General features: G+C 36.2%; 1 protein-coding gene across 1 annotated transcript; it reads left to right on the forward strand.

Moving 5' to 3' along the window:
* Positions 1-31,857: 31,857 nt before the first annotated feature.
* On the forward strand, positions 31,858-51,680 carry LOC131149838 (E3 ubiquitin-protein ligase RSL1-like). The gene is made up of 3 exons (XM_058100602.1): positions 31,858-32,684; positions 43,741-44,513; positions 50,959-51,680. The coding sequence occupies exons 1-3, from the start codon at positions 31,962-31,964 to the stop codon at positions 51,155-51,157; spliced, it is 1,695 nt and encodes a 564-aa protein (XP_057956585.1). The 5' UTR covers positions 31,858-31,961; the 3' UTR covers positions 51,158-51,680.
* Positions 51,681-63,535: the final 11,855 nt, after the last annotated feature.

The following is a 63,535-nucleotide window of genomic DNA, read 5'->3' on the forward strand; positions in this document are numbered from 1 at the left end:
TGCCCATGTCAAAAATATAATCTAGTTTAATAAATTAGATAAATAATTTTAACACTTAATATTCAACAAACGATAATTTATTAGTTGTGAGATATAAATTATAATAATTAAAGATTGTATTATATGTTATTAATAATAGTAACTAATCAAGGGGGGAGAAAGTTCTTGCAAATAGCAAATAATAAAAAATAAACACAAAATATTTTATATAGAGAATTAAAAGGAAAAAAAAAAGGAGGAAAAAAAAACTTGAAGGAGTAAAAGAAAATAAAAAAGGGAAAAAAGAGAAAGTTGGTACCAAGAGAGAGAGAGAGAGAGAGAGAGAGAGAGAGAGTTTAAAAAGGAGAAGGATGGGCAAAAGAGGAAAAAATCAAATAAGGTTAACAACAAACCAGCCCTTCTTATCAATTTCTAAGATTCAATAAATTAAATATATAATTTTATAATAATATAAAATATATTTCAATAAATTAGATGCATAATTTTAACATGTAATATTCCAAAATGGCATTCTAATAGCTATGAGATATAAATTATAATACTTTAAAGATTATATTAGTATGTTAAAAATACAAGTACGGAGGTAAGAAATTTTTGTAGTAAAAAATGAATAAAAAATATTTTCTACAAAAAATTAAAAAGATAAAAGGGGTAGGAAAGTAAAAAAACAAAAGAAGTAAAAGAAAATAATAGAAGGGAAAAAATGAAGAAGTTGGTGGAGAGAGAGAGACAGAGGAATGAGGGGGATAAGAAATGAAAAAATTATAATTTCAAAGTGTAAATGTAAATGTAACATAGTATATGGATTTTCTATATTCTTTTCATAACTAAAAGTTGTTAATCGTCCCACCCGGGAGTATATAGAGTCATAAGGTGGGTGAATGGACTCTTTTCGCGTATTTGGGTTTTCTCTACAAAATAAAACTCTTGACAAGATAGCAAACAATTATATCACAATATATAATATAAAATCATGCACAATACACAAATTAAAGAGTATAGAAAAAGAAAGCTTAACACTGGTATTTTAACGTGGTTTGGCACCAAGTCTATGTCCATGCCTTAGCACCAAGTCAAGGATTCCATAATCCACTACAATCTCCTTCACCGGTGGAGAAAGCCTTACAACTTGGGAACAAATCCCTACCCACTTACCAAGAGCCTTCAGTTCACCAAGAACCTTCAACAAATAGTTCACAAAAAACCTTTACAACAAGAAGATGATTTACACAAGATGCTCCTCAAATGAACTGATTGTAAATACAAAACAAATCTCACACTTAATCTCTCAAGTAATGATTCACACAAGATAAATGAACAAGAGAGACTTGAGCACTTGAAATGAAGAACTAAGATGTAAAGTGTAATGACCCGAAAAATAATGGTATTTAAATAATAAAGAGAAAGGCGAAAATGGAAATAGAACAGAAGGAGGCAGCAGCCTTCGTCGATGACATTGCATTATGAGCTCGTCGACGAAGGTGTGTTTCGTCGACGAGAAGATACCAAAAGGATATTTGGGCAACTCTGAATTTCGTCGACGAAGGGGAGAGTTCGTCAACGAATTTCCTCTTGACCTCGTTGACGAGATGAAGTGGCTCGTCGACAAGGTGACGTGGCTCGTCGACGAAGTCCCTTGTATAAATAGTTTAAAACTCGGATTTAAACACTGACAAATCAGAAAATCACACTTTTTTCTCTCTCTCCTCCCTAATGTTTCTCTCTCCTCTCTCTTCGATTTCGGCTCCGTCGTTCGTTGGAACGATGATCTAAGGCCACAAAGACGCTCCTAGGGAAGTTCTCTCCAAATCTGCCGGAGCGGATCGTTGGTGGGAGTGAGTTGAAATCCATCCTTGATTCAAGGTAAAGCTAAATATTCAGAATTTGGTCTTCTCGTAGTTATAGGAAAGGTTATTCATGGAGAAATACTAAAGTTTAGTTCTGTGAGTTGTTGGTTTCAGGGTGTTGCTCGGGGAACCCTGTGGGTGCAGGACAAGTAGATTTTAAGGGATTTCTTCTCAGTGTTAGGTAAGGGAATAAACTAAAGTAGATATTTTTCATGCAAATTATTATTATTTATCAGTAAATTAATTTTCAGGAAAGCATGTATTATATTTGTATATTATGGAGGAAATGCATATTTGGAAAAATACTGTTATTATGTTGAAATGCAGATGTATATGTATAAGATGCCAGAAATTATGATTTTAGAATATAATGTATGGTTTTATACAGCAATATATGGCATGAATATTACTTTACGTGGGAAGTATTATGATGTGACAATTTTATGAATAAAACATGTTTTCAAAAATTATGAAATAATACAATACATTATGATTTTTGAAAATACATGATAATTGATTTATTTATTCAGAATGATATGTATGAGATAATCGGTGCAAGGCCGTGATTGATAGTTGGCGCAAGATCGTGTATGATATATGATTTCGGCGCAAGGCCATATTTATGAAACGTTCGGCACAAGACCATATTTATGAAATGTTCGGAGTAAGGCCGTATTTATGAAATTATAGAAAATGCTATCAATCCATTTATGTTAAATGCTATATTATCATGTATTATATGTTATCAGAATCTGGATGTTAGTTTAGTTAAGTTTCAGGAGCACGATACCGTAACTATATAGATCAGATACCTATGTTCAGATTTGTGCTAATTGCCCAATAAGGGGGTGGGAGATGGATAGTCGATGTGGCTTTTAGTATAGAGTTGTAGACATCCACCTGGCAGTCCAGACCAGGGTGTGGCGGGCCCATCGTACTTACAGATATTTTTAACTCAGCAGTGATCGGCCAGCCATTGTCAGGTCTCGCCTTCGGGCTGCACAACCTGTCATGGGGGGTAATACATGACGTCAGCTAGCTATTCATCTTGGGTATGTTTTCAATATTATTAGTTATACTAGACAATTATGATTAGTATGATGTATTAAAAATACGAAGGTATACGTTTATGCAGTTATTAAATCATTAATGTTTTATGGTATGAAAAATGTACTGTATATTTATATTATCATCAAATATTCATGTTGTCACACAGCTGTATTTAGTTTATTTTCCCTTATTGAGAAGTGTCTCACCCCCGAACTTAAATAATTTTCAGGAAACCCAAAAGTACCAGCGGGTCGTGGCCGCCGTTGAGTCTATTGTGTTACCCTGTTATGAGGGCAAGTTTGAACTAGGATTAGGAAATTCTGTTGTGGGATCCTAGAAATATTTTTGTATTTTTGAGAGATTGTATATAGACACGGTGTTTTGGATTATAGTTAACTCTGGTATTATATATTTTGTGGTAATGAGGTTAATGATTTACATTTACTGCTGCCTAGGTTCCACTATGTATGACAAGTGTCCCCGCTACCCACGGGTTCGGGTTAACTATTCTACTTATTATGTTTTATTATATGATTAGATAAGCAGGTCGTTACACACAGTGCTTAGGTTTTGTAATCAAAGATGCTTTTCCCTAAAAATGATCAAAAACCATACTAAACAAGTTTATGGACTTGTATTTGTCAAAAACTCTTACTAGCCGTAATTGGACCATTGGGAGAGCAATTCTCAAAAGAAACTAGCTATTTTCTAGTCGTTGGCGCATTGTTCACGATGCGTCTCATCGACTAGTCTACCCTACTCGTCGACTAGTGGCCCCCACTCGTTGACTAGTAACACTCTACCAGCAATCGTTAACGTTCTACCTAAACTCGTTGACGAGTTGCACCCAATAGTCAACAAGTGCCCTGAATCAGAACAAGTCATCAACCTAAAAGTTGTGAGATTTTTTCTTAGTTTTCTAGGGACACCAAGTGTTGACCCTATGGGTCATATCCTGGTTTTGATAATGACAAATAATCAAGTATTTAATGACTATCTAGTTCATGTGCAGATTTATATTAGCAGATACACTAATGGAACATGAAGTAAAGCTTAAAGACCCTGAAGATCATTTTTATTGTATTTCATTATCATTTAATTCGGGTCTGTAATATTCAAGTAGGAATGATCTGTAATAATTGGTGCATATCATGCATATAGAACTACAAAGCTCAAAGACCATAGAATGACTCTACATCCCTACACATCACTTGAAAATCAAATGACCTTAGATGGACCTTAGGGAACACCCTTAGGTTGACCGACGCCGAATTTTTTTGATGTCCTAAAAAGGCCTTAAAAATGATCCTACGACACTCACACATACACATATATGTATGATCATATGAATAGGGTGATTGCATAATTGAACAGAATCGAAATGTATGAAAAATACATGTTCGGTCGACCGTACTTGTTAGTACAAAATCCTCTTAGTCGACCAAACTGATGTCGGGTCAACATTTCTACTACAGCCTAGTCGACCAAACTTGACCAATTCATTTTCACCTGGTCGACCAAACTCCCTAGGAGTCAACATATTGACCATATGGTCGACCATGCCCAAAATGCATTGCAACGCCCTGGTCGACCTAGTTTCCACGTGTGAGAACTCAACGATCTGATCGACCGAACTAGTTAGCTCAAAAGGTTCTCGATCGACCGAACCACGCTAAAATGAAAAATCACCCTGGAACCTCCATGTCCGGTCGACCGAACTTATAGTTCAAATAATACTCGGTCGATCGAACTTAAAGCAACTCAGTCAACCGAACTTCCTTCAGTCGACAGGTGCTCTCGGGTTGCCCCAATATTTTTACCGTGGTTAATATTTTTAAACAGGAATAATTTGATTAAATTGTATTAAAACTTTTATAATAATTTCAAGTGTGTCCTAAACTGTTATATTTTTGGGGAAGTCTATATATACCCCCTCATTTGCAATAATTAGCAAGAGATTAGTAAGATCATTAACAAAATAGCCTCTCAAATTCAAAAAGCCTATTTTGCCAAACACTATCTGAAATACTCCTCTACTTCGTTTTCTTTGATCATCCAAGCCTAAAGTGAGTGTTTAGAATATTAGTGTTTCATTCTAAATAGCCCTATACTCTCATTGATATTTGTATTGTTTGATTTTTGTTGAAAGTTTGACTTGAGTTCTTCCCACAGATTTAACTTGATAAATCTTGTGCTGGGAAAACTCTTTAACTTGAGGATCTTTGCATTGTCATTGAAAGATTCCTTAAGTAATTATTTTTGTGTGCAAAATATTTTATAAAGCTTGTATTCAAACAACTCTTGTGCTTGATACAATTTGAGAAAATATTTTTGAATTCGTTTGAATAATATTGCTAGCATTTTGAAACACTAATATAATATTGAGATTTCATATACTTTGTTTTCAAAGATTAGCTTGCTTGAACACTCTTGTACTTGATTGAGCATAATCATTATATTGAGTGTAGATTGCACATATACACCACTGAGCTTACAGTTCTTACATGTTTGGTGTGGATTGATTATTACTTGCGCATATTGTAGTACATATCTGCTTAGTATTAGAAGCATATTTCCGTGTATGCAAAATAGTATTACACATTTGTTCTATTCCAGGCATGGGCCTGAAGAGGGAGACTAGCCCTGGTAAAATAGTCCCGGATTGGCTTAGACCCAATTAGGAAAGTTAGGTGCGTCATCCTGATAAGGCGTGTTGGTTAAGGTCAGCCCCTTTAATTGACCTGGTTGTAAACTGTGCCGCTCCACCCGTTAAATGAGCTTATAGTGTAATCCTTGTGCTGGTGTAGCCAAGGCGGAGACGTAGGCACAGTTGGCCGAACCCCGATAACATATTGTGCATGCATTTTATTTTTCTGTAATTTATTTATCGCACATGTATGTTATATTATGAATGTCGCGCATTACTTAATTTTCGAACGTTATATTTATCTGCACATTTGGAACTGTATAGACAAACCCTAGGTTGCGAATATATTGCTGTTAGATTAGCTAAACCTAGGAATAAATTTTAAAGTTCCAATTCACCCCCCACCTCTTGGGAATACACCAAAGCTAACACAAAGATCGTCATTTTTGAACTTTTTTATAAAAAAGTTATGTCTCAAATACCGAAAGGTGTTTAGGACTCAAGGTAGCACTACGTTAGTCGACGATTGCTCTGTTTTTCCTTGTCAAAAAGCCTTTTAATGACTTAAACCATTCTTAAACAAAAGAATATGAAATATATTAAGTCTAATGAAGATTTAAACTTGTTCTAGTGAGTTTCCCTTTGAATATAAGATATCTTGATTAGTAAAACACATTTGAAAGCTTATTTCAATATCTTATATATTAGGTATGTCTTTTATGAAAGTATTCTTGACTTTCTTGAATTTTTAGGATATAAAGCTCGTTTTGACAAAATTGGGACAAAGTATGTAGAAGTTTATAAAACCAAGATGTTGAAAACTTGTGCCTTTGAAAACATATTTTGAGTTTAGGATTCATTTGACAAACTATTTGTTTTATATTTGAAAACTATGAATGCTGAATTTGTGTTTGTGAGTTAAGTGAAATCCTATAAACTCATGTGTCTTAGTATGCATGCATTTTTGTAATGACCTGACAATAAAATAAAATCTTTTTCCCTAATTTTAAATCAAACATTAACCTAAACAGCGAAAAGCTAAACATATAAAATAAATCCACATGTAATACAATACTAGAGTGTCAAAACAACACATGATATACAAACATCACTGTTCTCTTGAAACTACCCATACTGATACCAAGGGTTACAAAGAAAAATGCCACCCAAAAATACTCACCCTCAAAAACGGGCAGTACAACAATCCCTCTACCTACGAGCCTGCTCCGCTCGCCTAGCTAGTTCACCTGAAAAACAATTCAACTCTAGGATAAGCCAACGCTCAGTAAGATGAAACATGTTATTACTAGTGTGTGGCCACTGAGCTATAGGTTGGTAAAAATAATCTGATTTAAGAATAGTACGAATAACTGAACCTGAAAATGCTGATATTACATAACATATAATTAAACCATTAACTACATAACTTAACATGACAATCTGTATGAAATTACTTTTCACATCAATACTACTATTCCTGAAAGTTTGATAGTACTCATAATATCTGAGAAATTTTCCTAGATGGTTGTATGTCATGATTTAACCCCTAATGACAGGGTTGTGCGGCCCGAAGGAGAGACCTATCCTAGCTAGCCTACCAGGGTAAGTTAACTGAACTCTGAGAGTCTGATCGACCCCCTTAATCCATATCTAATGGAGAGCCTATCCCGACGTGGGCAAAATCGACCTTATACCACTTACTATCTGAGTAAAGTGGTTGCACTCTGAACTGAATGTCTGTAGCTACTGTACCGTACTCTGCTGTCCGATCCATTAAGGTCTGATACTATATAGGTAGCTGATATCTGTAATATACTGCTTTTATTATGGTTTCTAAAATAACCATAACCCTGTAAAATGTATCTGAAAATCTAAATAAATTGTTGGATATTCTAATTTAATGAACTAATGTCTGAATAACTAAATTCCAAGGCATTATGGTACTGTAAAACATAATATTCTGGAACCACTGAGAATGAATATTTCCATGGTATTTCTATTAGCAAACTGTAAACTTAGTGTTTGTAATAACCCCAAAAAGGGCTATACAAGATTAGTGGAGTGATTTCAAATAAAAAATTAAAAAATTATAATTAATTAATTAAAATTTAAAAAATAATTAAAACTTTTTTATATTTATTAATAAAAATATATTATTATTAATATTAATTTATTATTATTATTATTATTATTATTATTATTATATAAACATACTTCCTTCAGGATCATTCCTAAAGGAAGGAAAGAAAAAAAAAATTTAGGAGGCTGCATAGGAGCCCCATGTTCTCTCTCTCTCTCTCTCTCTCTCCTCTCATTCTCACTCCCTCTCTCCTCAGTTATGTGACAGATTCTCTCCCGATCGAGAATCAGAAGATACCGTCGAACTCCATTCTCTGCTGCCATCATTTCTACTGAAGCGGATTGGTTGTAGGAGCGGCGTAGACGTATCTCTTGGGCCAAGCCAATTTTTCCTTTTTCTTTAATTTCGTGCAAATTATAAGTGTCACGCCCCGAACCCGCGAGTGGGTTCCCGGTGTGAATAAAGTAACCTAACCTGTCTCTGTATCAATTAAAACATACATGATATAATACCAAAGAGAGGGTCCAACCCTGTAAGGTGAACGGATGTCCTATATACATACACATAAACATCCATCATCAAAATATGCAGCGAAATACGGTCTTTTTATATTTATGCAGTATCATACCAGAGTCTATATAAGCTAGGATATACATTCCCATAATACCAAAACATACCCCAGGTGTCTACAAAACCGTCCTGACCACCCGGTTACCAAAACTCGTACCTAACAGGTACTAGCTGTAGCTATCGACACCCCCGCTTCCAAACACTAGAATGCTAATTACGGCTACCTAAAGGACCTGAAAAACATTGTACGTACATTCGGGGTGAGACACCTCTAAGTAAGGAAGAAAGCAGGTTATATCAGTGTGTGGCATATCAGTGTTATTTTACATACTTCATAACACTATAAAATACGATACAGTTCGAAACATTTACATACAGTTTCATACAGATACATATAGTTCCATACTGTTCCAGTATTTTCACAAAAACCATTCCAGCACATACGATACCCAAAACATACGGTCAGTGTTGTCACACTAGTTCGCAACTACACAAGGTCACATAGTCTCACAGCGATTACATTGCTACACACGCAACTACGCAGCGCCGACCTAGGCCCAATAGTGATTACATTGCTCCATACGCAACTACACAAGGTCACCTAGTCTCACAGCGATTACATTGCTACACACGCAACTACGCTGCGACGACTCAGGCCCATAGTGATTACATTGCTACATACGCAACTACACAAGGTCACCTAGTCTCACAACGATTACATTGCTACATAGGCAACTACGAAGCGACAACTTAGGCCCAATAGTGATTACATTGCTACATACGGTGTAGAACACACCCTTCGGTGACCAGCCGGAACATACTGGTGATATTTCACACCCCGGACATAGAGCTAGCCACTCTCGCCCACAGTAGTTAACCGATACATGGCTGTTTTACAAATCCCTAGAATCATTTTGGAACTCACATTCCTATACATTTCAGCGTACGGTAATTAGCCGTCACATAGCTGTTTTACAAATACCTGGAACAAATACATACAACCATACATACCACACTTATTTGGTTTATGGCAAATCATATCGTTTACAAATTCAAGTATACACTTTATGCAAATATGGATTACAGTCACCTCAATAATACAGTTTCTACGTAACTAATAGTTTTCCAAACCAAGTAGAGATGATACCCGAAATTCCCAATTTTCCCAAAAACTGTAACCCGAAAATTTTGTATTTTTACCCAATATATTTCCCCAAATAAGTAGCCATAACATACATACGATCGTAGCCTACAAGCTTACCGATCCTGATTTCAAAAATAAATTGATATAAACAGAATTCCCTTATCTTAACCCGAATTCCAACTACAAACTCTACGGTCCTCAAAACTACAAACCGAGACTCCAAAACCTACAAACCACAGTACAATACATACTTACAATCCGTACTACTACACATATTCTGAATCAAAAATGAAAACCGAGCCTTACCTCGATTTTAGCCTGAAACCCAAAATCGCACGAAACAAGATTCCAATCCGCTAGAAACGTAACCGAGCCTTCACTGATCCTCGCAGTAACTTTGGATTTATGAACTGGGTAACGATCGGCAAAGAAATATAGAGAGAAAGAGTGTAGGGAGAGTTCTAGAGAGAGAGAGAGAGTTTAGGGAAACTTAGTCCCAAAGCAACCCAAAATATCATTTATAGCTCCTTTAACCCCGGGTGGATTCGTCGACGAATTGATGTCCTCATTAACGAATTCTTCACTAGCCCCGTCGACGAGTCGGTGGCCTCGTCGACGAGCCAGATATTTCAATTTTTCCTGAACCTCTCGGCATTCACTTGTCGACGAGCTTCTAAATTTCGTCGACGAGAAGTCTTCAATCTTCGTCGACGAATTATGGCCTCGTCGATGAAGTCTGTGCAAATTTCATTTTTACCCCTCTTTTACATAAACAGTTCATATATCACGGTTTGGGTTCTTACAATAAGCCCAATTAACGAACGGACACCACCACAAGAATCTAAGGATGATTCTCTGCAAGTCTACCAGATTGGAATTCTCGTGGGGTCGTCGTGGGTTAAACTCCAAATTTGGGATACGGGGGTTACTAAGAGGCTTATTTTTAATTAATTAGGATTAATTTATAAATGCTTAAATGTTGAGCATCTGGAATTGAAGTAAAATATTTGAAATTTAGGGTCCGGGTGAGCGCTCCGGGTGTAATTTTGGGACCTGCAGGCAAAATTCAGAAAAATTAACTGGGGGTGTCAAATATTAATTTAAATGTTAATTTGGAGTACATGGGGCCTAGGAAAGGCTAGATGGGTAGTATTTTGGAAAAATGAATTAATTAATCTGAAAAAAATGCAAATTGTAGGAGTTGAATTTCGGGCGCCAAGAGCGTAGGATTTGGGTCCTAACGAGACTCTCAGTAAGTCAGGTAAGGAGAATAAATTATAATAGTATTTTTAGAATTACCGTTTGAATTAATATATGAAAATGAGCATATTGTATTTTGCCTGAAAATTATTATGATATAAATATTAGATAAATGGTGTGGCATTTGAGTAATAATAATTTGTGATGCTTTGGAGTCTGAAATTAATATATTATGAATATTAGATGGAAACTGTGTGGCACATGACATGTGTTGAAAAATGTGAAATATAACGATGAGTATTTTTCTGAGAATATATTGAAATGTGAATAATTGATGTGATTAGTGAAAAATAATGAAATGTGGTATTTATATATGAGTGAAAATTATTTGCATGAGAAATGAGTTTGTACAAATTATTGATATGAGTATTTTGGGAAAATGTGAAAAATACGTGAAATATGATATATGTTATTACTAGATGATAAAATGTGCACAGAAAATGATGAGAATATTTATATTGAACTGAATTGTGATATACTGGAATATAATTGAAGAAATGTCAATACCGCATAATGATTGCGGGTATGTGGTAGTGAACCCTGATGGATGGTTATGATATTGAGCACGGGTACCGTTGCTAGTGGTGTTAATGCAACCACACGGACTCTTGGAGGGTGTGGCGTGACAGTCGACTGAGCCATTTTGTAGGGTTGTTAGGCCCCCTGAGTCCGGATCAGGGCTATAGGCCGGCCAGTCGTACTACAGACGCGATATGTGGTATGATATTTAATCTAATCGAGTCAGCTAACCGTGGTTAGATCCAGCTTTCGGGCCGCACAACCTTGACCATGTGGGGAAACATGGCGTGGATAGAAAGATCCTTAGGGTTGCCATGAGTTACAAACGCGATGTTGGTATTTGATACCAAGGATACTCATGAGCCAGAAAATAAAAATGGAAACGGAAAGTGAAAGAATGACAAAATTGGCTAAAATGAGAAATGAAAAATAGAATGGAAATTGAGAAATAGAGAATGATAGATTTGAGAAATGGAACTGTGTGAGTTAATAATATAAATAATTGAGGCGAAGTGAAACCCTCCGCCTGAGGACTTACTGAGTAAGGTGAGTGCCCTAATAGGTATTAGATGTGGTCATACCTGGCTGCATAACGTGTTAGGGCAGAGGGAAGCTACTTGTATGGGCGGGTAATCTTCCCTATTCTCAGAATTTTCGCGATAAATATGTGTTGGAAATTATTGAATTTACGAAATGGTTTTAAAGCTTATAAAAGCTTGTGTTATATATCTATATGATTATGAGAATGTGTATATTAGTGTATTTTCTCAGATGAAATGATGGTTTGAAAAGTAAAGTGTATTATGACTGAACTCATATGACCACACACTGTAAATACTTTATTCCTTCTTACTGAGATGTGTCTTACCCAAATTATCTAAATTTTTCAAAGAAGAGGGATAGACCAGGTGATAGAACTCCTGGACCATAGGGAGTTGGGACCTTGACACACAGGGTGAGTTTTGGACTAGGGGAGGTGTAATTCCCCTAGAGTTGAGTTGTTTTTGAGTTTGTTATGGTGATGTATATAGATGTATGTTGATACTCTGGGTATTGTATTCTGATTGATATGTATATACCGTCTTCCGTTGTTAGGTTATATGATGAAATAATTTTTAACCCGGTACCCAATGCGGGTCGGGTCATATGAATGGTAATATGGTGGTTGACGTGGCCGATTTATGAATGTTATTGAGGACGAGTGAGTATTTATTTATTTTTTTTGAAGAAAAAAATTTGTACAAAAATTGGGGCGTCACAGTTTGGTATCAGAGCTTAGGTTGCTAGGTTCTATAGACTTTAGTAGACAGCGGAATACAATACCAGAGTATAGGAGTGGATTTCGAGGGAAATAGGAGATGGGTAGATTGAAATATGAGTTAGTGGTTGTTAGAGGATGATGTGAGAATTTAGGATTCTATCTTGCGACCTAGAGACAGGAGTACCGGGGTTGTTTCTGTGTTTTTCCTGAGGTGACGATTTTAGGAAAACCATGGATACTATTGCTGGGTGTTGTTTCTGAGTGGTAGCATTGAGTCTTATATGGGGATTAAGGATGTGGATAGAAAAGTAATTTATGAGTTATAGCCGTGTATGGGTTGTGTGATAGTAACTATATGCTGAGATTAGTTACTCTCTTTGCAGGATGGATTCGGAGAACAATAACACGAATGCGAGAGGTGATGGAGTAGGACCTTCCAGTATGGGTGGTGCAGACCCTGATGCGGTGAGATGACCAGGAGCTCAGGGGAATGGAGCTGTACGATCAAGCAATTCACGCATATGCGACCCCCGTTTTTTGCTAGGGGAGCGGACCCACTGGTAGCAGAGAACTGGGTTCAAGACATAAAGGATATACTGGCAGTCCTCTCATGTACAAATGAGCAGAAGGTGTTATTTACTACATTTAAATTGACCGTGGAAGCAAAGCGCTGGTGGAGGTCAATGAGATTACTTGAGGAGCAGAGGCCTAACCCTGTAACGATGATGTGGAGTCGTTTCAGAGAGATTTTCTTCAAGCAGTACTTTCCCGCTACGGTCAAGAGTGCGAAGGCGTCAAAGTTTCTGTATCTGACACAGGGGCCTATGACGGTGCAGCAGTACGTAGCAAGGTTTGTTGAGTTGTCCCGATTTGCCTCGTATATGGTGCTAGATAAGGAGAGGAAGGCGAGAAAGTTTGAGGGGGGCCTGAGACTGAACTTGTATGAGTAGGTGGTAGGTTTTCGAGCTCAGACCTTCTCAAAGATAATGGATAGGGCTACGGTAATTAAGAGTAGCATATAGAAAGGCGCAGCAGCACAGAGCCAGAGGAAGAGGCCTGTGCCTTCTGATTTTCAGGTAGGGTCCAGTCAAGGGCTGTGGAGGAGATTTGATAGCAGAGGAGGATGACTACAGGAAGGAGGAGATCAAGTAGTACAAGGCAAGAAGATGCCCCCTCCTTGTCCTAAATGTTTGAGGAGGCATCGAGGAGAGTGCCGAGCGAGGGAGGTTGTCTGTTATCAGTGCCACCAGCCTGGGCATATCACGAGGAACTATCAGGCACTGCCAGCAGTAGCGGCTGCTCCTCGACCATATGGAGGAGGCTATCAGGCACCTCGAGGTGGATAGCAGAGGAATACTGCTCCGGTGCGAGTTTATGCACTGACGCTTGAAGATGCTGAGGCGGTGGGAGACGTGGTGAAAGGTACGGTTTCAATACTGTCATTTAAAACTACTATCTTATTTGATTCTGGGGCGACTCATTCTTTTATCGCCTGAGAATATGTGAAGTTGTGTGGGTTTGAACCTCAGCAGTTAGATATTAGTCTATCTGTTGCTACGCTGACTGGGGTTGTAGGGATATGTAGAAAGGTACTCAGAGACTGTCCATTGGGTATTCAGGGGAGGTCTTTGTCAGCTAATCTGGTGGTTTTAGATATGCATGGGTTTGAGGTAATCTTAGGAATGGACTGACTAGCTAACCACTATGTTAGCATCATCAGAGAGAGGTAGTGTTCAGACCTCCAGAAGGACAGGAGTATAGGTTCGTAGGATCACGTGTGCGCACCCCACCTCAATTACTATCTGCTATGCAGGTACGTAGGTTGCTATCAGAAGGTTGTCAGGGATATTTAGCCTATGCGAAGGCAGTATCAGAATGGGAGCTGAGGGTGGAGGAGATCCCAGTGGTGAGGGATTTTCCTGATATATTTCTCGAGGATTTGCCAGGATTACCTCCTGATCGTGAGGTAGAGTTCGTTATTGATCTGGTTCTGGGGACAGCGCCGATTTCGAAGGCACCGTATAGAATGGCACCGATAGAGTTGAAATAATTGAAAGAACAATTGTAGGAACTATTTGATAAGGGATTTATTCAGCCTAGTGTGTCGCCTTAGGGAGCACAGGTTTTATTTGCTAGGAAGAAGGATGGGTTGATGAGGTTGCGCATCGACTACAGGAAAATAAACAAAGTAACTATCAAGAATAAATACCTGCTCCCACATATCGATGATTTGTTTGATCAGTTACAGGGGAGACAGATTTTTTCAAAGATAGACTTACGCGTTGGGTACCATCAGGTGAAAGTCAAGGCGGAAGATGTTCAGAAGACGGCATTTAGAACATGGTATGACCATTATGAATTTCTGGTTATACCGTTTGGGTTGACGAATGCTCTACAGTGTTTATGGATTTGATGAACAGGGTCTTTCACCAGTACTTATACCAGTTTGTGGTAGTATTTATTGATGATATACTGGTGTATTCGAAGAGCCCATAGGAGCATGAGGAGCATATGAGTATAATGCTGCAGGTGTTGTGAGAGAAGAAGCTATATGCGAAACTCAAGAAGTGCGAGTTCTGGTTGGAACAGGTTACCTTTCTTGGACACGTTATATCCAGCAGTGGTATTTCTGTTGATCCGAGTAAGATTGAGGCAGTAGTAGACTGGGTACGACCAAAGAATGTGCATGAGATCAGGAGTTTCTTGGGATTGGCTGGGTACTACCGTAGGTTTGTTGAAGGCTTCTTTAGATTGCCAGACCCACTTACCAAATTGACCAAGAAGGGAGTGAAATTTGAGTGGTCTGATGAATGTGAACAGAGCTTCCAGGAATTAAAGCAGCGACTCATCACTACGCCTATGTTTACGATTCCTTCAGGAGAAGAAGGGTTCGTAATTTATAGTGATGCATCCCATAAAGGGCTCGGATGCGTGTTGATGCAGCGAGGGAGAGTGATAGCCTATGTCTCATGATAGTTGAAGGAATATGAGAAGAACTACCCTACCCATGATCTAGAATTGGCAGCGGTGGTTTATGCGCTGAAGATTTGGAGGCACTATCTATATGGGGGTAGGTGTGAGATATTTATTGACCATAAGAGCTTAAAGCATTTATTCACGCAGAAGGAATTAAATATGAGGCAGAGGAGATGGCTGGAGCTAATAAAGGATTACGACTGCACTATCAGCTACCACCTGAGAAAGGCTAATGTGGTTGCTGATGCTTTGAGCCGAAAATCATTGGATTCGTCTATATCTGCGGTGGAGACTCAGCATCCGATCCAGATGGATCTAGAGAGGCTCGATGTGGAGCTGGTAGAGGGCGATCACCAGGCGTTCATTGCTGACTTGATTTTGCAGCCGACTCTACATGAGAGGATTAAAGTAGCTCAAAGAAATGATGTAGAACTAGTAGAACTTATGGGAAAGGTACAGGATGGTCAGGAAACAGAGTTTAGCATCTTAGATGATGGAGCCTTGAGGTTCCATACCAGGTTATGCGTTCCTGCCGACCCTGATATCAGGAAAATTATTCTGGAGGAAGCGCAATGGTCCCTATATACTATACATCTAGGTAGCACTAAAATGTACAGGGATCTCCGAGAGTCCTTCTGGTGGGGTATCATGAAGAGGGAAATAGCCCAGTATGTGGATCAGTATTTGACATGCCAGCAAGTGAAGGCTAAGCATCAGAGACAGCCACTCCACATTCTTGAGTGGAAGTGGGATCATATAGCGATGTATTTCGTCTCATGATTACCGCCAGCGTTGCATGGACAGGACGCTATCTAGGTAGTGGTGGATCGACTGACAAAGACTACCCACTTTGTGCCGATCATAGTTAGCTACTCCATTGACAGATTAGCTGAGTTATATATCTAGGAGATAGTTAGACTCTATGATGCCCCAATGTCCATAGTTTCAGACAGAGACCCACGGTTCACATCTCATTTTTGGAAGAGTCTGCAAGGGCCCATAGGTTCTCAGTTGTCGTTCAGCATAACTTTTCATCCTCAAACAGATGGGCAGATGGAGAGGACGATACATATTCTGGAGGATATGCTGCGAGCATGTGTGTTGGACTTTGGAGGTCATTGGATGCAGTATTTGCCACTGGTTGAGTTTGTGTATAACAACAGCTACCAGGCAGCATTGGGATGGCACCGTATGAGGCGTTGTATTGCAGGAGGTGCCGATCCCCGTTATACTGGGATGAGGTTGGAGAGAGACAGGTATTGAGGCCAGAGCTGATACAGCAGACTCAAGATAAATTCAGACTCATCAGAGACAGGATCTGAACAGCACAGAGCCGGCAAAAGAGTTATTCAGATACTTGTCGGCGAGAATTGGAGTTTGACGCAGGATATCACGTGTTCCTGAAGGTGGCACCGATGAAGAGGGTTATAAGGTTTAGGAGGAAGGGTAAACTAAGCTTTAGGTATATTGGACCATTCGAGATTCTTGAAAGAGTGGGTCCAATTGCCTATCGTTTGGCATTACCACCGGTCCTATCCAGGATCCATGACATATTCCACATTTCTATGCTGAGGAAATACGTCTCAGACCCCTCCTATGTGATCAACTATGAAACACTGGAGTTGGGTGATACTTTAGCTTATAAGGAAGTACCATGCAGATTGTTGACTGGAAGGAACAGGAGCTACGCACAAAGAAGAATCCATTGGTGAAAGTTTTGTGGCGCAATTATACTATTGAGGAGGCTTCCTAGGAACTAGAGGATCAGATACGTCAGAGATATCCACACTTATTCAGTGGAGCTTAAAATTAAACCAGTTAAAATAAAAAGAATAATACTGTGTATTTTTATTTGTATAGTGTAACGTAGAATAGATAGAGTTTCTAGTTTTGGAACGTGAATGGTTTTGAAAGAATTTTAAATAGTTGTAATCTCCCAGAACCCTTGTTGTAACCATGGTGTTCCTCCGCTATAAGTGAGGGTAATTAATAAAATTAGGGTGTTTCTCTTTAAGAATGAAAAGTGATGAAGAGCAAATTTCAAGGACGAAGTTTTTATAAGGAGGGGAGAATGTAATAACCCAAAAAAGGGTTATAAAAATTAGTGGAGTGATTTCCAAAAAAATAAAAAATAAAAAAATAAAAAAATTAATTAATTAAATTTTAAAAAATAATTAAAATTTATTTTTATTTTTATTAATAAAAATATATTATTATTAACATTAATTAAATATTATTATTATTATTATTATTATTATTATTATTATTATTATATATAAACATACTTCCTTCAGGATCATTCCTGAAGGAAGGAAAGGAAAAAAAAATTTTGAGGAGGTTGTGTAGGAGCCCCAGGTTCTCTTTCTTTCTTTCTTTCTCTCTCTCTCTCTCTCTCTCTCTCTCTCTCTCTCTCTCTCTCTCTCTCTCTCTCTCTCTCCTCTCATTCTCTCTCCCTCTCTCCTCAGTTACTTGGCGGATTCTCGCCCGATCGAGAATCAAAAGATACCGTTGAGCTCCATTCTCCGCTGCCGTCATTTCTACCAGAGCGGATCGGTGGTAGAAGCGACATAGACGTATCTCCTGGAATAAGCCAATTTCTCATTTTTTCTTTAATTTCTTGTAAATTATAAGCCTGATTGACGAACGGACACCACCATGAGAATTTAGGGATGATTCTCTACAAGTCTAGCGGGATGGAATTCTTGTGGGGTCGTCGTGAACAAAACCTCAAATTTGGGGTACGGAGGTTATTAAGGGGCTTATTTTTAATTAATTATGATTATTTTAGAAATGCTAAAACGTTGAGCATCTGGAGTTGAAGTAGAATTTTCAAAATTTAGGACTCGGTTGAGCGCCACAGGTGTAATTTTGGGACCCGCAGACAAAATTTAAAAAATTAAGTGGGGGTGTCAAATATTGGTTTAAATGTTAATTTGGAGTACATGGGGCCTAAGGAGGGCTAAATGGGTAGTATTTTGGAAAAATAAATTAATTAATCTCAGAAAAATGTAAATTGTAGTAGTTGAATTTCAGGTGCCAAGAGTGTAGGATTTGAGTCCTAACGAGACTCTCAGTAAGTCAGGTATAGAGAATAAATTATAGCAATATTTTTAGAATTACCGTTTGAATTAATATATGAAAATGAACATATTGTATTTTGCCTGAAAATTATTATGATATAAATATCAGATAAATTGTGTAGCATTTGAGTAATATTAATTTGTGATGCTTTGGAGTCTGAAATTAATATATTATGAATATTAGATAGAAACTGTGTGGCACATGACATGTGTTGAAAAATGTGAAATATAACGATGAGTATTTTATGAGAATATATTGAAATGAGAATAATTGATGTGATTAGTGGAAAATAATGAAATGTGGTATTTATATATGAGTGAAAATTATTTGTATGAAAAATGAGTTTGTACAAATTATTGATATGAGTATTTTGGAAAAATGTGAAAAATATGTGAAATATGATATATGTTATTACGAGATGATAAAATGTACACAGAAAATGATGAGAATATTTATATTGAACTGAATTGTGATATACTGGAATATGATTGAAGAAATGTCAATACCACATAATGATTGCAGGTATGTGGTAGTGAAGCCTGATGGATGGTTATGATATTGAGCACGGGTACCGTTGCTAGTGGTGTTAGTGCAACCACACGGACTCTTGGAGGGTGTGGCGTGACAGTTGATTGAGCCATTTTGTAGGGTTGTTGGGCCCCCTGAGTCCGGATCAGGGCTATAGGCCGGCCAGTCGGACTACAAACGCGATATGTGATATGATATTTGATTTAATCGGGTCGGCCAACCGCGGTTAGATCCAGCCTTCAGGCCACACAACCTTGACCATGGAGGGAAGCATGACGTGGATAGAAAGATCCTCAGTGTGGCCATGAGTTATAGATGCGATGTTGGTATTTGATACCAAGGATACTCATGAGCCGGAAAATAAAAATGGAAACAGAAAGTGAAAGAATGATAAAATTGGTAAAAATGAGAAATGAAAGAAAGAATGGAAATTGAGAAACAGAGAATGATAAAATTGAGAAATGGAACTGTATAAGTTAATAATATAAATAATTGAGGCGAAGTGAAACTCTCCGCCTGAGGACTTACTGAGTAAGGTGAGTGCCCTGATAGGTATCAGATGTGGTCATATGGCTGCATAACGTGTTAGGGCAGAGGGAAGCTACCTGTGTGAGCGGGTAATCTTCCCTATTCTCAAAAACTTCACGGTAAATATGTGTTGGAAATTATTGAATTTACGAAATGGTTTTAAAGCTTATAAAAGCTTGTGTTATATATCTATATGATTATGAGAATGTGTATATTAGTGTATTTTCTCAAATGAAACGATGGTTTGAAAAGTAAAGTGTATTATGACTGAACTCATATGGCCACACACTATAAATAATTTATTCCTTCTTATTGAGATATGTCTCGCCCAAATTATCTAAATTTTTCAAGGAACAGGGATAGACTAGGTGATAGAGCTCCAAGACCATAAGGAGCTGGGACCCTGACACACAGGGTGAGTTTTAGACTAGGGGAGGTGTAATTCCCCTAGAGTTGAGTTGTTTTTGAGTTTGTTATGGTGATGTATATAGATGTATGTTGATACTCTGGGTATTGTATTCTGATTGATATGTATATATTGTCTTCCGCTGTTAGGTTGTATAATGAAATAATTTTTAACCCAATACCCAATGCGAGTCAGGTCATATAAATGGTAATATGGTGGTTGACGTGGCCGATTTATAAATGTTATTGAGAACGAGTGAGTATTTATTTATTTTTGTTGAAGAAAAAAATTTGTACAAAAATCAGGGCGTCACAGTGTTCATAATACATATTAGTACAGTACTATTATATGAATAACTCATGCCACACTAATAAATAGTAATATTATCAGGCTCTGAAAACAGTATATTTAGTTTGAATAATAAATTAATACAAGCATATAATTTGTACTGAAATTATATATAGTTGCCTAACATAACATGTTTCCCTTACCTGACTATTGAAAAGCCCCTATTGTATACTGATCCAACACCCGTAGGGCTTCCTACTCGACATCCTAAAAACAACATTCTCCATAATAGAATATCATTATTTCTTTATCTCTATCATTTCCTGCAACTGCCAGAAGGCCAAAAATTAAATAAAAGGCCTTACCTTAATTCTGGGGAAAAATTCGACTTAATCCCACCAACGATCCGCCCCAACAGACTTGAAGAGAACTCCGCCAGGAGCATCGTGGTGGCCATAGATCGTCGATCTAGCGTTTGACGAGAACGAAATCAAAGAAAGAAGGGAGAGGAACTATAGGAAAGAGAAAGAGGGAAAACGGTGCTGAATTTCTGCATTTAACCGAGGTTTTGCACTATTTATATTGCGGCCTTCATCGACGAGCCACGTCATCTCATAAACGAGGTTATGAAGAAGGATCATCAACAAACACTATCTCCTCGTCGATGAAATTCAGAACTCGAACACAGTCTCTCGGTATCTTCTCGTCGACGAAACTTATCTTCGTCGACAAGGCCCTCTTGTACCCTCGTCGACGAATCCCCTATGTTTATCGACGAGGACCTGATAAATTTTCTTGGGTTATTACATCCCAAAGTGTAACGTCATCGATGAACGCTCTGTTACTGTTTCCCTTTCCCTCCCTCTTTATTATTTTAAATACCATTATTTTTTGGGTCACTACAATTTTGCTCAACTCTTACTCAGAAATCATATAAGAAACAAAAGTGCAAGAGTTACAAAATATATTATCTCAAACACTCCCCAAATACATATAAGACTACATTTAAGCTTCCTTTAGTTGTGTTTGGGTTCTTCCGAGTACGTGCCCTTTTGATCTTTCTATTCGAACGTCAACTCAGTTCGATCTTTGCCTTTTGACCAATACTTCATGTATTTAATACTTGAACCTGTGCTAAACATGATCTGTAAAGATGGTATACACTAAGAACAACATATAGGTTAATAGCATAAAAAACGTATAAACCATGATAGTTTAACCACCAAGGCTAACAAAAGTAATTATATAAATTTAATATATGTAAATATAAATGAAAGATTAAAAAGTGGGACAATAATTTGGATTATTAATTAAATAATTTGAATTATACATAGCGAGTCTTACCCACATTGTACCTGGAAGAGAGAGAACCACATAGACACTCATGAAAGAGAAAGAGAGTTTAAAAATTAGAAGGAAAAAGAGGAGATTGAAAAGAAACAAATGAGGTTGAAATACAATGTGCCCTTTTGATAACAATATTAATCTCTAAGATTCAATCAATTAAATAAACAATTTTTATAATAATATGGAATTTAAATATTATACCAATGTGTTAATTATAATAACAACAATATGAAAGTGAAAAAAAAAAGGGTAGGAAAGTGATAAAATGAAAAGAGTAAAAGAAAACAACAAAAGAAGAAAAAAAAAAAAGAGGAAGTTGTTGCCTAGAGAGAGAGAGAGAGAGAAACAAGGGGACAAAGAAAAAAAAACTATTTTAATCTTTACAAATGTAAATGTATTATGATATATATATATATATATATATATATATTTATATTTTTAATACTTTAAATTACTTTTATAATTTTAATGTATGTAACATAAATGAAGAAAAAAAATTAAGGTTAATAATTTGAATTGTACATAACAAATTTACCCACATGGCACTCGGGAGAGAGAGAGAGAGAGAGAACCCACATGGACACCCAGGAAAAGAGTTTGAAAAGGAGAAGGAAATGCAAATGAAGCACACACAACGGATGCTCTTAATAGCAATATCAGTCTCTAAGATTCAATAAATTAAAGTCTTAATTTTATAAAATACATAATCTATTTTAATAAATTAGATACATAATTTCAATATTTAATATTCAAATTATGTTTAATAGTTGTGAGATATAAATTAAATAATTTATAATTTTTATTGATATGTTAATAATAATAATAACAATGATATGAACCAAGCAAGAGGAAAGAAACTTCATGAGTAAATAAAAAATGAACAAAAAATATTTTGTGCAGAAAATTAAAAGGAAAAAAGAGAGAGGAAAGTAAGAAACAAAAGGAACCAAAGAAAATAACAAAGAAAAAAAGAAGAAGAGGAAGCTAGTGCAGAGAGAGAGAGAGAGAGAGAAAGAGAGAGGGAGACGAGAAAAAATCTATATTCTTTATTTATGTAAATAAGTAGATACAATATATAAATTTCTATGTTTTTTTAAATTAATTTTATATTATTAATATATGTAAATGTAAAATGGAGGATAGAAAAAGTATAGCCAAAATTTTCTATTAGTTTAATAATTTGAAGAGTACATAATGGACCTTACCCACTTGGTACCCAATAGAGTGAAATAGACACCCACATACATAGAGTTTTTTACGAAGATATTAAGAAAAAGACACAAATATAAAGAAAATGGGTGAAAAAATACAAAAATGTACCCAACCGACTTTTCAAAAATTGGTGTGGGCATAAAAATAAAAAAATAAAACAAAAACTTGCGTAGAAATCTGAGCACCAAAAAGAAAAAAAAATTGAAAATGTCATAAACTAACTTTTGAAAAATTGGTTCTTGACCTACACACCCTTAATATCACAGAAAGTTGTCATCAAGGAAAAAAAAAACACATTAAATGACCAAACTGACTTTTGGAAAGTCCGTTTGGTGCTAGAGCCATAAATTCCCACCCATGCATGCATGTGTAGTGAGCTACTCACACCCAAATCCCAAATCTCAAATCCCCACCCCCACCTAGGGGTGAACAAACGGTCGGTTCGGTTAAATTCGGGTAATTAACCTAATTAACCGAAAAATTCCGTTAAATAATACAATTAACCGAACCGACCGAATTGACGAAGGACACCGAACCGACCCCGACCGAATTGCCTATTCGGGTAATTCAGTTAACCGATTTTAACCGAAATCATTTAAAATTAATTGGTAGAAATATAATACAATTATAATTTTTTAAAAAAACCAAATCCAACTTAATTAAATACCTTATTTATTAATTATATTAATGAAAATAATATTTTACCATAGAACAAAGAATCCAAATAGATTAATTAAACTCCTTAATGCACTTGCATAAGCAAAATTTATATTCATAAATTGTATTTAAAATCTAATTAATTAGTAATTCGGTTAATCGGTTAACCAAAATTTTTTTTACCCTTAACCGAATCGAAACCAATTAACCGAAATTTTGTAGAATTATAACCGAACCGACCAAACCGGGATTTTTACCCGAACCGAACCGGCCAATTTCGGCCGGTTAATTCGGTTTTCACCGAATTATGCTCACCCCTACCCCCACCCCCACCCCCCCCCCCCCACCCTCACGGTTAAAACTCCTTTTTTTAAGCTTTGGGATTTGTTAGAAAGATTTTTTTTTTTTTAAATGTGGGGCTCACATGGGGACCCTTCTAATGTAAAAGACGTTGCAAAAAAAAAAAAAAAAAAACCAGCCCTACCCCGTGATTCATAATATTAACATATAAATTGTATGAAATTTGAGTAGATAAAAATGTTACTGTAAGGTTATATACTGCAAATTAAAATTTTAATATTAATATTATTTTATAATTTTAAAATACTTATTGTAAATTCAATAAATTTGTTTTTAAGTTACTGTATAAATTAGATAATTAAGGAACAATTCAAATTATTTAATAGAAAAATAAATAAAACTCTTAAAACTCTTATAATTATAATTGTCAACAAAAATTTAAAATTGTAAAAAATATTTTTTATTTTTTTTAAAATTAAATAATAATAAAAGATATCTTAGTTTTCAAATTTTAATATTTATATAAAAATATGTATATAAAAAATATATTTTTAAGTGTCATTTAATACTAAAAACTATTTTCCACTTTTTATTTATTTTTCAAATGAATTAAAAAAGGTTAAGTTTTTAATTTCAAAATATTGTATAAAAGTGAATACAATAAAAAAAATTGAAATAATTTACTTTTAGGAATATTAAGACAAAATGACATCTTACTTTCTAATTACATCAAAAATTATTTAACACATAAGAATGAAATAAAATTGAATTAGTCTCTATAATTATATATATATATATATTTGTTATAATTTATTTTATTTCATTACACTTTTCTTGCATTCCATTATTTCATTCTACTCCCATTCTTTTTTATTTTAATATACCAAACATAAGTTGTAATGACCTAGAGAAATTGTGGTATTTTAAATAATGATAAAGAGGGGGAAAATTGAAATTGGAAGGGAAAAGAAAGGGGCAGCAAACTTCGTCGACGAATGTGAAGAAGAAGTTACAATTGGGCTCGTCGACGAGGACGTGTCTAGTCGACGAGAAAATACTGAGAGAGGGTTTTAGGTGATTCTGAATTTCGTCGACGAGGAGAGAGTTCATCGACAAGTCTTCTTCTTGGCCTCGTCGACGAGATGACGTGGCTCATCGACGAATCCCAGTGTATAAATAGCCCACCTTCATTTTTTGGCCATTTTCGGTGCAAATACTCCTCCTTCTCTCTCCTCTACGCCTCTCCTCCCTTCTCTCTAAGATCTTGGGCCGATCTTTTTCCGGATCGACGATCCGGAGCCACCAAGACACTCCTGGGGAAGTTCTCTGCATATCTACTAAAGTGGATCGTTGGTGGGTCGAGTTTGGAATTCATCCCAGATCTAGGGTAAGACTTTCTACTCAATATTTGACTTATTGACAGTTGTAGAAAGGTAGTACGTGTAGAAATACTGAAGTTTAGCTCTGAGGAATGTCGTATTTAGGGTATTGAACGGGAAACCCTGTGGGTGCAGGACTGTCTTTCTTAGAGACTTTTCAAGATTCAGGTAAGGAGATAAACTAAGCTAGTTATTTTATGAAAATGTATATATGTTATTACAACATCTGATTTCAGGAAAATAAATATATTTATAGATGTTTTATTTTTGGGAAATACTACTGAAAATGATGGTATGTTTAAATATATGAAACCTATTTCGTGTGGCATGAGTAGAAATTATAATGAAATACTATTTTTTTGGAAATATGATAAAGATATGAATTTTTATAATGTGAAAAATCGTTTGCCGGCATACAGGCCGAGCTATGGATATGTTTGCCGGCGTATGGGCCGAGTTATGGATATATTTTGCCGGCGTACGGGCCGCACTATGTATATGATTTACCGGCGTACGAGCCGAGCTATGGATATGATTTGCCGGCGTACGGGCCGAGCTATGGTAAAATGTGAAATACCGGTGTACAGGCTGATGATTTTCATAATATACGTATATATGCAAAACGATATGATGATATTGATCTGGTAATTAATTGTATGAAATATCCATGTATCACAGTTTCATTATATGTTATAAGTTATTAGAACCAAGTTGGATTGGTATAGGCTAGTACTTGCACGGTACCGATGTTATGTGTTCATGATTTATCATGATATTTGTGTTAACGCTATTGTACGGAGTGGTGTGAGGTTGGATGGTCGATGTGGTTTTAAGAAGTGAGCGCGCCCCTGGTGTACGAATCAGGTCTGGCAAACCCTTCGGACTTACAAACTATACTTTTGACTTGGCAGTGTTCAGCCAACCATTGTCAAGTCCCGCCTTCGGGCCATACAACCCAGTCATGTGGAGGTAATACATGATAACAACCAGTTAACCTACCAGGATTATTTTTGTATTATTATTATATGAGATGAGTTAGGCTATAAGAATACAGTATGTTCTGTCATGTTGTGATTATATATGTTTTTCCCATAAATATATATACAATTTTACTGGTTATGTTCATAATTATATATATATATATATATATATATATATATATATATATATATCACATAAATGTTCATGTTGCCACACACTAGAGTTAGTTTATTTCCTTTATTGAGAGGTGTCTCACCCCAAATTTCATAAACATTTTCACTGATAGGAGAGCGGGTAAAGTTCCGCTAATATAGTACTATTGATCTGCTCTCTTTGAAGCGTAAGTTTTGGTGAGGACAGTTGGATTTTGTGGAAAATATCCCTAGGACTTTCTTTTTGGTATGTGTATATATATGTAATGGATGTAGTAACTCTACTATTGTGATGGATGGTTTTGTGTTTATGATATGATGATTTTATGTTTTCTGCTGCTTAGGCTTCCGTTATGTATTTATGTTTTATCCCTAATACCAACGGGTCTAGGTGGATTATGATCTGTTGGGTTTATAATACTGATTTGTATTATTTAAGGAAAAAAAATATAAGTGGAAATTAAGCAGGTCATTACATAAGTAAATTTGTATAGGAAAGTTTTAAAATTTTATATTTTTTTGCCTACATTTGAGAGTATAAAATATGGATTTTAAATTTATGTTTTTACATACTTGTACAAAAATATAATATAAAATCATATTAATTTTTTTTTAAAATTGATACAAATGCATATTCAAATTAAAAATATATATTATTAAAGACTATCTTATATAATTTTAAAATAAAAAAATTACATTTTTATTATTTTAAAATTTAAAGAAAATAAAAAATATTTTTTAACAATTAAAAATATATATTTCTGATTTTTAAATATATTAATTTTTTAAAAATAAGTTCGAATTCTTTACATTTTTAGAAATTTTAAAATAAAAAATAATATGTATATTAATGTGTGTGTGTGTGTGTGTGTGTGTGTGTATATATAGATATATGATTTCTAAATCTAGAGTTCCAACCCAACGCTACTTTGTTTTTTTGTTTTTTTGCAACATCTTTTACATTATAAGGGTCTCCATGGGTGGGAATTTATGGCTTTAGCACCAAACTGATTTTCCAAAAGTCGGTTTTGTCATTTAATGTGTGATGGGAAGGGTGTGTAGATCAAGAATCAACTTTTCAAAAATCGGTTTTCAACATTCTCAGTTTTTTTTTTGTTTTCCGTGTTGAGACTTTTGCGCAAGTTTTTTTGTTTTATTTTTTTAAAGCCCCAATTGACTTTTGAAAAAGTGATTGAGTACATTTTTGTATTTTTTGTTCATTCTTTCTATTTTTTATTTTTTATTTTTTTAATATTTCTATGAAAAAAAAAAAAAAAACTCCACCCACTTAGGCACCTGAGGGATGAAGAGACACTCACATGACACCCAGAGAGAGAGAGAGAGAGAGTTTAAAAAGGAGAAATGAAAAATGAGGAACACAAATAATTAAATGTATAATTAAAATCTTTTTTAATAAATTAAATACATAATTTCAACATTTAATAATAAAAAATGATGTTTTACTAGTTATGAGGCTAATTTTAATAGCAATATGAACCAAGGAAGGAGGAAATAAAGTTCTTATAGATAGTAAATGTGTAAATGTAAATATAATATAATATAAATAGATTCCTATATATATTTTTTCATAATTTTAATACATATAAATGGAAATGAAGGATAAAAAAGTGGGACAAATAATTTGGACAATAGGCCCCATCCATTGGCACTCGGAAGAGAGATAGTTAAGGGAAAAAAAAATGAAAAAATAGGAGAGGCAAAAGAAGGAGGAAACAAATGAAGCTCGATCCTCTGGATTTTCAAGGGTTGCCAAGGGCGCATCGGATACTACGCGACGTGCGGTGCTGTTCCAATCATTGAACCCTACCTCTGGCTGAGCTATTTCCACTTTCCAAGGTGGGCAAGCTGTCACGCACGGGTTATTGTGAAACTCATTGAGATAAGCATGCAAACAAACATAATTTCTCATTCAATAAAAAATGGGGAACACCTGCGTTAACCCTCAATAGATCCTCCTAATGCATAGAGAGAGAGAGGGGAAGAGAGAATAGGAGAAAAAAAACACTTTATAGAAAATATGGAAGCTAACACATGTACCCCTCTTAAATTAGTTACATGTATATATATATATATATATATATATATATAGAGAGAGAGAGAGAGAGAGAGAGAGAGAGAGAGAGAGAGATTTAATATAACTCTCTTATGTTTAATCTAATCTTGCAAATGTCAAAAATTATAACCTTACATTCTCTATAGATATATGCTTATACTTTGGTTGATGTTCCCGTTGAGTGCTTTTTTTTATTTTGCTTATAGTTTATTACTTTTGTGTAATCGTATTATGAAATTAATTTTTTTTTGTAGGTTGATTGTTAATTACATCGTCATTATGGAAATGAAAAACCATTAATTTTCCAAAAGAATCCTAAAATGCAAATTAATGTTATTTGAACACATTTCATGATGGTCATCGACCTTCTTAACTTGTAACTTAATTTTGAGATCTCAACCATCATTCAAGATGTCTATAAATTTTGAAGTCAAAATTAAGTCTTTAAATGTTTTATTCTAAAAATTGTAAGAGGCTTAGCCATTAATAAGTTCATATTCTTATTATTGAAGACTGTTTTAACTTGGGATGAGAACTTTGTATATAAGTTCCTAGATACCATCAACTTACATTATTAAGGGGCTAACACTCTATGAACAATTAGATATGCTCTCACAATTAAATTCTTACTACTAACTAAATATAAAAGAAATCAAATATAATTTTATATTATATTTTTATAAGATCTGAATCACGTGTTCCTAACGTAAAGCTTACGTTTTTTGAAAGTCAAGTTACTGTTAAGAAGGAGCATTGGAGGTTCAATTCCAGGTAGATACACTCATGGAGCCATGGGTACCTGTGGATGGTGAGAATTTACTCTGTGAGCCAGCGGGGACCGTGAATGGTGAGAGTTCGCTCTGTGAGCCAGCGGAGACTGTAGATGGTGAGAGTTCGCTCTGTGAGCCAGTGGGGACCGTGGATGATAATAGAAATGTGTCCTGGGGGTCAGGTTGGCCGAACGTTCAATTGATGCGCGGAAGCCATGTCCGCATTTTGGACTTTACCTGATTAGCGAGGACGCTGATCCGTAGGTTTGGTGCCGCACTAGGGGGTCTGAAGGGCTTGTTGGTGGCTGGAGTTCCTATGTAATAAATAAATAAAATGGTAATGTTTGGCAGTACAGATTTTAGGGTTTGGATTTCAATTTGAATGAATTAAAAATAAATTTAGTACACTTTTATATTGTGTTTTATACAAATTCACACAAATCTAAATCAAATATCAAAATTCATACTCCCAAATGTAAAATTTTTAATGCATATATTTGACATAATAATTAGTTAATTATTATTCATTCAATATTAATTATTTGTATTACATGGAAAAAATGATATGTTAGTATTATTATGCATCTAATTTTCGAATATTCACATTTAAGTTTGACACTAACAACAAAATTCCTCACACTTAGTTTATAGAATAACTATTACATGAAAGTATGGTGAAAAATTTAGGGATACAAGTAATAGCTATTCCTTTTATATTATTTACTATTTTGTTCAACATGTAGTAAAAGATGAATATGCAGTTTCATAGTGAATTTTGAAAATAATTATTTCTTATCTATTCTTTGTTATGGACTCATAAAAAAATTGACATGATTATTCGCTTTTATAATAATAATAATATAATTTTTCGTAACTAATCTATTATAAATAATATATTCTCAGGAATAGACCTAAACCAAATGTAACCTATTTCTCAAATTCACGAAATGCTTATTCCACAAAATAAGAATAAATACAACAAAAAATTTGAGAATAAAAGGATTAAAAAAAACAATAAACAAATAAATACAGTAATTAAATATATTTAAACTCATAATTAAAATAAAACTAGGTATCAAAATCTCTTCAATAAGTCAAAATTATATCACACAAAGTAATCAATCAATATTCTAATAATTGAAATTTCTATTTTCAAGGTTTTAGGATTTGAGGTGAAAAGAACTATATGATGGGAGATGGATTATCCACCAAAATCTGTTGAACTTCTAATCGAATAAAAAAAAGTTACGGGGATAAAAAAAAATTTAAAGACTAATTAATTGATAAATTTTTTAGATTAAGTTGCTCAAAAAGACTTATTCTAGACAAATAATTAAAATTTTGATTATTAAGTAATTTCTAATACTAGGAAATGGAATTTCCCAAGTTTAGCCTTGTTTTTTGAATGCAAATATTTCTTCATAGCTATTACCTTTGTATTTGGGAGTATGAAATTGGAAGTTGGGATTTGAATTTAAATGAGTTTGGATAAAACATTATATAAAATTGTATGGAATATATTTTTGAATTTATACAAATCCAAGTTCGAAGCTGATATTTATGCTTCAAATACTACTGTAATCAACCTAAAGTATCCTTTTGTTTTTGTATATCTTTTTTCCTTGGCCTAGTTTTTGAATACTCAAAACATCCTTACTAATTTACTATCATTACCCAAAACACCATCTAATCAAACTAAAAGATCCTTCAATTTTTTCTTATTTTCTTTACAAGTTTTTTTTTTTTTTTAAATGTAAGGATCCACAAGAGCAAGAGGGATAATTATAATAATATCTAATCTCTATTATAATAAAATGGATTCTCTGACTAATAACTTTTCAAAATTGAATGGAATGAAATTGAATTTATCTTTAAAATCTTATATATTTTTCATATAATTATTATTTTTTATTCTATTCTATTTTTACTTCAACATATATAATTTCGAGTTAATAATTTTTTAATGCTTAATAAGCAAAAGTGTTCTATGACAACACTAAATAATTATGATAAAATTAAATATGATTGAACTCTTGTTTACTTTTTGTAAACAACACCAATATCTGCTTAAAAGAAATAATTGAAAAGACAATATAAAGTTTTATTCCAACAATTAGATTATAACAATCTGTTTAATCATGCGCTCATTAGATGAGTTTCGATGGCGAAATGACAATAAGTAGAGAAACAGAAAATGATACAACTAATAGTAGAGATTGTGTGATTAGTTTTGATTTTTGGGAGGGGGGGGGGGGGGGGGGGGCTCAGTTTATGGGCTCTTTGCCAAGTGACAAGATCACATAGGCGGCTCACCCAACATGGTAGGTGATAGTGGCTCACTTTGAATGGTAGGTGGCCATCATTCATCAATCGTGGCTGTCGTTCATACTAGTGGTCGTACCGTTTTGCTTGTCGGACCTTGCCGTTTGAGAGGCATTGCCCCCATAACCCCCCACTGATGGTGCTGCCACCAGACCTTCGTATCATGGGGTTGCTGTCCCCGAATTCTCATAGGAGGAAGTCTTTTGTCTTCATAGTACAATTACAGTTTACCATTTCGACTTCATCTGAGTCATATGTAGGTAAGTGTGCCTTTCAACTCGTGGGAGGTGTCGCACATACATATACTAATACTTTTTTACAATTTTTTAAATTTAAAAATAATAATAAATCATGAAAAACACAGTGCATACGGACCATTATTTTTAAGTTCCTTGCTGAAATTTTTTTTTGTTTTTTTGTTTTTCGTTTTCAAAAAATTATCTGAATCAAGATTTGATAGGCAATTTAAAATGTGAGCCAAAAGCCATTATTCCTTTTTTATTCCCACACTACAGGATACAAGACTCCTTAAAGATTCTGTATTCTTTCCCAAGCCAAAACTGAGAGAACCAGTGGCCGTCAATGTCGTCGTCGTCGTCGACCTCAGCCAACGACGCCGACGAGTTTCTCTCGCTAATCTCCGAACAACGGCGGGAACTCGCCATGGCTCGTGACCTCGAGTCTGACTTCGACTTCGCTTTTCGCCTCCAAATGCAGGAAGCCCTCACCGCCTCCGTCGCCCTACAACCCTCCTCCTCCGCCCATCATCCGCCGTCCAACGCTGCCGCCTCCACCGCATCGAATATCGACGGTGAAGATTCCACCTTCGCCGCCCTCCAGTCCCAAGAACTCGACCGCTTCGAGCAGGAGCGTCGCGATCGCGAGCAAAGCGAGACCGAGATGAAGAAATGGAAGACCAATCTCGAGCGTTTGATCCACGACCAGAAGGTTGCGAGCGAAATCGAGCGGATTCCAGAGGACGAGTGGGAAGATTGCGGGGCCGACTTCGAGAGGCCATACGGCGAGGGTTGTTCGGAGAATTCTGAGCCCTTTAGGTTATACTTCAAGGGCTTGGTTAGCGAAGAAAGGGTTAGGAATTCCAAGGAGGTGCTCACGGGATTAGGCGTGGCGGTTTGTGATCCGAGGGATAATCCAATCATCGAGCTTCAGAAGCCGCTGGTGGGGAATGGACTGAGCCGGCAATGCGCGGAGCTAAAGGCATTGATTGAAGGGCTCAATGCGGCGCTTGCTCTTGATTTGAAACGGATCACTTTTTTTTGCGATTACTATCCGCTATTCCAATTTGTGAGTTTGTCATACTTGCTTTTCGAAATTTATGATTATGAAGTCATTTATTATTCAATTGGATTTGAATGCTTTATTTTTATTTAAGAAAAAAAAAAAATGAGAGTCTAGGTTTTTGATGAACTGCATCATTTGGAATCGTGCATGTGAACATTTTCTTGGCTTGGCTTGGGTAGGATGATGGTCCTTCATTTACACGAACGGATATAATTTTGATATCTTAGTTGTATCCAAGCTAACCTTTATTTCACACAATAAGCAATATTTTGTTCCACTTCTTAGGCTTCAAATATTGCTTGAAGAGTTTACATGCGGAAATTTTTAGTCTTCCAGTGACGTAGAAAATGTCAGATATTGACAACAGTTGGAATAGGGGCTTTTAGATGGTTGGATTTCACAAGAGCTTAGGCTATGTGCTGTAGGGTGTCACGGGCTGAATATTTCACACCTTTGTAAAAAGACCGTGCGGCGCTAGTTAAAGCACTTTTGTTTAACTAGTTAGCCTAACATTTACCACAATTCACCAATAAAACGCTTTCACTGTCATTCAGCAAATATAAGCGGAAACAATAAGTAACTTATGAAAGTCATGAAACGTAGTTCATTATTAACACATCCATTAACCACACATGTCTAGCAAGGGAAGCAAGTAGGTTAAACACGCTTACAATAGCTAGTGAGTTTTACAAGTTGATGAACACTCACCTTTCCCTAAAGAGTTTTAAGAAACATCAATATAACCGAAGAGTCATATTCTCCTTTTTAGCCTAGGAAAAAGTCATTTATGAAAATTAACCATACACTAGTATTTACATAATGAAAATCAATTCCAAACACATGAGACAAGCGGTCATAGGTAAGCATAATTCCCTGAACAAGCTCGGCTCATGACGCTCCCCCACTTATGCGGTCGATGTCTTTGTAGACTTTGACGCTAGGTACTCTTCGACTTTGTCCACGAACAGTTGTATCTCTTCTGCAAAAATTCAGTTGATTTCTTCGTCACCAAGGCTCTTCCACTTCACTGAGAACTCCTGCCACTTCTTCCTTGAGGATGTGATCTCTCTATTTGCAAGGATGTCTTCAGTTTTTTTGTCTGTCGGGTTGCATTGTCTTCAATTCTGCTCTTGTTGATTGACCTTTGCTTGGATCTTCGGTGTCGGTGTTGAACGACTTAAAGCAGTTAACGTGAAACATGGGATGCACTTTCATCCAAGCCGAATGGTCAATTTTGTAAGAGGCCTTCCTGACTTTGGCCAAGATGGGAACTGGTCTTTCATATTTACGAAGTAATCTCCTATCTCGACCCACCGATTTGTTCATGATTGAACTTAGCAAGCACCAAGTTGCCTATGTTGAAGTGTTGCGGTCTTCTCCCCTGATCTTCCCACTTCTTCATTTGCTTAGAAGTTTTCTCTAGGTATGCTCAGACAATCTCTGCATTCTGTCTCAATTCTTTGGTGAAAATGTACCCTTTTTGACTCTTTCCTCTCTATGGCTCGTTTACTATGTGAGGTAACAATTGTTGCTGGTCTGCAGCAAGTTCAAAAGGACTCTTGTTGGTTGTTAAGCTTTTTTGGGCATTAAAACAGAATTGAGCCACATCAAGTTGTTGCACCAAATTCTTATGGTTGGCGTTGACAAATTGACGCAAGTACTCTTCTAGTAGCTCGTTGAATCTCTCCATTTGTCCGTCTGTTTGTGGGTGGTAGCTTAAAGAGATGTCAAGTTGTGAACCAAGGATTCTGAAAAACTCTGTCTAGAAGTTGTCGGTGAATCTTGAGTTTTGGTCACTGACAATATCTTGGAGAACATTCCAATACTTCACAATATTCTTAAAGAATAGTTGTGTCATCTCCTCTGCTAAACAGTACTTTGGTGTGGGTATAAAACGTACCGTACTTCAAAAACTTGTCTATAACCACAAGTATAGACCCTGCATCTTCAACTTTGGGCAAGTTGGTGATGAAGTCCAGTGAAACACTTTCCCACGGTTTGGATGGTATTGGTGTAACCTTCTTCCGCTCCACCTTGTCTTGTTTGTAGGTGAGACAAGTTTGGGGATAATCAACCACATCATTATGCATGTGCGGTCAATAACACCCCTACTATAGTAATGCCAAAGTGTATTGCCATCTTGGATGTTTGGCCCACATGGTATCATGACACTCTTAGTAGTGTCTTCCTCAGATCTCCATCTCGTGGCACAAAGAGTTGATTACCATGGGTCATTAGCAACCCATTTTTCATCCAGATCTGACGTGATTTTCCCTTTACTTTCTACTTCATGAGGTTCTGTGTAATTGGATTTTTGGCTAAATTCTCCTTGATGTGCTCTCGCATTATCATGGTAACGGTACTCAACATCAAGTGTGTTACCATCTGTAAGGCCGCTAGCTTGGCCTTCCTGCTCAATGCATTAGCAACTTGGTTCATCTGCCCCGATCAGTGCTCAAATGAGAAATCAATTTCTGCTAAAAATTTTGCCATCGGCCCTGCTTGGGTGACAACTTCGGTTGTGTGAAGAAATGGATAACATCCGAGTTCTCCGTTTTCACCACGAACCTTGACCCAAGTAGATAATGCCTTCACATGTGGAGACAGTGGATCACCACTTGCATTTCCTTCTCCTAAGCTGTGTACTTCCATTCTGCTTGACTACTTCACTAAGATTATGACTCTTGTATGCAACAGGATGTCCCTCCTGTAACAAGACTCCTCCAAGGGTATAGTTTGATGCATCTTCTTGTACCTCGAAGGGTTTCATGATGTCCAAAAGAGCAAGTATTGAATCTTTCATAATGGCATCCTTCAAGTCATTAAAGGCTCCTTGAAACTTCTTTGTCTTGTTCTACCCCTAACCCTCTTTCAATAGTTCTGTCAAAGGAGCAATTCTCCTTGAGTACCCCTCTACGAACTTCCTGTAATAGTTGACAAGACCAAGAAAGGAACACAGCTTCTTCACTGTCGTTGAATCGTCCATTCTTGAATAGCTTTCACCTTCTCCATATCCATCTTGATATGACTTTGTTCAATCACATGACCAATGAATTTGATGCTCAATTGAGCGAAAGAGCACTTCTCTTTCTTCACATACAGACTGTTCTCCTTAAGTTTGCTGAACACCTTCCGTAGATGCTCTTTATGTTCCTCCAAAGTGGAATTGTAGACAACAATATCATTTAGGTACACGACAAACTTATCGAGGTACTCCCGAAATACCTAGTTCATCAAGGTACAGAATGTCGTAGGCACATTCGTCAACCCGAATAGCATCACCAAGAACTCATATGCTCCATACCGCGTCACACAAGTTGTCTTTGACTCATCCTCATCATTCTCACTTGATAGTAGCCTGACCTCAGGTCAAGTTTAGTGAAGTACTTGACATGACTCAACTAATCAAATAGATCGGCAATCAACGGAATAAGATACTTGTAGCGCACCGTCACCTTGTTGAGTATGCGGTAGTCTACACACATTTGCATGTTCCCATCATGTTTCCTCCGAAACAACACCGATGCTTTGGAAGGGCGAATATATCCTGCTTCCAACAAATCTTCAAGTTTCTTTCTTAACTTTGCTAGCTTTAGAGGCGCCATTCGATACGACCCCTTAGTAGGTGATTTCACTCTTGAGAACAACTCGATCTCATGCTCCACACCCCGACGTGGAGGCAAGTTATGAGATAGCTTATTTGACATCACCCCCTTATACTCATCCAACACAGCTTGGATGGTCGTAGGTACCAACTCTTGGCCTGCTTCTTCATTTACGACCACTGTGGTTAGATATGTTTGTTCACCCCTTCTCAATCCCTTCTTGAGTTACATGGCTAAAAGAAACTTCTCATCGTCTCCTTTCTTTGCAACAACTTGCACCATGCAAGGGTGATTTCCCGTTAGACTCAGGGAACCAGAAAAATGCATTGACGCTTAGTCTCCCTCAAGAATCCCATTCCCAAAATGACTTGAAAGTCATCCAACGACACCATTGTGAAATTCGCATGTCCTACCTACTACCCAAGCTTCATAGTCACTTGCTTGGCTACTCTCAGAGTAGGCTGGGCTACAAAATTCACCACTTTCAGGTGTCCTGAATCTTTCTCCAAGTATAAGTTGAGTCTCCCTACTTCTTCCTGTGAAACAAAATTATGGGTAGCCCTGGTATCCACCATAGCACAGATAGTCAGATACTCTTCCCATTGATCCTCAAGCCCATAAACATAAACCCTTTTGCTTATGTAACTTTCGATGCTTTCACCTGCTTCTCCAATGCGTTCACTAGCGGCATTGCACCCAACCTCGGGGTATCCTCCTCTTTCTCATCACTCTTTAATGTCCCCTCCGTGATGGAAGCTTGTAAGGCATTGGGCGATGACTTGTGAGGGCACTTAGCAACTTTGTGAGGGCCTTGACACAAGTAGCATGAAATTTTACCCTTTCCATTGGGTGTGTTGAACCCTTGAAACGATAAAACTTCTTTTGAAGTTGATGCCTTATTGTCGGCTCCCTCACTTTTGGGTTTGCTCTTCTTGAAAGACTTTCCGCCGCCTCCACCTACGCTACTCTCTTCGGCTGAAGTGGTATTCTCACCAATGTAATCAGTCAAGCGTTTTGCAACAACTTCTGTGGTAGACAAGTCTTGAACTCTTTGCCTATGAAGTTTTGTCCTTGTCTATGGTTTCAATCTCTTAAGAAAATAAAACAACTTGTCCTTTTCCGACATGTCCATGATATCCAACATTAAAATAGAAAATTGTTTCACGTATTCCCTAATTGACTTGGTATGCTTGAGGTCTCTCAGCTTCCTCCTAGCATTGCACTCAACATTTTTAGGAAAGAATTGAGCCTTGAGCTCTCCCTTCAAGTCTGCCCGACAATTAACTACGTAGCGTCCATTCTCAATTTCATTGTACTTGGTACGCTACCACAATTTGGCGTCACCCACCAAGTACATAGTTGCAGTATCCACTTTCACCTGTTCATAGTCTGTTCTCAAAGCACAAAAGTATTGCTCCGTATCAAACAAGAATTTCTCCAACTCCTTGGCATCATGGGCACCCCCAATATGTTCTGGGTTCTGGTACCTTGGTATTGTTAAACCCCAAAGTGTTAGGGTTTTCCATAGCAAGAACTATCATATTCATCTTTGCAGTCAAATGAGCTATATGAGCTTACAAGGTCTACACAATGTGGTGAAAGTCCTCTGACATTTCCACCATCGAACTTTGTTGATGCTTTTGTGATCCCTCTAATTCATCAACATGTTTTGTCAGTCGGGCCATCTCTACAACCACATTGTTGGCTGCCTTCTCAGCCTGTGTTTCTAGCACATTAATTCTCTGGGCATTAGTCGGCATGGTCATTTACCAAAGCTTTACCAATCTCTTTACAAAGGCAACTGAATTCACATGGCAAATAACCGAGCTTTGATACCATGTGTCACGGGTCAAATATTTCACACCATTGTAAAAGGACCGTGCGGCACTAGTTAAAGCACTTTTGTTTAACTAGTCAGCCTAACATTTACCACAATTTACCAATCGAACACTTTCATTGTCTAGTGAGGGAGGCAAGTAGACTAAACACGTTTACATTAGCTAGTGAGTTTTACAAGTTGATGAACACTTACCATCCCCTAAAGAGCTTTCTATGCTATTCTCACTCTGGCACTAGGAAACATCAATATGACTGAGAAGTCGTACTCCCCTTTTTAGCCTAGGGAAAAAATATCTCTGAAAAATAACCCTACACTAGTATACTTGATGGAAACCCATCCCAAACACACGAGACAAGCGGTCACAGGCAAACATAACACCCTGAACAAGCTCGGCTCGTGACAGGGCAATGTCTAGTGCAGACCAGGGTTAAAAATGTGTGATTGTGAATGAAAATAAACTTATTATAACTTCAGATAAAATAACTAGAGGTCTATCAATGACTCAAACCATGTGCATTGAAGGAAGATTAGACCAATATAAAATTGGTCATGATGGCAGTGGCAATTGCAGTCTTGATTGCAATAATACTCCATTCTACATCCGAATTATAGAGAAGTGCACAAATTTCCTTTTCTCCTCTTCTTCATTCCTTGCATCGCTTCCCATTCATCATTAAAAGATAAGATGCCAATTGTATCTAAAGGATTACCCTGAACAAGCTCGGCTCGTGACGGGGCAATGTCTAGTGCGGACCAGGGTTAAAAAAGTGTGATTGTGAATGAAAATAAACTTATTATAACTTCACATAAAATAACCAGAGGTCTATCAATGACTCAAACCATGTGTATTGAAGGGAGATTAAACCAATATAAAATTGGTCATGATGGCAGTGGCAATTGCAGTCTTGATTGCAATAATATTCCATTCTACATCCGAATTATAGAGAAGTGCATAAATTTCTTTTTCTCCTCTTCTTCATTCCTCGTATCGCTTCCCATTCATCATTAAAAGATGAGATGCCAATTGTATCTAAAGGATTATACAAGAAACATTTTATGGCTTATTCATCCATTCAAAATTAAGTCTTAGTGACAAACTTCAAATGTAAAATAGGCTAGCATTCCTGATACTCCCTTTTTTCTCCCATGGGACACTCGTCGACGCACATGTGATCAAAGTGGATACAACTTGTATCAATGTTTTCGAACCCAAAACAATTTCACTGCCTACCTGACATTGACATGGAAATTGGCAAAATTCTTTACAAGCTTCGTTGTGTTCTTGAAAAATTTATCAAGTTGTCCAAGTTGGGCAAGCATCTGGCAGTTCTTTTCATGTTGCCATTGCAGATGGATTCTAGGCTTAATCAATATGTAAAACATTATTTCCCATCTTTGTTATCCATGAATGTTGCATGTGAGCTGCAATGAATTTGTGTTTTTGTTTATGTATGTGTATAATCTCTGGCTTCAGTCCGATTTTCTTATTTGTGATTCATAGCAGGTCCGAGATGATCTGAAAGCGTGTGAAATAAGGACTGATTTCACTCCATGCATTGTAGGAACCCCATCTACATTATGTCAGAGTTCAAATTTTGCCTCTTTACTCTTGAGGTAGTAATCTCCCTTTTTTTAAACTTTATTAATTGAAGGACTAACATATGAAGAAGACACGAAATCCTCTAAACAAAACAAAGAATAGAAGGGAAAAGAAAAGGAGAAAAATCCATTCAAAAAGTCAAGACTGATGCCGGCATTAAATTGCATTTAAAATCAGAGAAATTACAACCACTAAAACAACCTGTTGAGAAAACCCACAACAATGCGAAATAGATGATCCTATTTGAAATCAAATCAATAGACAAAGAGCATGCAAATAAAGAACAAAAGGAAAACGAAAAGGCAAAATATTCATACAAAAAGTCAAGACTGATGCGGTCCTTAATTCACATGTAAAACCAGAGAAACCACAACCACAAACAGCTAGAAATGATAAAACACACTGCAATGCAAAATAGATAATCCTATTCCAAATCAAATCAATAGAAAAGGAGAGAGAACATTTCAAACCACCTAGAAAACAGAAAAATCTGTGCACCACCATAATCTCCTTGCATCCTTGCACTTCCTGAATTTTCTAAAAGCAACCAGAAAAAAGTCTTTAGAGAATCAGGGCACACCCAATGCTCACTGACCAAGCCAAAAGCTTATTCCATAAACTCCAAAATGCAGAGCAATGGAGAAACTGATGAGCATGAGACTAACTACTCGTGTAACACCTCATGTGCACATCAGGAAACAATGCCATGTAAGGTTTTTTAATTTGCAACAGTCTGTTGGTGTTAATTTCATTAAGAATGGTCATATCCCTTGAGTTGAGAGCAAGCAGCAATCAGTCCTCAGCTTCAGGAGTAGTGGGAGGAAATGAGGCACCGAGACTAGCTCGTTGTTTGATCCTTTTCCCAGTTTACTGCTTTAGTAGCCTATCCTGTCCTGCCCTGCAGTTTTTTTGGATTTTTTTTTTCTTTCTTTTGGAGGAGAAGGGGAGGGGGGGCGTTGGGAGTGGATGTCTAGTGCAGGTGACTTTATCTGGTGTTTAGGAGAATCTGCCCTCTTTCCTAAGGCGGGAATCTTGTGGCAAAGGCCCCCTACACGTGACTGTAGTTGGTCTTTTCAAAGATTGGTCATTGAGGTTCATTTTTTTGGTTGCTAAAAATGTTTTCTGCTACACTGACTTGCCAAAACCAAAATGCGCCCTCTTATTTTAAGTTGCTATTTTAGAAATACCACTGTTATAGCATTACTTCACAAGGAACATTAAGGAATTCATGTTGATGACTTCCTTTGAACTGTCTTCTTGGAATTTGTTAGTATAGCTGAAGTTTGGAAACTGCATGCCCCAAGTTATTGGAAACTTTGGGAAGAGTGGCATGTTTTTTAATATCTTATTTAGAGCCTTTTCAGTAGTTGGTTAATTATCTTTTTGGTTTGACACTAAAACTGATTGGATCAATGTGTTAAAACTTAATTCCTTTCCTAATTCCTTGGCTTTTTGGGCTCTCGATGAAGCCAGGAAGCCCTAACAGGATTTACGACTACTGTTGAACCTCTCCCCTTGCCTCACAGCCTTGTTTGGCAGAAATCTCATGATTGCTCAACAGCGGCATTAGCTAGGATTGAAGCATCTTCAGCTGAAGCAATCTATTCTCTATTGAAAGGTCGAATCAAAGCTCTTTCCTGAGTTTTCTCGAAAGCTCAAAGTTATTGGTTTGCCAAATTATGGGTCTCTCTCTCTCTCTCTCTCTCATGAAACAACTCTCTCTTTTGCACGACCTTGATCATGGATGTGCCAATAGTAGACGATGTTAAAGTGCTCGCTGCTGGTTAAAATTTCAAAGGAGGCAGTTTCATGGGTTGCTGAATGGATTGTTGTCTTTTGTTTGGCTGGGTAGTGGATGCAGAAATGTTCACAAAGGAAATCTTCTTTGCTGGATGGCGGTTAGATGGACGAGGGTGGGGAAGCTTTTTTGGAGCCAGGGCATAGAGGGAAAGGGAATAATTTTTTGGTGTTCATTTCTAGAGGTGTAAATGGTATCAGATGGTGAAGCGTTGTGAATGTGTGCTGTGATTTTGTGGAGGAGTTTCATCACAAGCTTGGAGGAGGAGGTGCTGCAAGCTTGTCTGCTCCCACATTGTGGATGCTGGTGGTTTCCAAAGGGAAGGTAGGTGAAGGCTGTGTAAACAGTGCAAAATTAGAGAACTTATGTTGTTTTCAGTCGTTGGGGGGGGGGGGGGTGGATTTGCGGTTGAAGGAATCATGGGTGACGACTCTAGTTGCTTGTCCGGAGGAGATTATCCATGAGGAGCTAGTGCACAGTTGCTGCAAGTGTCAAAGAGAGGACTAGGGTTGCAATTGGGGAAGATGAGGGTAAGAAAGTTGGGCTGGGATTGCTGGCCATCATTTTGGTCTTGGGCCAGGTATGTGCAAAAGATGGGGCTTCTTTTTTAGCAAATTTGGGCCATTTAATAGAACAGGCCCAATGTTTAAATAATAAAGTTGTGGGCCTCTCTTTGGTTTCTAAAGAGGATCCCCCCACTTGGGGAATACTCAGTTGGGTCTTGCCTTGAAGGAGGTCCAATGCAAGGTTATAGACATCCAGGCCTCTCCCATGCCTGATCCTATCATCTATCTGGTCCATTTCCCTAGCCAATTGCAGAAGTCAGATAAGGGGGTGGTGGATAATTGGATATACATCCAGGTAATGAATTCCAAACTCCCTTTTCAGTTCAAGTCAAACAAAAAGGGATTCAGCATTTAGTGTGTCAGCAGGATGATTTTGGTATGGTTTCAAGAACAGATCAAGAACAAAAGCATTAGATTGGTGGTTGATATGGGTTTTGAAGAGGGATTAGAGGATGGTATATCCAGGAGAAATATAAAAATAGAAGATGGATTGGGTACAAAATCTCATGTTTTTAGGTTTCAATTTTGAAAAATCTAAGGGCCCTAAAGTTTACACTCTTCAGAAGGCTGCTCTGATGGGTGCAGAAATGAAGGAATTATATGAGGAGAAGAGAGAGCAATCTGGTGAGATAAGGCCAAAAAGCACAAGGAGAGTCCTGTAGGGGACTTTTGAGTATTGTGGAAGATGCACTAGATAGGAGGAAGGATATAGGAACTAAAGAGTTTTGCAAAGGAAAGGAGGTTAAGAAATGAGAGATTTTTCAGACAGTAATGGTGATGACTTGAGTGTTTGAGTGTGGTAGGTATTGGATGAGATTCGAGAACAATATGGTTGTGTTTCTGATTCCTGCGAGGATCTCGGGGACCTATCATATGTTCATCCAGTCCTGCTGGAAGGATTAGAGGGGGTTTCTATTTTTTAAAACAATGGATTGGGTAATAACATGCACTGCAACGATGGAATTTTACCTACACCAGTGGTGTTGATTCATAGGAAGGATTTAGAAGCCCAAGAGATATAGGATAAATTGGATTTAAAAATGTCTGATGCTGGAGGAATGGAAGTGCATTTTGTTGGGGTAAGTACAAAGCGAAGGAAAGTGGGAGCTAGCAAATCTTAAGTGCTCGGTGAATTACGATGGAAAGAGATTGAAGAAAGGTTTTCTTGGGTAATTGCTCTTTTTGCTTTATTGTTTTATTTTTATTGTTTATTCTTTTTTTATTTCTTTTCTTGTATTTTCTGTTTTACTTTTTTTGGGAGATTTCTTGTTCCCTTACATCTTAACTTCTTTTTTTTTTTAATCTAATACACTTTCTTTTATTATTAAAGAAAAATTTAATTCCTGCCAATGAGGTTGGTTTGCTGTTACAATTTTCTTCTTAATCTCCTTTTCCCATCTTGTGCATTTTTTTAAGACTGCCCCTGAATGTTGATTCAATAATTTCCTATTTTTTCTTATTCAAATGATTTGTAACTTTTTTTATAATGAAACAATAAAATGTGTTCTTTGCTTCTGTATGCCTTTGTTTTTTGGAAGACAATTTCAATGCTGCAAAGTGCAAACAGTAAGCTCTGTAAATTGGTGACCTTTTATTTGGGTTTTCAGTCGCATAAAATACAGGCAGCTGATGTTCCATCTCCTGGTGCAGGTCATAGGCAAGTGGCCACCAAAGCAGCGTAAGATTTCAACTTTAGTCCATCAAGTCTCTCTTCTTCGAAGAAAATTTATATACTGCAGTCCATCTCTTGTGGCACGAAATGATATCAAGTTTGCATTCAAACTTGCAAGAGATGCAATTGTTTCTCAGATCACCAAGCCTGCAGAATCTGGCAGTGCTAGGAATTTGAATGAGACTTGTGTAATTTGTCTAGAAGATACCAATGTTGGTCAGATGTTTGCAGTTGATGGTTGCCTGCACAGATATTGCTTTTCTTGTATGAAACAGCATGTGGAAGTGAAGTTGCTTCATGGCATGGTGCCTATTTGCCCACATGAAAACTGCAAGTCTGAACTGAACATTGAGAGCTGTGGAAAATTCCTGACTCCAAAATTAATTGATATTATGAAACAACGGATAAAGGAGGCCTCAATTCCAGTAACAGAGAAAGTTTATTGCCCATATCCCAGGTGCTCTGCATTAATGTCCAGAAATGAAGTTTTAGAATATGCTACAAATGCATTTGTTGGCGCTGATCGATCTGGAGCCAGGAAATGCACAAAATGCCATGGCCTTTTCTGTATAAATTGCAAGGTCCCTTGGCATAGCAACATGACCTGCAATGATTACAAACAATTAAATCCTTTTCCCCGTGCAGAAGATGCAAAGCTGAAATCTCTTGCAACAAAAAATTTGTGGCGACAGTGTGTGAAGTGCAACCATATGATTGAACTCATTGAAGGTTGTTTCCACATGACTTGCAGGTACCTCGATCTCCTTTCCTTTGAGTTGATTTGTCTTATTATTCTACCATTCTAAGGAAAATGCTTTATGGGAGGACCCCAAATGTCAAGGATCGAGTGTGCATGCTTTTCCTTTAAATTTTAGGAATAAACTGGTTCTTTTGTAGAATAAACATGAAATTTCTGTGCTGTTAACTGTTATTAAGGTAAAATTACATTACAGAAAATTATTTATTGCATTTTATCAGGTCCTTGATATTAAAAGTTTAATTCTCTTCCTATGATAATTCATACTGTCAAGCACTTGCATTCCTTGTCTATTCAATCTAGATAAGTTAAATGTACATCCTCCTTTTAGTATACAAACCTATCTAGCTCAAATTTTCTAGATGATATGTGTCACTTCAGCCGCCGGCTAAAGCTGCTTAAAGCCATTGCTATTGACATTACTCGTCCCGGTTGTTTTGTTCTGGTAGTGTCTCTTTTCTTTGTTCTCACTCTCCCCTGTCACCCTCCTCCACCATTGTCGCCACATGTCACCACTCGCTGCTGGTAAAGCTTACCTCTCTCGGTGTCTCTCTCTCTCTTTCTCTTACATTTCGACATCATCTTCTTGTGATACAAATCCTTGATGTGCTCTCCACAGATTTACACTCACAGATCTATTCTTGCAAAGCTCACTCATATGATATAACCTACTTTTCCTGATTTGCTTGCATAAGACTTGCTGCTTTTGATATTAGGTTTAGATCCCTATTTCAGATCTCTTCGATCTCTCCTTGTTTCACTCTTTTAGATCTGTTCTCCTTGATCTTGATTTTTAGGTTTAGGTTTCTATTTCAAATTCTGTTCTTGTAGATCTATCTTGGCTTGGATTTATTTTGTTTTCTTAAATCTAAGATTTTCTGTGTGCGCGTGTATAGTCATTGTGTGAAGTTCTGATGTTTGTTAGGTACTGTCAATTACTTGTGCTTGATCTGGTTAATAGCTTCCGAAGATTATAAACCGCATGTATGAGTTTTGAAGGCATTTGGTCTAATAGTTGGTGTGGGCATATAGGAAAGGTGTGAAGTTTTGATCTCTGTTGATTGATATGTGTGTGGATTCTTCATCTGGTCCTAGCGTGTTTGTTAGATATTTTGAAGTGGATTCAGGTTAGGGAAGGAGTAGTTTACTTAGATTAGGGTTTTTTGGGATTCTAAGTTTCTTGCATTAAATTTGAAAAAAGTTTGCATCTGCTGGCTTTTAAAAAGATAATTTCCATTGAATTATGTTAAAATTCAAAACATGTGAATAAAACATTCTTGATTTCAATAATATTATGTTTTCAGGTTAAACATTTGCATTTTAACAACATCCGATCTTCACGAATAACTTGCATTCATTACAATTTCTAGTAAAAGCACATATAGCTTATGTATGAATCAGAATCTCATTACTACTCCATTTCAGTTTATGCACTAGTCGTTTTTCCCCACCCCAGTTTTTAAAAATATGACTATATGCATGCAATCCTTTTCTAAGCTTCAATATAGGGCCACAGCAGTTGTTTAACTATCAACAATTAATAGAGACATGCACTCTGTCTGTGTAACACTAAATGTCCTAATTACCTCTACACGCACTTAGTCCCAAGCCTGGGTAAAGGAGTAAAGTTGCGTTACGTAGCTGACACATAAAACTTGTCAAATCTATCTAACATGAAGTCTTACTCTAATATTCATTGTGGCGACCCTTATGAGTGAAATGTTGCACTTATACCACCCAAATGTAGCAAAAAAAGGGCAAGAGTCATTCTAGTGGGGGTAGAGAGTTAACAAGTTAGTGTGGGAAAGTAGGATTGGATTAGCAACTTGGAATATAAGGACACTTTCGAGCAAAAGCATGAAGATAGTTGACACAATGATTAGAAGAAAAGTTTCTTAAATTACCTTTAAGAGACAAGTGGGTAGGGAAGAAAGTTAGAGAAATTAAAAATCAGGATTTAAGCTTTGGTCCACTGGAAAGAAAACACTAAAAATGGATGGGAATCATCATAGATGAAGACCTAAAAGGTAGTGTAGATGTTCAAAGAGTAAAGGGTAGGATTATAAAAATCAAGATAGCTCTAGGCTGAAAGATAATAAATGTCACTGGTGCGTATGCTCCTGAACAAGGCTGAGCAAAAAACCTTAAAAGACAATTTTGGAAAGATATGGAAAGTAATATTACAAGGGATACTATGGTTGAATGGACACTTTGAAAATGACAATGAAGGTTATGATTGATACATGGAGGCCATGGATATGGAGATGAAAATGAGCTTAGTGATATGATTTTAGGTTTCACCATGTCCTACAATCTTGTTATATGAATACCTGCTTTAAGAAAGGAAAAGACACTTAACCTTCAAGAGTGGACAAAATAAAAGCCAAATAGATTTTTTCTTAACTAGGAGGGAAGATCGTTTATCGTATAAGGATTATAACATTATCCAAGGTGAAAGTTTTTTTACTACACAACATAGAGTTTCAACATTTGATATATGCACTAAAAAATGGAAGGAAAGAGAAACATAAATCAATGCAAAAGGACTAGGTGGTGGAATCTGAAGGTAGAAAATATAGTAGAAGTTAAAGATAAAATGGTCAAAGAAAGCGATTTGACAGTAGGGGATAAAATAGATGCGAACACTTAGTGGAATAGGATGGCTGGCTTTATTAAAAAATAGTTAAATAGATTTTAGATGAGTCGAGAGGAAGATTTCGAGTAGTAAAAAAGGTTGGTGGTGGGAATTGGGATCAAGATGCCCAAAAAACTGTAAATACAAGAATTTGGTACAAAACATGAAAAAATTGTTGAAACATAGAAAACCTTGAAAAATATAAAGAAGCAAGAAAAGATGCAAAACAATCATTAGTGAAGCTAAACCTAGAGCTTATTGCGATTTATATACTAGATACGAAAGAAGGGAAAAGAAACATATATAAACTTGCTAGAGCTAGAGAAAGAAAGTGCAAGGATTTAGGTGATGTAAAAAGTATAAAAGATAAGATTGATAATGCCTTGGCTAAAGAGAAGACATAAAAGAGAGCTTGTGAAGATACTTTAGTGAGTTGTTTAATGAAATCTAAATTGAAAGCATAAACTCGAGGGTGATAAATGAGAAAAAAAGACAAAATCTGAGATTTATTCCCAAAATTAGAGTCATTGAAGTTAAGATGACTTTAAAAAATGATGAGAAGTCAGAAATCTATAGAATGGGTAATATCCCAATTGAAGTTTGGAAATACCTAGGGGATAATGGAAGCATAGGTTAACTAAGGTGAATGAGTGGCATAATACTAAGGGGTATTTGGTTCATGGAATTTAACATTCCAATAAACTCGAGACTATTGGGATATTATATTTCCATAATTATATTACCGTCCATGTGTTATTAGTGTACAAATGTATTATTCCTATGTTTGATTCACTAATAATCGAATCCTTGGTTAAAAAATTCCTGACTGCAATATTTAGGGGGACTTGATGAATGATTCTGGGGATTGAAAAGGTTATTGGCATCATTGCCGGAGAAGTTTTAGTCCAAAGACCAAAACCCGATAATGCAGACCACCAATAAGGGACAGAAGGATTTTGTCCCAAAGGGTTTGATTGGCTTTAAACCCATATGACAGAATGATAATTTTTTTCCTGCTGCCCATCATTCTGGTGTTCATGGCCACCCCAACACCATTCATCTCATCGATCACCGCCATCTTTAGAGAGAAAGAGATGAAAGAATGATGAGAGAGAGAGAGAGATCTTCATTGTCAGTCAATAAACGAGATAATTTTTTATCATGAAGATTGATCTTCACCATCAATGCTTCTTATGATCCAAAAATTAAGAGTTGCAGGTTCCTGGTTGACGTTGTTGGTATTGGGGGAGAGCAAGATGTTGCAGAGATCGGTGGTGCTTTGGGTTGCTATGCCGTCTCTTCTTCAAGTTCCCCATACCAAAAATACATTACCTTAAACCATCTCTTAAATGGTAATAATATTTTCTTAAAATATAGGCAAATGATATAATTGGTAACTTGAGATGAATGGAATGATAAAATTTGTTTTGTGAACCAAACATTGGTATATTATCATATTATTGGGGTGATGTAACCAAATGTCCCCAAAAGGATAAATTAAGGAATGAACATATTCGCAATATGCTAGGATAGCACTGGTAGAAGATAAGAGGGGTAGTTAGATGGTTTGAGCATTTGAAACAGGACCAAATAGTGGGATGTAAGGCTTTTTGTTGTTGTTATTGCAGTATGCTTGTCTTGTTCTTCTGGATACGAGTCCAGTACTTCTCATATATGTATCCCCAATTTAAAAATAATTATAAAAAAAAAAAAAAGAACTTTTAAGAAGCATCCACTACCTCTTGGATACATTTAATTGTCCATGATATGATGTGATTACCATTTTGAGTTCTTTATGTTAAGGTTTTGTATAATTGAATCTGATAACTGATACAAAGCCAGTATTTTTATGCATATAAAAACACATTACTTTTGTATTTGGGCAATTTAATTGTAACTCTTAATTTAATGTGTTCATTTTATTTTTTTTTCCTTAAGATCGACATGCTGCTGATTTTACTGTTATGTTATGATGATTATGATTTTTTTCTAATGATTTGGTGGTTGAATTACCTACCAGTCTGTTTGTTTGGTTATTTATTTGAAAAGCACTTTGTTCGCCAGCTTCTTCATCTAGGAAACTGTAATTGGTTTTAAGTTTAATAACAAGAACAACACTTAGAATTCTATTTTGATTTTTCCAATTTCTTGCTGTTGGGGAATTTTAGAGTGGCATAGAAGATAGATATTGTGTTTTTGAGGGTTTGACTGAGAGGCGATATTGGTAGTTGTGTTTGTTTGGGAGGCTTTGATTGAGGGAGTTCGTGGTTTTTGTGTAACACACACACATATTCACTTAAAATCACTGATTGTTTGCTGGTCTTGCTTTCAAAAATTAAGGCTTATTTTTTCTGTTTTCGTTCAATACAGTGATGAAATAGGTAGCAACAGCATATTGATCAACTTGAGCTGCCGGTTCTCATTTTCTGTTGTTTTTAAGCTGTCGTGGCAGCATCTGAAAACCACATTTTTTAGTTTTCACTTGTAGCTGCAATTTTGTTGCTGCAGTACTTTATTATAGAATTCACGTTTGTATATTAAATTATTATGTGCACAATCTTTTATAAATAAAAATTTTAAGTTGAAATAAAAATATTACTAAAATTTATTTAAAGATTTAATAAGAAAAATAATTAGTATTTTCATCATTTTCATGTTAGGATTGTTGTTGGAGTTCTCAGGAGTTATTTTTAAATTAAGTAAAAAGTCACTGAGTAATTCCTATTCAGTAATGCGCCCGTGTCATCAAGCATTTTCCTTCTTATTTTTATTTTAATGTCTTTTAATTTGTGTTCTTTGGCATTTTCATTATTCTCCTATGTTTAATTACTTCAGGCTTTAGATTTATTTGTAGTGCTTGATTTATAAGGTTTAATAGTTATACTGTTAAATTGCTGAACATTTGAAAGATGAAAATTCTTGTGGCGATTGAAGGATGGTTCAAAAAGTAAGTATTATGAATTACTTAGGCTTTAAATTTATTTCTAATGCTTGATTAATAAGGTTTAATAGTGATACCGTTAAATTGCTTAATATTCGGGGAAAAAGGGCAAAGGACAGACTGGTGCACAAAGCTCTTGCGTATGTGGGGTCTGGGGAAGGGGCAGACCCAAGATGGGGCTATTGTACGCAGCCTTAGCTTGCAGTTTTGCAAGAGGCTGTTTCCGCACCTCAAACCCATTATCTCTATAGGTTACGCAGTGACAAACTTTACTGTTGCACCTAGGCTCCCCTTGCTTACTATTTGAAAGATGAAAAATTTTGTGGCGATTGAAATATGGTTTGAAAATTAAGTATTATATGATCAATGACAGAGAATGAACATTCTTTGAGTTAAGTTTTTTGTTTGTTTTAGCTTTGTGAATATAGCCAAACGGGTTATGACTTTTCAATATGAGTTTTTGGTTTTCATTTCATAATTTTTAACATCGTTACCTAATGGTACCGATTTCTTTTCTCATTCTTCATAACAGATTTAAAATACATTCATATCCAAGCATTCTTGACCCATGTGCCATAAGGGAAAAAAAGGAAGAAGATAAATTAGCATATAAGATCTCAGGGACTTACTCATTTTAAGGGGTTATTGGTCCCCCCCCCCCCACATTTTCCTACAGTGACATCCAAGTTTGTTTTGCACCTCTCTTAATGCCCTGATCTCCCATTGGGATATTGATGACCATTATTATGGCAACTTCTAAGTAAATCCATTATAACTGAAATTGCTTTATAAAGTGGGTTCTCATTCTCTCAGCTGCACTGTTTTCCATATGAGCGTGTTCTGTTCTTCCCTTGCTTTTGCAGATGTGGGTATGAATTCTGCTACACATGTGGAGCTCAATGGGTGGACAAGAAAGCAACTTGTTCCTGTCCTCTTTGGGAGGAGGATTATATTATTCATCATGATGATATTGATGATGATGATGACGATGACGATGAAGGCTTTGATGAAGACAATGATGGCTACTACTATGACTCTGATTCAGAGGATTTCTATTGGTAGGAGGGTTCTTTTTAATCCTCTCTTTTCCTTTTTGCCTTGGATGAAACTATCTGAATAGTTTGCAGAGTATTCTTGAGTTCATATAAATGCTTAGCTTTCCTCTTGTTGTAAATGTTTACGTGGTCCCGAGAAATGCCATAAGATGGGTGTCGAATTGGTGGGCGAATAGGAAGTTCACCGCAAGGCAGTAGGCAGTTGGACATTATCTCCTCAATCTTGCCAAATCATTGTGGAAGTACCAAGCTACAAAAGAAGATTTTCATCGGTAGCTGTAATGGGAAAAAAAAAAAAAAAAAAAATCTTTTTCCTACTCTTGCAACTGACTATATGTGCACAAAGCAGTTCAAGAGCTATATCTCTGATGCCCTGGTCATGGCTATATGTGCCATTTTTTTGTGATGGAGGAGGATTTTAGCATTAGTCACAATAATTCATGATTCTAAAAATAGTTGATGTGATGATAAACTTGTTCATGTTTTAATGATCAGTAGGCCGGTAATATTTGGCGGATCGAATGCCTGCATATCTGAGAACTTGATTTGTCCTTTATAAGCTTCTGTGACTGCAGTGCTACTGTGTTTCACTTGCTTCGGCCGCAGTTTACTGGTTCGCTTTTGGCACATTTACATTGTGGTTTGTTGATTGGCTAAGGGGTTGCATTGAGCTTGAGATAAAGTTTTACTCCAAGAGGTAGCGCCTCTAGGTTCTTCTCAAGGTACGCATCTCTAACTAGGAAATGAAAATTGCATGGTAAATAAAATCATTGGACTACACAATTTGATACGATTGCTTTGGGTGGCGGTGGCTGGTTGAGTTGAGTTAGACCGAGTCTGAATTTATCTGGGTCAAACTTTGATGACAGAATTTCTGTTCATGCTCTCCGCAGTCGGATTAAGATTTTGTTTGAATAGAAAGAAAAAGATGAGATGCAAATATATTGTTTATCAATTTTTTCTCATGTAGGATATTATTAAAAATAATTTTAGAATTAAATATTAATGATATATACATTTAAATTTTGTTTTTTATTTATAATATATTTTAACTTCTTTCTTTGGTCCCTTGACAACAAAAAGATGAAAATTTGATTTTTAATGACTTTTTTATTCTTTTTCTTAATATTTTAAAAATAGGTTATAACTTTTGGTATGCTCATATAATAGTTCATTATGGAATTGACATTTGAGATGTCAATATAATCTTTACTTATATATGGACATGTTTTACAACCAAAATGAAAAGAAAAAAGATGATTAACAATATCTAGTTCCTGAAGAATTAGACTGCTGAATTTTCATAACTCCAAATTTCTTTACTTTAATCTTTCCTATATTTCTCTCTTTATTTGATTTACAACACGTTATCAGCACGATTAAGTCTCTAATGGTATAACAAAATCTTTTAAGTTTCGTTGATATTATTCCAAAGTAAGAATCCTTTTTTTTTTATTTTTTTAACATTTGTTATCTATATAACTTTAGTTTTTTTTTTTTTTGTCAAACTATATTTATGTGTTAACTATATCTTTTATCTTGAGTACGTGTCTTTAAATGTTTTTATGTTGGAATATATGTGAGAATAACATTTTCATTTTAATATTTACTTAACTTTGAATTTTTATTTGTTTTTCGAAGTGATTTTATGATGTCAAACCTCACAAAACTTGAATTCGTTGTCCTTGATATTTTTGGAAGAAATTATCTGCCATGGGTACTTGATGTTGAGATTCATCTTAATGTTATGAATTTTGGAAGTACAACTGAAAAAGAAAATCAAACATTTCTGCAAGATCGCTCAAAGACAATGATTTTCCTTCGACACCATTTATACAAAGATTTGAAAATTGAGTACCTTACTATTAAGGATCCATTAGTTTTTTGGAACAACTTGAAGGAGAGATATGAACACTAAAAAATGATAATTCTTCAAAAAGCTCGATATGATTAGATATACTTGTGACTGCAAAATTTTAAAATTGTAAGTGAATATAATTCACCCTTATTTAAAATTAGCTCTCAATTGAAATTATGTGGAGAAAAAATTACCAATGATGATTTGTTAAAAAAAACATATTCAACTTTTCATGCCTCGAATATGCTTCTGTAGCAGCAATATCGAGAGTGTAGATTTACAAAATATTTTGAGCTAATTTCTTATTTACTAGTGAGTGAGCAAAATAATGAGTGTTTGTTGAAAAATCATCAATCTCATCCAACTGGCTCAACACTATTCCTTAAAGTGAATGTGGCTTTTACTCAAGATTGTGAACGAGGTCGTGGTGGTAAAAGGGGTCGTGGTAGAAAAAATTGTTGGACTTGTGATGATTATCCTTCAAAGTTTGAAATCAAAGGAGCTGAAAAGACTTAAAGGAAAGGGGCAAAGAATAAAGAAATATCTGAACAAAATAACAAAGTGCAAAATAATGATTATATTTTCTATAGGTGTAGAACAAAAAGTCATTGGTCTCGAATATGTCGCACTCCTAAACACCTAGTTGATCTTTACAAGACATCGTTAAAAGGAAAAGGGAAAAATGCTGAAGTGAATTTGTCTCAACCCATTGATGCTAAGTATGAGTCTCCTTTGGATGTTGATTTTGATGTTTCTGATTTTTTTGAGGATCCTAGTGGCAAAATTGATCATTTGATTGGGGATGAAAATGTCTATTATTAAATTATCTTTATGTTTATGTTATTTAAAAAAAAATTAACTTATGTAATTTTTTAATTAAAAGTTTTACATATAATATGTTTGGTAGTATTTTCTTATCTTTCCTAATTCTTAAATTTTATTTTTCATTTACTAGATCATATAAAATAAACTTGATAAAATGGAGGATGATATGTGTTTGGTGGATAGTGGTACGACTCACACAATTTTTCGTGTTAAAAAATATTTCTTACAATTAACATTAGCTGAAATTAATGTTAATACAATATTTGACTCTGCAAATGTAATAGAGGGCTTTGGAAGAATTCACATTATGTTTTCAAATGGGACAAAATTGTATATTGATGATGCATTGTATTCTAGTAGATCTCAAAGAAATCTACTAAGTTTTAAAAATATACGTCGCAATGGATATCATGTTGAAACAAAAAATGAAGGAGATATGAAATATTTTTTTTATTACATCTACACTTTTAAACCAGAAGATCATATTAGAAAAATTTTCAAGTTTTTCATTTAACCTATATTTCACAAAAATAAGAATGGTTGAATCAAATTTTATGTACCGGAAGTGCTCCGAGCCTAGAAGTTTTATATTTTGGCATGATCGTCTTGGCCATCTTAGTTCAACTATGATGCGATGAATCATTGAAAATATACATGGACATCCATTAAAGGATCAGAAAGTTATTTTATCAGATGATTATTTTTGTATTTCTTGTGCTTAAGGAAAACTACTTGTTAGACCTTCTCCATCTAAATTACCTTTATAGTCTCCATCTTTTCTTCAAAGAATACAAGGAGATATTTGTGACCCAATCCATCCATTTTGCAGACCATTTCGATATTTCATGATTTTAATTTATGCTTCTACTCGATGGTCACATGTTTGTCTACTTTCAACTCGTAATATTGCTTTTGCTAAATTTCTTACTCAAATAATAAAGTTAAGATCAAGTTTTCCTGATCATCCCATTCAGAATGTCCGTTTATATAATGCAGGTGAATTTTCTTCAAAAACATTTTATGACTATTGCATGTCAATTGGAATAAGTGTTGAACATTCCATTACACATGTTCATACACAAAATGGTTTAGCGAAATCCTTCATTAAGCGTTTACAATTTATTGCTAGACCTATGCTTATGCGATCAAAGCTTCCTGCTTCTACTTGGGGTCATGCTAGTGCATGCTTACCAGTGTGTGGCAAATGAGTTTACATGAATAATATATTGATAATCAATTGAAACTGGGATAGCATGTAAAATAATATACCGTATAACTCACACCTATATGACCTAAAATACAACTTTAATATCATATATATATATATATATATATATATAACTGTGAAACTTCCCTGAAAAATTGTATGTCATGGTTTAACCTCTCATGACAGGGTTCTGCAATCTGTAGGCGGGACTTAACACTGGTTGACCTATTAGGATAAGTCAACTGAAACTTTATCCATCATCAGACCGGCCACTTTGCAATCCCTCAAAAGGCTCTGTAACTGACATCTCCCTCGTCAAATCGGCCACCTCAACCTAGATTTTTGGGGAGCCTGCAGTCCCTCCAAGGCATGGTTGACGAAAATCCACACACTATCCGAGATATGTGGTTGCACTCTAATCTGAAATAGCTACGGTACCGTGCTCTGTTAACTAAATCTGAACTGAACTGATTCATCAGGTATCTGATACTGTATAATATATATATATATATATATATATATATCTGAATGTTATGGTTCTGAAACCTGTATATCATGGTATTATAAAAATATTATAATATATATATATATATATATATTTGTATATATACTATAAATCATAATTCTATAAATCTGGTAAAACACATTTTTGGACATAAATTCTGTGGATCATGATATTCTGAAAAATTATATAAATACTGTACTGAACAAATACTTGCTCAAGCCACACAATTAACAAATAAAACTCATATACTAAAATTTGTATAACTGTGTAATTTATATTTTGTATCTCATAATCATATACTATAATTTACTGATAAAATTTCTTAATTTACTAGCATTGCATATTTCCTTTACCTGACAAACTGAGCTCATCTACTAATTTCTAACTCACGCCCATAGCGTTCATAATTCCAAAATCCTGAAATTGTACATACATATATATACCTGTCAACCAACTGACATCCAATATAATCATCGTACTCACATTTTCTAAACTATAAATTACTTATCTTTTTACCTACTGGGATCCTTAACCCAGCCTACAGTGTTTGGAAGCCCAAACCCTGAAATCGCAACACCCTAATTTAATCATCCCAACCACTAGTATATCAATATTTAATACAAAGTTTGGGCTCAAAAAAGCCTACTAACCAAATATACCTTAAATAAACCACTTACCTTGATTTTGGGATGGTGCCCAAACTTTTCAAATCAAAATTCTGTTTCGGTTAAGCTGTAGAGAATCTCCCCAAGATTATCATGGTAGCTTTTGATCATCGAACTGGGGAGAGATGGAGCCGAAAATCTAAAGAGAAGGCAGAGGCACCAAAATTTAGAGAGAGAGAGAGAGAGAGAGAGAGAGAGAGAGAAGGGCAATTGAATTTCTTCAAATTTTGATTTTTTTTGCGCTTTTATATAATCTATTGCCACGTGGCTTCGTCGACGAGACACGTGGCCTCATCGACGAACCGAAGAAGGGAGTTCGTCGACGAAGGTAAATGGCTTGTCGACGAACCAATAGGTCTGAATTACTCCCTCTCGGTATCTCTTCGTCGACGAGACACTGAGACTCGTCCACGAATCCTACAAGGAGTTCGCCGATGAAACCAAAGCATTCGTTGACGAACCCTGCTTTGACCCTTTAAAATTTTCCTTTCTCTTTATTATTTAATTATTATAATTTCTTGGTCTCTACAACATCTGTTATATGTTTGTGAAAATTCAAAAATTTTGGGATATAGGAAAGTTTCACAAATGATATATATTATTTTTATATAGCAGGAAAATACAATTTTTTCCATACAAATTATACTATAAGAGTTTCATTTAAATTGTGTGGCATGAGAAATAGCAGATATAGTACAAAAATTAATACAGAATTTTTTTATAACTTTTACAGAATAATGATATTATAGTTTGTACAGAACCATGATTTACAGTTATTACATAACCATGATATACAGTTATTATAGAGCTATAATTTACATTTATTACAGAACCATGATATACAGTTATTACAGAGCTATGATTTACAGTTATTATATAGAATTATGGTTATTTCAGTTTATACAGAATTATGGTAAAATAGTAATATACAGACATAATATTTTATAGTATTAGATCCCTGATGGACCAGAACAGATTACAAAGCATGGTACCGTAGCTAATACAATAGATTGTAGAGGCTCGAAAAAATATAATAATAAAAGAAATAAGAAAAAGAGGAAGAAAGTTTGGGAACAACCCAAATCGTCGATGGTTTCGTGGGGAAGTAGGAAAACCATCGACAGTTTTTTTTTTACCGCGGAACGGTTACAGGTAAAACGGTAAAAAAAAAAGAGCGGGTAAAACCCAAACCGTTGATGATTTTGTAAGAGAAGCAAAAAAACATCGACGATTTTCTCGGCAGTGTAGGCTATAAGGGAAACTCGCGAGCTAGTTGTAAAATTAAATAGAATACACACACACACACACACACACACACACTATCTCTCTCTCTCTCTCTCTCACTTACTCACTCACCAAAACCCTACAGCTATACCATCATTTTCCTTCGATTTTCGCTACATTAAACTTTGGATTGACGATCAAAAACCACCACGAGGTTCTTGGAAAGATTCTCTACAAGTTTACAATAGCAGAATTTCAGTTAAGGGTTCCAGGGCACCACTCCAAAATTAAGGTAAAGGTGTTAAATATTGGTTTTAATGGTTAAATTGAAGTATTTGGGCCTAGGGAATATTAAATGATAATATTTTGGTGATTTAGTTGATTAATTTGAGAAAAATATAATTTCAGGGATTTGAACTTCGAATGCCACGGGACGTAGATTTAGAGTTTCAACAGGCTTAATAGGAAACAGGTAAGGGAATAAATTAAGTCAGACATTTTCAGAAATTTATTTATGAATTAATATATTTTTGGGAATACTAGTGTTGAACAGAGAAAACATATTTTATAGCATGTTATATTATAATACAAAGTAGAACTCACTCGTGTGGCATGAGTATAAATTTAATGTAATAATCATATGTTAGAATATGTTATTATTTCATAGAATAAGTATGATTTTACCATAATTTTTGAAAGATGATAATCAGTATAGGAATTAAGATATTTTCTAGTACAATATGATATGACAGCCGGCACAGATGTCGAGATAGTATATTCGTCGTAGATGCTATGATATGACAACCAGTGTAGATGTCGTGATTAGTTTTATTATGATGATATGATTCAAAAATTATGAAATAACAGTTTTTATTCAGAAATATGTAAAATCCAGATTTTATTTTAGAAATGTGAACATTTTATTTACAAACAGAAATATATATTATGTGAAATGTATTATATATTAACGGAACCCGGATGATTACGTATGTTAAGAGCATGGTACCGTTGCTAGCTAGTCAGATCAGAGAGAGGATAACCACTGTGTGCTGACCCGTTAGAGGTTTGACGGTGAGTTGGCTGGGCAGACCAAATTGGTGTATAGCCGACAGTGCAACCACACTATTCAAGAAGTGTGGGTTGAAGGCCGATTAGCCCAGAAGTGTAGGCGGTGTAGTAGGATACCCACTGTTTTATTGACCCATTAGAGGTTTGACTATGTAGTAGGATGAGCAGGCTAGGATGGGTGGGCAATCGTGCGTATTTATGTCATGTTTGACTTAACCTGGTAGGCCAGCTAGCGTTAAGTCTAGCCTACGGGCCGCACAACCCGGATCATGTGGGGTGAAATCATGATATACAGATTTACATCCAGGATAAAATTCCAATAATGTACAGATTTAACAGATGATTTGAATGATGCGACAATTCATTATGATATAGCAAGATTATGTTTATAAGTACAAATTTTCATGTATCATCAGTTACAACTTTAGTTATACTACAGCTATATTATTTGCAGTATACGTTTATAATATGATAAAACTCATGATGTCACATAATAATATTAGTCTATTTCCCTTTCTAAGAGGTGTCTCACCCTAGTATTATAAATATTTCAGGAAATCTCGACAGAAAAGTGGAGCGAGCTTCATGACAGAGGAGTTCATTGGTATTACCCAATTATAGGGTAAATAGTCGGGCCGGGGACATGATGGATTTTTGGGATATATGTGTCTATACGTAGAAACAGTGAAACTCTGGTATTGAATATATATTAAGTGTATTATAGTTCCACTGCTTAGGTGACATGTATGTATAAATAGGTAAATTCTCGGTACCTATGGGTCCGGGTGGACTTTGACTGTGTATTATGGTATTAGAGTATTAATAGTATGTGGAAAAAAAATATAGTAGAAATTGGGGTCGTTACAAGAAACAATACAAGAGTATAGGAATAGATCAAGAATTTAGTGAGCCAATGTTGGGGAATTAAGATGAGTATTTAGGGTTTTATTCCATATTCGGGAACCAGGATTTCTGTAGTTATTTCTGTGTCTTTCTTGGGATGACGATTTTAGGAAAGTCATAGTAAACTATTGTCGGGTTGTGTTTCTCAATTGCTGGACTAGATCTTAAATTGAGAATAAGGTCGTTAGGTTAATTGAGGATATAAAATGTCAATTAGATAAATATCTTAGTTTTGTTATGCAAACAGGGTCCTCAGACTATGTTTATCTTCTTTTTCAGGATGGACCCTGGAGGTAGTAATGCTCACGTTAGTGGTGATGATGGTGCTGGCCCCTCTAATGCGCGCAACGGTGATTTAGACGCGGTTCTACGTAATGCAACTTAGTAGGTTATGACTGAAGATGCACAGAACTCTAGGGAGCAAGGAGGACTAGCAACAGACCAGGGCTACACTATAGAGAAGTTTGCAAAAATGAATCCTTCGGCGTCTTTAGGAGGAGCTGATCCTGTAGTTGCTAAAAACTGGATGCAGGAGACTGAGAAAATACTGACGGTGCTTCATTGCACTGATGAGCTGAGGGTTCTCTATGCCACGTATAAGTTAATAGGTGTGGCTGAGACATGGTGGACAACTGTGAAATTGCTTGAGGAACAAAGACATGTACTAGTGGCCATAACGTGGAACCGATTCAAGGAAATGTTCTTTGATTGTTATTTTCCTCCAACTGTTTGAGAAGCTAAGATAGTAGAATTTTTGAATCTAAGACTGGGGCAACTGACGGTTCAGCAATATGTAGCAAAGTTTAACGAGTTGTCATGCTTTGCTCCCTATATTGTTCCAGATGATGTTAAAAAGGCGATAATGTTTAAAAGGGGTTTGAGGCATGACATCCATAGACAGGTGGCAATCCTAAAGGTACAAGATTTCTCTAAATTAGTGGACAGGGCCACAGTAGCATAGGAGAGCAGCCAGAGGGATGTGGGGATGTTGAGTCAGAGGAAGAGACCCACACCTTTGGGATTCCAGGCAGGGTCCAATTGAGGCCTTTGGAGGGGAGACAAATACGGCAGAGGTCAGAGGCAGGAGACTGAGAGATGGGAGATTCAGGGTGAGCAAGCATATCCATTTTGTCCTACATGTGGAAAGTGAGACAGATGGGAAGCTGAGCGGGGAGGAATGTCTGCTACCGATGTGGTGGACCGGGTCATCTAACACGAGACTGTCGTATGCTGTATAGTACTACTCCTTCTCCCAGACCATTTAGAGGGAATATCCAGGCACCCAATGGTGGCCGCCAGCAGAGGAACATAGCCCTGATGAGAGTCTATGCATTGACACCGGGAGATGTTGAGGCTACAGGTGACGTTGTGACAGGTATGATTATTACTTTATCATATAAAGTTGTTGTTTTATTTGACTCAAGTGCCAGCCATACGTTCGGATCATTGAGGTATGTCAAGTTGACTGGAGTTGAGACATAGTTGTTAAATACTGATTTGTTAGTAGTCACGCCAACTGGATCAGTAGTGAGCTGTGGAAGGGAATTTAAAAAATATCTAGTGGGCATTCAAGAGAAAATATTACCAATCGATCTTGTAGTGTTAAACATGCAAGGATTCGATATAATATTGGGTATGGACTGGTTGGCAGCTAATTATGCCAGCATTGATTGCCATAAAAAAAAAAAAAGGTGATTTTTAGACCCTCGGGAGAGCAGGAATTCAAATTTGTGCGTTCGCGTGTGCGCGCCTCACCACAAATTGTGTTAGCCATCAAGCCAGGAAGCTACTTCAGGATGGTTGCCAAGGGTATGTGGCTTATATAAAAGAGATATCAGAGAAAGAATTGAAACTTGTTGATATTCCAGTAGTCAAAGAATTTTCAGATGTATTTCCAGAAGAGTTACCTAGTTTACCACCAGATCGGGAGATTGAATTTGTCGTGGATTTACTTCTAGGAACAGCACCGATATCTAAGGCACCCTACACGATGGCCACAACTGAGTTAAAAGAGTTGAAAGACTAGTTGCATGAGTTGTTAGCTAAAGGATTTATCAAACCTAGTGTGTCGCCCTTGGGAGCACCAGTGCAATTTTTAAAAAATAAAGACGGAACATTAAGGATGTGCATCAATTATAGAGCAATAAATAAAGTGACAATCAATAATAAGTATCATCTTCCTAAAATTGATGACTTATTTGATCAGTTATAGGGAACCCAGGTTTATTCCAAGAATGATCTTCGATCGGAATACCATCAGGTGAAAGTTAAAGTAAAGGATATTCCAAAGACAGCATTCAGAACCAGATATGACCACTATGAATTTCTAGTTATGCCATTTGGTCTGACTAATGCACTGCAGCATTTATGGATTTGATGAATCGAGTATTTCATCCATACTTGGATCGGTCTGTTGTTGTCTTTATTGATGATATACTGATATACTCGAAGAGTTTTGAAGAGCACGAAGATCATCTGAGACTGGTATTACAAGTATTGAGAGAAAAGTAGTTATATGCTAAGTTCAAGAAATGTGAATTTAGGCTGAGGCAGGTCACTTTCCTTGGACATATGATCTCCGAGTATGGCATATCAGTAGATCCAAGCAAAATAGAAGTGGTGGTGAATTAGGTGAGATCGAGAAATGTTTTGGAGATCAAGAGTTTCCTAAGTCTGGTAGCGTACTACCAGCATTTTGTGGATGATTTTTCCAGATTATTGGGTCCACTGACACGCCTCACCAGGAAAAATGTGAAGTTTGAATGGACTGAAGAGTGTGAACAGAGTTTCCAAGAGTTGAAACAGCAGCTTGTCACAGCACCGGTGTTATCTATTCCATCATGAAAGGATGAATTTGTTATATACAGTGATGCGTCCTAGAAGAGACTTGGATGTGTGTTGATGCAGTATGAGAGGGTTATTGCATACACTTCTCTGCAACTTAAAGAGTATGAAAAAAATTACCCTACCCATGATCTGGAATTAGCTGCGGTGACCTACGTGCTGAAAATTTGGAGACATTATCTCTATGGGGGTAGGTGTGAAATTTTTACTAACCATAAGAGACTAAAGTATTTCTTCACGCGAAAAGAATTAAATATAAGGCAGAGAAGATGGTTGAAACTTATTAAGGATTACGATTGCACCATCTGTTACCACCTAGGGAAAGCAAATGTGGTGGCTGATGCGTTAAGCCGGAAATCAGTGGGAACAACATTATTAGCAGGGATGATTCAGCATCCGATTCAGATGGATTTGGAGAGACTTGATGTGGAATTGGTAGAGGGTAAGCACCAGACATTTATTGCCAACCTGGTACTACAACCTGCCTTGCAAGAGAGGATTAAAATAGTTCAGAAGAATAATGTAGAATTAGAAGAACTGATGGATAAGGTGCAGGACGGACAGAGGGAAGAGTTTAATATTTTAGATGATGGAGCTCTGAGGTTTCGTACTAGGCTATGCGTACCTGCAGATGATGAAATTAAGAGGACTATCCTAGAGGAGGCACATAGATCTCTTTACACCGTAACTAAAAATATCAGGACACTCGCCTTCCTCAGCAAGCTCTTGGCAGAAGTTTCTACCTTGCCATCAATATACATATTATTAATTTAATATACCATTCATCTTATCAATTCACATTACACACAGGAGAACCCCGTCCACAGGGGACTCTTATTTATACAAAATACATGGTCCACAAAGGATTAGTCCACACAAGACTAACATCATCACAGAATACATAGTCCAGACAAGACTAACATCTTCACAAAATACATGGTCCACACAGGACTGGTCCACACAAGACTAACATCTTTACAGAAATACATGGTCCACACAGGACTGGTCCACACGGGACTAACGTCACACAGAAAAATGGTCCACACAGGCACCACTAACCACCGGTACCAATCCCCACGACCTACCCGTAGTATATCAGTAGAACAACCTCCATAGGCCTACCAATGCTCCACCCCAATATATAATGACAATATACGAACTCCTCAAGCCTGCCAACGTATATCGTGATTACATCTAGGCAATATAACAAACTCCTCAGGCCTACCAACATTATATTGTGATACACATGAATAACCAAACAAAACGACTCATATTCACACATTACA

The sequence above is a fragment of the Malania oleifera genome, chromosome 2, assembly GCF_029873635.1.
Source record: "Malania oleifera isolate guangnan ecotype guangnan chromosome 2, ASM2987363v1, whole genome shotgun sequence".
Lineage (NCBI taxonomy): Eukaryota > Viridiplantae > Streptophyta > Magnoliopsida > Santalales > Ximeniaceae > Malania > Malania oleifera.

Coding starts and splice junctions, on each gene's coding strand:
- LOC131149838 (XM_058100602.1), top strand. CDS start 31,962: ATGTCGTCGTCGTCGTCGACCTCAGCCAACGACGCCGACGAGTTTCTC. Junction 32,685..43,740: donor ACTATCCGCTATTCCAATTT/GTGAGTTTGTCA, acceptor CTCCTGGTGCAG/GTCATAGGCAAGTGGCCACC. Junction 44,514..50,958: donor TGTTTCCACATGACTTGCAG/GTACCTCGATCT, acceptor TTGCTTTTGCAG/ATGTGGGTATGAATTCTGCT.